At 44.6% G+C, this 60,948-nt stretch overlaps 1 long non-coding RNA gene across 1 annotated transcript; it reads right to left on the bottom strand.

Moving 5' to 3' along the window:
- Nucleotides 1-1,484: 1,484 nt before the first annotated feature.
- LOC149873357 (uncharacterized) lies at nucleotides 1,485-29,639 on the bottom strand. The gene is made up of 4 exons (XR_016439858.1): nucleotides 29,368-29,639; nucleotides 27,495-27,572; nucleotides 4,644-4,733; nucleotides 1,485-1,755 (listed from the first exon to the last, which is right to left on the bottom strand). It is a non-coding gene; the product is annotated as an uncharacterized LOC149873357 (long non-coding RNA).
- Nucleotides 29,640-60,948: the final 31,309 nt, after the last annotated feature.

Below are 60,948 nucleotides of genomic sequence, written 5' to 3'. Positions count from 1 at the left end.
TCAGCCATTTTTACAGTGTTCTATGTGCCCTGATCATCTGTTTGGTTACATCTGTAAAGTACTTCCTATGTGATTACCATGCAATAAGTGTAATGTCTGTACCTGGCCTGAGTTACAAGAAACCCAGCAGCAACCTCTGGAGCAATCTTTACTGCCCTTACCGCCATCCCTTTTTTTTTTTTTTTTAATTGTGAAAGTTTTTCAAGGCTTCAATGTTTTTGAGACTATTGTGAAATTCAGATCCTTTATCTAAGACCGTTTTTTCCCCCGTCATATATATCCTCTCCATCCAAAGATAACTGAGAGAAACCATGGATCACTCCTTATGGTAACCGGAAGAGTTTGCTACAGAGAACACGATGGCTGCCAGGACTACTTCAGGGACTTCAGGATAGCAACAAATTGGTTGTGTGAAGAGATATTTGAGAGTAAAGTGGCAGGATGGAGGAAAAATAAGGAAGTGGTCTGAATGTAGAGATATGACTTTCACGAGTAGTTTTTATTGCGGTGCTTAATGTCCAAAGAATCTGTGGTTGTTATAGCAAGAGAAAAACTAAAATAAAAGTACTAAAAGACAAATACAGGATGTCCAGAAAAAATAATGGAATTGAATGCCAAAATCCCCCATGCCATCCACCATAGAAATGCTATTCCTTTATATATTTCCAGTACTTTCCTAGAACAATCAGACCCAATTTTGGCAACCTGTCTTTTTCTGGTATTTCTGTTGCAACATTTCTCAAAGGGTATGTGTATGCTATAGTTGCTGTTTTGACAGCCGCTCATAAATACATGCCAGAGGTGGCTTTACACTAACTGACTTTGGCATTATTAATGGTGTAGCAGTACTGCAGAACTTAGAGGAGGTTGAAAAGTATGTCCCAGAAGCCAAAAGGTATGTCTAATACTCTGGTTCTTAGCTCTGTAGATAACAACCACTGAGCTACTGCAGTTACACAGCTATCAACGTTCAAGCAAGTTGAAAGCTAGATTGTGTTCGTCTACATGAGCTCCTATCATGAAATCATTGGGTTGGAAGGGACCTCACAGAGATCTAGTCCAAACCCTGCACAACTGTACTATTCCTAAATTAGTTGAGGAAAAAATGCTTATCTGGCTTCTATTTGAAAGCCTCTAATGGAAGAGATTCCAAAATGTTCCTCAGCAGTAAGTAGTGACTGACATGAAGATAGATAACTGTGAGATTAAAATCTCCAAATATGTAAATAAAAAAATGTTTCATTGGTTACTGAGAGAAGCAAAACTGGGATCAATCTTTGAGGAATAAAAAACTAAAAATGATTTCTGAGATACAGCAAGACTGAGTCAGAATGAAACTCAGAATTTATGGCTGAGAAGCACATAAGAAACAGTATAAACAATTTCTGAATATTCATGCAGTTACAAATACACACACACAAGTAAATGGAGAAATGAAAAATCATTGCAGAACATCATCAATGTGCATAAAACTTTTATAGCTAGACAGCAAACACAGTCCATTACTCCAGAAAAATAATGTGTTTGATTTTTCTAATGGACAAATGTAGTTTGTTGTATTCCTTGCACTCCTCCATTGCTGTGATGATATTCTCAGGGATGCTGAAAAGCCACGGTGCACACAGATGGTTCCTCTACTGATACTTTGGAATAGAAACTATTGAAGGAGTGTTGCCAATGCGTAGATGCCACAGCATTTTCTTTTTATGGATTGTCAGAGATGAGAGAGAGAGGCTCTGAGCCTCAATCCTATTTCTGGGAAGAATTTCAAAGACAAGTTAAAAAAGGTAAAAATGTAACAAAAGAGACTAAAATACATATAAATACAATGCCTATTGATTTTTCTGGGGATTGTCAGTGAAACTGCTGAGAAAACAAAATGATCCTTCATCTCAATCCTCTCCTTGTGTTGTCACCCTGCTCTCTTCCAACACATAAATTCCCACTAAATGGTGTTCAAAAGATGGCTTTTTACCTTGAACAAGAGAAAACTGTGAAACAGAAGGTTCCTTTGTCTGTGGCTCACAAGGACACAATCTGGTGCAGTAACAGTTTCCCTAAATACCCTATTACATTAGCTCTTTTGAGGCTGGGAAACTGCTTATTTACTTCAGGTCAAATCCTAATTTACGGAACAGTCATCTAAATGTGACTTTGGGAGATTTTAGATGTCTGATTCTCAAATCACCTGCTTACATTGCTCCTCTGCTGCCTACATTGGACAGATGGGGCAATCCCTGTATGTATGAAGGAATGAACACCTCAGAGATCCTTGCCTGCATGGCTTAGACCAACATGGCTACAACCGAAAACCTGAACACCAACCTGACATCAGTTCCAGAAAGACAAAAGCTTTTTAACCTCCCTGCACATTCCATTGCTGACTCACAGTAGCTGTTCTTAGCAAAACTTTAAAAACTAACTTGAATGGGAAATGCCAGAATGAGAAATCATCCACAGACTGGATTGTGTTAAGTGTGGTCTAAACAGGGACCGTAGATTCTAATTCCGTTATCCAGAAGACTTTTTGTGAGCCGTTTGTCTCTGTAGGTTTACTGAGTGTTTGGTTTTCCCAGCATTGTTCCCCCTCTCTTCTTTCTCTGTCTTTTGTATTCAAAACACTCTATTTGATACACTGCTTTGCACATATCCTTTCACAGCATCTGATGGAGTGAGCTCAGGCTTATGAAAGCTATCTTTAAGCTAGCTGGCTCAGGTGTTGATAACAGTGTAACTGTGACAATACAAAGCTCAGTTGCACAACACTTCCCAAGTAGCTGGAAAAATACCTATATATCATATTTAAGACGACCCTAAATATAAGTGACCCCCCAAAATTAAATTCTGTATGTAGAAAATGTATAAATTTGTTACAATTTTCCAGGTATAGACTCCAATTATTGGAGGTTTGCCTTGAATTTGTCCCCTTCCCACTGCAACAACAGGGAAAATCAATCTGGGGTGGTCAGCTAGCCCCCTTGTCTTCTGGCCCCATAATGTTCTCCCCCTGCAGCCCCTTTCTTCTCTGACTGAGTGCAGTGGGCACTATCATATATCTTATTCAGATGGCCTGCACTAACTTCTCTTTGTGGTAGGTTCCCGTAAGTATGTTTGTCTAATATGGGCCATGTGTTTTGCAGCCAACATGGAGCATGACTGTATTTATTCAGTTTTATGTTTGGCTTCCATTACTGAGCACATACTGCTTTTGGCAGCAGTTTAATGATAGACAAAGTATTTAATAAGGTTTTCTTGTATGTGAATGTAATATGAGAAGCTTTTTCTCCCATGCTGATTGGGAGGGTGGGGCGAGGGGGGAACCTCATTTTGTTTTTGAGTAAATATGGTAATTAGCTCATGCTCAGGTGTATGCAGCTGTAGCTACTTTGCTGTCAGTGGCTGAGATAGCTGGTTTAAAGTTCTATTGGGTATGTCCTATACAAGCTGCTGTCACATCTTTCAATCCAGCATAGACCAACAATTGGTTAAGTTTCTGTAATTCTTCAATTTCGTCCTTTTAGAGTACCTCCCTTGTGAGAAAGGGTAGTAACAAACTAGGGATAAAAGGATAAAAGCAAGAGAACAGAGAAAACTCATTGCAATGCGGTGGCTCAGCCTCATATTCCTTGTTTCTTGTTTACAAAGGAGTTTACAAAATCCCATCTTGCAGTCTCACTGTTATTGAGAGGAATGGAAACAAGAAGTTTCTCCCTAGACTTTGCATCACATAAAACACAGGAATTATAAATAAAATATCTGAATAGAATTACTGCTGCCAATTCTACCTTATTCACATCATACTATACTTACTATGTCCAGGGCTCCCATGGCAGGTCTCCATCCTACTGTCTTTGTATGTAAACCTCCCACTATAATTAATAGGTCTTTTCCATATGAATTGATTAGTCCCTTGAAGATAAATTCCTTCTTCTTCAAGTTCAATTTTTCAAATATATATGGAGTCATCAGTCTGGCACTCAAGTTACAATCAACTTTCTTTTTCTTAGTGGTAATAGTGCCTTTTGTATTATTCTAAGGCCATGGTCCTGACACTGTGGCCCACAGACTGAGTTTTCTGCAAGGCCATGAGACATTATCCCTGATTTCACTGCTCTCTGCTCTCTTTTTTAATTAAAGGCACAACAGTAGTTTGTGATGAAGGTTGACAGTGGTCTGGTTTGTTGGTCCAAAAACATTGGAAACCACTGCTTTGAAAAAAGTTGAGATTTAGGATCTCTCAAAGTCCTTGTTTCTGTAATAAGGCATTAAAAAGTGTTTTTCTTTCAAACTTCTTTTAATGTTTTGTCATACTGTTAATTATAATGTGTTGGCATAGGAAACTCAGAATTATTCTATTCTAGAGTCTGCAAAAATTTCTCCTGTGTGGGGCTCATTTGGAGAGTGTAGGATACTTAGTTTGATTCCTCAACATGTAAGGCACTGCTCCAAGAAGATGTACGGAAAGGAAAAAAAGAACGTTAGTGTATAGCCAAGGCAAATGTTACTCAGAGTTACTATTTCCTACCAGGCCAAGCAACCGGGCAGCGTCTCTTGAAGTCCTGACACACATATATTCTAGCAAAAACCTGGAGTAATATCTTATATGTTTTAATAAGAACCCTGCAAGTTTTCCATTTTCTTACCAATGTGATATCCAGATGTAGAAAAGACAGTCAGTAAATCCTCCTCAGCTGCTTTTTTCCCCACTCCAGATCCAAATACCAAATCACTTTCTAGAACATAGAAATGGAAGGGAACTTGATTCACTAAGTCCAATTTGCTAGCACAAAGCATCATATCATATAATCCATTTCATGAAATGACTGAGTTCTGATTTAAAAGTAGCTGCATATTTTGTTCCCTCGTCTCTGCTTGGGATGCTGTTTCCAGAACCCTGCTCTGCTGATAGTTAGGAACCTTTTAATTTCCAGTTTCTAATTTCCCTACACCTGTTCCAGTTTAAATTCATCTTTCTTGAAAGAGGATGGTCAAAACTGTATCAATATAGATCTCACAAAGTTCCACAGACTTATCCTGCTCCATGAGCTCACGTATCCGCATCGTTGGCTGATAGGCAGCATCACTTAGCATGAGCTACTTACATTAGCACAATTCTTGAAGTTTCACCAATTATGCCATTAGCTACAGAACCTGCCTGGCAAATAAAAACAACCAGGATACTTGTAATACATCATTTCATGTCTCTTCTGTTTGTGTCCTGTTTAAGTCTTTACTATTTTATAACAGAAAAAAAAAGAAGCATAAATTGGAAAGGAAACCCAAGGACACCAAGCATGGGTACTTAATATCAACATGATTTAAAGAACTGTGTGCAAAAAGCTGATGCATAACACAGCTTTTGTAAACCTCTTTTTATGTCACAAAGCAGAACCAATCTCACCGGTCTTTGTTCAACAAATATCAGATGCAAAGTGGAGTATTAAACACTGGGGCCAAGACCAGAACCCAGGACAGCATCTCAGGTATCTGTGCAGCCAAAATTCAGCCCTCTGAAAATACCAGAAAGGAAGCATAGGGCAAACACAGCTACACAGAAGTCAAACTGCATGTAGATGCCAAGAATAGCAGTTATGCAACTACATAAGAGGCACTTAGGCATAGAATAGTATGAAGGTCCCTGTGCTGTCTAGCTTTATACAAAGCTTTGTGGTAGTCCTCAGGCTTACAGAATCCAGGTCTTTATGAATTTCTCAGTGGCTTTCCCTTTTTTTAGAAAAGGTCTTTAGGTTTACCTGTAATCTGTTCTCAAGGAATCCATTTACCTGTAATTAGTCTTAGGAAAGGTAGGCCAGGAATTTGTCTCAGGAAGGATGAGTTTAATTGCTTAACCCTCAGCAGGAAAATAAGATGACTTAAGAACACGTTCCTTCTTTTAAGTGTAGCTAGCCAGCTAGCCCATTTTAACCTTCTTTGTAGCATGTGGAAGGAAGTCAATGAGTGCAGCATCTTTCTTGGTAGGCAATGCTTTCCTGTATGTTGTTTCACATAAAGGACAGGTTATGAAAGATAATCTACCACAGAATGGCAGTTAGTCATCTTCTTCATTAAAATGCCATCAAATCACATGGGCTGGAAGTGAATTGTGATGATTTCCCCACACAGTTATGCGTGTAATAAAAAGCTGTTAAGAATTTTATGGATCAGTTGATTAGGGCATAAGATTGGGCAGAGACTTCCAAATGTTTCCTTTAGTTTGGCTAGTTGACATACAGTGGGCCTTGGCAGGTGGATATATTAGTATATACCTAGTTTACAGGGATCTTTAACTTTTCTGGGGTTTGGATAATACCTGAGCTGCTGAGATTTAATGCCCAATCCTAATCTGGGCCTTGACTTTAATGGCAGCAGAATCAGGCCTTCAAAATTCAATTTCCCTCTGCCCCCAGCCCAATATGTAATTCTTCAATTGACCTACCTTCCAGTTTTTAATCTTCATGTTGCACATGGTTTCCATTCTCAATGTTTTATTTGCAAGCATAGAGGTTAAACATTTAACTTTTTTTTGTTTGTTTAAAAAAGATGACATTATCACAGTATCCTATGACTATAGGAACTGAGGATGTCTGAAGCCTACCAGCCTCAACAGTGTGTACCTGGTGGCTGGTATTGCTCTGCCTCACATGAGAAGAGCAGCAGTTAGCAGGACAGAACGATCAAGAAGATGTGAAACATCCCTTGTATGACTATCCTGCAGCACACAAATGTATGGAGTCACACAGGAGCCTTTTTACCAGCACCCAGCCTCTTGATGCCACATCTAGAGGAGACTGAATAGTCACCTTGCTGGGGTCATCTGACCCTAGCTGTCTTTCCTGCCTGGTGCAGGGGGCTGGACCCAATGATCTTCTAAGGTTCCTTCCAGCCTTACAATCTATGAATCTATGAATCCTAGGGGACATGACTCCAGATGTGCAATGACAGGCTGAAGAAAATACCTGACAGTGAAAAAATGGACATTCCAATTGCCAAGTCCTTACTACGAGGGGCTGACGAACCATGGCAAAGGTGGCATTGTCTCAACTGCCTATGTACCGCAGTTGGATGCTCCAAGGAACTAATGAAGAAGTGGGGCTATTGGTTCAACCACCTGTGACTGTGGCACAGAGCCTCAGACTATGCAACATCTGCTGCAATGCCCACTGCTTGAAGTCACATGTACAATGAAAGCTCTTATAAAATACAGTTAGCACATCCTCTGCCCTTCTCTGTGTGGCCAGATCAGACCCCATGTGCCAGATCTGGCCCATCAGTCAGATCTGGCCTGGGGATGGACCAGACAGTGACCATCTGGCCCAGGGGGGAAAAAGGTTGAGCACTGCTGTTTTAAGCAAGTTAAGTACTAAGTTCCTATTGGAAGTCAACGGAACTTGAATATCCAGTTCTCTCAGGTACTCTTGAAAATCAAATTGAAATTATTCTGCGAAAGAAATGGGATTCTTATACTGACACATTTTATCAACAAGACAAAAATGGCATACCAAGCCATTAAAAATATTAACAAATATAATGGGGAAGAGCTAGACTGGGAATTCTTCGGTCACCTCACAGAGGTAGTTAGGTCAAAGGACGTGGTCATCATGGGTGACCTGAACTTTTCAGACATCTTCTGGGAAGAGCAGTCAGGCAGGTCTGACCGCTCATGTAGGTTCCTAGCTGAGATACAGGATCTCCATCTAACTCAGGAGGTACACAGCCCCACCAGGGGAGACACCTTGTTGGATCTAGTCCTGACTACGGGCGATGACCTGGTGAGGGGTCTGCGGGTGTTCGACCACCTGGGTGACAGTGATCATTGCCTGCTGGAATTCACCATACAGCACAAGGTAGCAAAGGTCTGCAGCAAGGCAGCAGCCCTGGACTTCAGGAGGGCGGACTTCAATGAGGTAAAGAGAATAGTCAGGGAGGCACTGAGGTCCTGGAGGGGAGAGGAGTCAAGTGTCCAAGAAGAGTGGTCGTTCCTTAAGGAGATGATCCTCTAGGCCCGAAGGGAGGTAATCCCAACATGAATCAAAGGAAGCAGGAGGATGCAAAAGCCCCCACAGCTCACCAGAAGCATCCGAGAATGTCTCCTAGCTAAAAGGGAGGTGTACACCCAATGGAAAGGAGGGATCATCACCAGGGAGGATTATACTGCAGTTGCTTAGGGATGCAGGGGGGCAGTCAGGAAGGCCAAGGCAGAGATGGAACTGGGACTAGCTTCCCAGATCAAGGACAAAAAAAAGTCCTTTTTTAAATACATAGGGGGCAAAAAGAAAGTACCAGGTAATGTAGGGACTCTGCAAGACACTCTAGGAAATCTGGTCATCACACAAGATGACAAAGCTAACCTTTTTAACAATTTCTTTGCCTACATTTTGCTGAGCAGGGACTGGGTCACCCCCCCCCCACCAGGACACCCACAGGTCCCAGGGGAGGCACACCCAGGCCTACGGTCAGTGAGGACCTAGTCAGGGAACTTCTGGAGGGACTGGACATATTTAAATCAGCTGGTCCTGATGATCTCCACCCAGAGTGCTGAGGGAATTAGCAGAGGTAATTGGCATGGCTTTACGAGCACTCATGGTGCTCTGCCATGGTGCCAGAGGACTGGAAAAGGACCAACGTGGTTCCCATTTTCAAAAAAGGGAGGAAGGAGGACCCAGGAAACTATAGGCCAGTTAGTCTTACCTCAATCCTGGGTAAGCTTGTTGAGAGAATTTATCCTGGTGTATGTCTTTGAGGGGCCAGCAGGGGAGATTATGCTTAGGGGCAATCAACATGGGGTCATTAGAGGCAGGTCCTGTCAGATGAACCTGGTGGCCTTCTATGACCAGGTCACAAAATCCTTAGACGCAGATGTAGCAGTGGACATAGTCTTTCTGGACATTAGGAAGGCCTTCAACATGGTCTCTCACCCCATTTTCATTAAAAAACTAGGGGACTGTGGTGTTGACACCTACACAGTCAAATGGGTTGCCAACTAGCTGGAGGGCCGCACCCAGAGGGTGGTGGTGAACGAGTCTTATTCGACCTGGAGGGATGCGGGCAGTGGGGTTCCGCAGGGCTCAGTCCTTGGGCCCGCACTGTTCAACATCTTCATCAGGGACTTGGACAAGGGGGTAAAAGCACCCTGTTCAAATTTGCAGATGACACTAAGATGTGGAGGGGAAGTGAGCACACTAGAAGGGAGGGATAGGCTGCAATCGGGCCTAGACAGGTTACAGGGGTGGGCGGATGAGAACAGGATGGCTTTCAACACCAACAAGTGCAAGGTAATGCACCTGGGGGGAAGAACCAGCAGCATACCTACAGGCTGGGGAACTCCCTTCTCACCAGTGCAGAGGCAGAAAAGGATCTTGGAGTCATCATTGATGCCAAGATGAACATGGGTCAGAAGTGTGGGGATGCAGTCAGGAAGGCCAACCACACCTTGTCATGCATCCACAGATGCATCTCAAGCAGGTCCAAGGAGGTGATCCTCCCCCTCTATGCAACACTGGTCGGGCTGCAGCTGGAGTACTTTATCCAGTTCTGGGTGCTGCACTTCAAGAGGGATGTGGACAACACGGAGAGGGTCCAGAGGAGGGCCACTCGCACGATGAGAGGGCAGCAGGGCAGGCCCTATGAGAAGAGGCTACGGGACCTGAACCTGTTCAGCCTCCACAAGAGAAGGCTGAGGGGGGATCTAGTGGCTGTTTACAAACTAGTCAGGGGGGACCAGCAGGCACTGGGGGAGTCCCTGTTCCCCCGAACGCTACCAGGAGTGACTAGAAATAATGGTCACAAGCTGGCAGAGGGTAGATTCAGGCTAGACATCAGGAGGTGCTACTTCACTGTCAGGGTGGCTAGGATCTGGAACCAGCTTCCAAGAGAAGTGGTGCTGGCTCCTACCCTGGGGGTCTTTAAGAGGAGGCTAGATGAACACCTTGCTGGGGTCGTTTGACCCCAGTACTCTTTCCTGCCATGGCAGGGGGTTGGACTTGGCGATCTGCTCAGGTCCCTTCTTACCCTACCAACTATGAAACTATGAAATGTTTCCAAGCTGTGCTTTGTTATGTGTTTTTAAGGGGAACAAAAGCTGCACAGCTTATATACATTAAAGGTACTGTTGAGCAATATGTAGTCACAGGAATATGTATGCTTCTCTGAAAACACTCTAGGATGGGTGGGGGTAGGTTACTTTTTCGGGCTGCAAGATAAATTAACACATCCCAGGTCAGAGGCAGGCAAGAGGGCAGGTGCAAGGACCTGGCCACCATCACCATGGCTTGTCTCTGTGCTGGCATGGGGAGTATGTCTGCAGCTGAATCCTCCTGCTATTGAATACCACCAAGCCCCACATCTGTGGGATGGTCCCAATGTTTCCATGGGCTGTAGGTTGCCAAGTCCTGCTTGAGGATTCAATTAGTAAGCTTTACTGCATTTATAAAAATCAGTGGTCTTTTTAAGACTCTTCTGTCACTGCCTTGTCCTTTCTTTGTTTTTTCTTAGGAAAAGAGTTCTTATCCCAGTATTTTAATGACAAATATAAAAAAAAAATACAGTTCTTATAGGACACATACCCAGCAAATTTGTATTTACAAGCTGTTGGCCTCATTGCTTGAGTATTTCATTACAGTTTTGTTACATAAGTACTTTCCTTTGTCCGTCTTCATAGGCTTTATGTTGAGGATTCTTTTGCACATATGTGTATCCATCTGCCCAACCACATCCTAAGGGACCCAGCGAGAGTGAGAGTGAGCGAGAAAAAAAGACTGTTTTATGTCTGTGTAAGCAGTTGTTCCACATCTACTCTTCTCTGCACCACAGTGTAACTAAAAACCTATTAATTTACGTTTTAAACTATGTATTTCAAACCATATTCATTAGGAATGTATCTCCCCCCTCCTCTTTTGACCACATTTTTACAGGGCTATTGAAGCTTGAGCACTGAGTTCCATTTTTGGCAGGTCATCCTCCCTTCGAGGTCCGGCTAGTATACACATATGGGTTCTGTTTTGCTGATCCATGCAAATTCAGTAGGGATGTTCATGAAAGGACAGATGAGCCCTGATGTTGTAGAGTCCATACTCCATTTAGAAGCTTAAAGATGACAAAAATGTGTAAAGATGAAATTGGTCCAAAAATATTTTAAAGAGCAAGTCATAAATTGTTTTTCCCCCTCCATTCTCCTCCTACCCCTCCCCCCCAAAAAAGAAGTTTCCAGTAAAAGCTAAATTTATCTCTACAAACTGGCTCTGTCCTTTTCATATTATAGTCCTGTTGAATGCTTCACTGCTAAGAAGGGCCCTTACTGTTTGTGTCAGATTGAATCTATTTCTGGGTTGTGCATTTTGAATTAGCAATATAAAATCACTGTAGCAGGGCTTCTACCCTGTTACTAGAGGGGAAAGTGGTCTAGGGGCTCATCGTTATCCCTTCTTCTGCCAGTTCATCCCTTCTCTTTGTAATATTCCTTCCTCTAGTTTCTTTTTCCTTTGCCTCCTCCCCAACTTGTCTTCCTCTTCTTTTACTTATGCTTCCTGTGTGTTGCCAAACTCATAGGCAGAAAAACCTGAAACAAGATGGCCATTGGGTTTAGGTGCAGTTGGTGCCTGATGGCCCAGGGGGCAGAAATGGGGGGCTTGGTAACCCAGAACACATTTTCTAAGCCCAAACCTCAGACCAGAAAAGGGAGGCTGGCCAGAGGAGCTACAGGGGAAGTGAGTGGGACCCCTGATGGAAGGATTCAGAGGCTAAACCCAGACCATGAAGGGAGGACTGTAAGCAGCAGACAAGGTGAAGGAATCCCAAGAGTGTGCACTGAGAGCAAGCTAAGTACCTCAAGCCTTTTCTGTTTTTCTTTTTCTTGGAGCATGCCTGTGCAGAGTGAGGCAAACCCCAGGTGGAATATTTCTTTGAGCCAGGACTGGTGCCTGTGTTTTGTGGCTTTCATTTATCCAGTGACCTGGATTGTTCCTGTATGGGAGGTGGAGACCACTGATAGGGGTGCTTGGAGACACCCTGATTTTCAGAGAGGATGTAAGATAAAGACTAGGGGTACGTTCAGAGTCCAAGAGGGGCAAAGCCTGCCAGGGATTGAAAGGCAGGAGTGGAATGTGGGAAATAGGATCTGTGGCCCCAGCTGCCTGTGAAGGAGTCTCATGGGGCCAAGGACCTGGAGCCTGAGGTCATGAAGGTGTGACCACAGCTGAACCAAAAACTTGTGGTCCTGAACAGTGGGCTCCAAGCTAGGAGGCACAGCCCAAGTAAAAGTGGGACAAGGCCAGGAGAGCCATAGTCCATACAAGTGTCTTCTTTCCCAAAGCTCTCTTCACCGTTTGGGCAGCCTCCCCTATCTAGTTATTACATCAAGATGTGGCAGGTGAGAATATAAGAAAAGTGAACAAGGGTGCTAGTGGGAAGAGCTCCTAAAAGTGGATGCACTGTGTTGGCACCAGTGGGCAGCCACATTTGCCACTACTGATGTAGTGACTTGCAGTCTGCATATACTCCTTACCTGTAGGGGTAGCTATATTGGAGGTGGTATTTATTAGACATTTGAAAACAGGGAAGTATTCAATTTGGATTCAGATTCAGCTGATTTGGAGGACAGTGACTTGATTCGGAGATTTGGATCACTGTCCTGAATCAATTTGGCCGAATCAGCTTCGGAAGACTTGGTGCTGATTTGAAGAGATTCAGTGATTCAGATTGCCTGAGGAGAAGCAGGCACAGCTGGGAGTCTGCAGGCTCTCCCATAGTTCCTCCGGCAATGCCTGCCTCTCCTCTGGTGGGGGGAGCCACGGGAGAAGCCCCCATTGCTGCCTTGCTTGGCCCCATCCCCTGCCCAGCCCAAGCCTAGTCCCAGCACTTAAAAAAAAAAAGTCCCATACTCACTGGCTGCAGCAGCAGTGATTGGGGCCTCTGGGCACTTGTGGCAGAGCCCCCCCCATGCAGTGCAGGGTAATGGGGGGCAGCAGAGATTGCCCCCCCGCTTGGCACCCGTGTGGTAGCATCCCCAAAGCGCAGGTGCAGCATGGATTACATGCTGCCTGGGAGCTGGGACCACTGGGCCTGAGTGGTGCTGAGTTCCAGCTGACATGTGGAGCTTCCCCAGCTTCCAGACAGCATGCAGTGCTCTGCTGAGCCATGCTGCACCTGCACGAGGCAACAGCTGCTGCGCAGGTGCCAGGTGGTGGTGGGGTGATCCTTGCTGCGCCATGCTGCGTGGGGCGGCTCTGCTATGAGTGCTCAGAGGCGCCAATTGCTGCTCCTGCAGCTGGTGACTGTGAAGCTTTAAAAAAAAAAGAAGAAAAAAAGCCCCACACTCACCAGCTCTGGCAGCAGTGACCAGGGGCCTCTGAGGGCTTGTGGCAAAGCTCCCTCCATGCAGTACAGGGCAGCAGCGGGCAGTGGGGATCATCCCCACTTGATCTTTGTGGGAGCTGTCCTATGGTGCATGTGCAGTGCGGCTCAGCAGGGCACTGCACACTGCCTGGGAGCTGGGGCAGTTCCACGTGTCAGCCAAAGCATGGCAGTACTCCGCCCCAGTGGCCCCAGCTCCCAGGCAGCACTGCCACACCTGCATCCCACCGCCTCTCCCCCCTCCCCAAGTAATGCACCCCTTGTCCTGGATGGGCAGTTTGTCCCTACCCCAGCCCCAATCCCTCCCTCCCCCATGTCTCTTCCCTCTTCCCTCCCCCAACCCCAACAGACTTACCAGCTGGAGGCAGCTATCAGCTGCCTGTTCAGTTTATAGCTGAATCTCTGAATCAGCTGAAGCTTTTCTGAATTGATTCAGATTTTTCAAATCAATTCAAAGTTTTTACTTGATCTCCCGATTTGATTCAAATTTGGAGAGTCGTTCACTGAATTGGGTCAAATCTCCTCCAAATCAAATCAGCTACCGAAGCTTTGCACAGCTCTAGTATTTATTTGTGTGGAATTTAGCTTTAAAATCCAGCCATGAATCCATTAAGACAGTACCAATGAAAGTTGCCCAAGATTATATGACTATACAAAGTGTAAATATGATGCAATTCCACTTGAGGGCCAAATATTTCTAACTGTATTCTGACTAAGCATTTTGGTGATGTCACAGTGATATGTCACCAGTTCCAAAGAATGCATAATAAGGAGCCTATCCCTGGAACAGGCACATGAAAAAATCCTTAAGTATATTCAGTTCAATGGATGAGGGAGGTGAAATATTAATATAACAATGACCAGGTACCATGTGAAAGCAGAGGGGAAGGCAAGGTAGTTTTGCAAAATAAGGAATGACAGGCATTTGGAACAGTAAAATAATGACAATTTAATTTTCCCCTTCCCTTAAAATGCCAAGCAGTCCTGTTCAGCAATAGTATTTGGATCTGTTCAACAGTGTGGGTGTCTACATGTGCATTTATGCCATTTTAAATTTACTGTGTAGTAAGTTACTGTGCGGTAAGCAGGAATAGGCTGGCATCTACACATGGAGGTGTTAAGGCACATTAACACTGTGTGTGGACTGACTCGGGACTAAAGTTAGTCCACACATGCAGTGTTACTGTGCAGTAAAGCATCTACATGTGCATTACTGTGCAGTAATTAATTGGGTGTAAATTTACACTTAAGTCAGTATAGGTTGCCATATTTACTGCCCAATACAAGCATGCATGTGTAGATGTGTGCCCATACTGTGCAGTAGACACGCCCAGTCAGAACTATTATTTTCATAAAAGAAGGTAAGCTGTAAGTTCTATGGCATAAAATCGTGTTGAAAGGAAGCTTCCACAGAAGAAAAAAGGCTTGGAAAAATAACAGCTATACTTAAAACCTGTATGTATGGATACAACTTGTAATCCATTTAATATAACCTGTAGATGTATTATTATTGCCTTTTTGCTTCTGATCTCTCTAATCCTTTCACTAGGAAGTATTTTTAATAAAGGAATGATAGTTAACATCAACAAAAAGGGGTTTTTTAATGAAAAAATAAAAAATATATATTTGTGATAGTAACAAGCAATTCCAGCCCTTTGATGATGTGTCAGTTTACTACTTGAATGGGAAAGGGCCTGTCATTAGATATACCAATGGCATCTTGATCATGCAAACACTTACGTATAAGAATACAGATGAAGCCCTCCCTTATACTTCCCTAAGGGCACAGGACAGCATTAAGGAAACAGGCAGTAAGAGCTCCATGGCCAGGCTCCTTGAAGTTAAAGAAGAATTTTTTGACAGAACCTTTTTTTCATCAGGAAATGTCAGTTTGTCAAAATCAGTATGTTCATGGGAAAGGGCTGTTTTCAGCACATTTTTCAATGGAAAAAACCCCTTCAGATACAAAGTGTATTTGATGACGTGGAAATGAAAAAAATAGTTTTCCAGTCCAAAATAGCACTCTGTTTGGAAATGCAGGATAATTATAGTAACAATAGTTTTAAACAAGATTGAAATTAAAAGGAAATGAAGCCATTGACCCAAGCCATTTATTCCATACTTTTGTTTGTTGAAATTGCTCATATCCAACTCCCAGTTCTCATCTGAGATGGGAAAACTATATCCTACCCAGATTTTCAGTGCTCCCTTTACAGTTTAGAACCTTAAAATTGTCTCAGTCAAGTTAAAATATGTACTATTTCAAGACACATTTTCAGCATTTGAGGGCCTTCGTGTGTTAGTGAAACTCCATTGATATCAGCATGATCATACATTAACATTTTAACTATTGTAGTGTGTAGCTGGATCCGTTTTTTTCATTAAGTGATGTTCATATCCTAAAAAAATGGTGTGGTAGTTTGGTTTATCCCTCAGTTAACCTCCTATAGTTACGACTACTATAGAAACAGAAAAGTGCAGTTGGAAGATTAAATACATAGTTAGGTAGTAACACAGTTACTGGACTAAATTTAAAGTTCTACCAGAGTCCCATTTTTCATTCATCTTGAAAGAGCCATATTTTGGACTGCTGAAGAGGCCAGTCTTTATGTTCTAATCTAACATTGCCAAGTAGGGAAAATGCATCTTTTTTCTGCATTGTATATTTCACTAGCTGTATGGTAGTAGAAGACATCGTTTGATAGGTCTGGATTGAGGAAAATAAGGCTAGACTTTTCCTGGTGTAAACGGGCAGATGGAAAAGTAAAGATTTTGGGCAAAATTCTTATTGACTTTATGTGCCAAATGGCCTTTACCCAGCCACATAACTTCCATATTGGCACTTACACACACTTATCAATGCTGTTCTACATGAAACATTGACACAAAAGAGCCTATATGGCTACTGAGTATGCACAGGAGGCTGTGCTCTGGCCAGATGGGTCCACAGCTATGTATGCCCATAATTGAGCATAAGTCCTGAACTTTTGTCTAGGAGAGAAGGAGGGGATGATTTATCCCTTCACAACCTTTTAAAATGTTTTAGCCTAATAGTCTGGTAATTCGGGCACCTGCCCCACATGCAAGGGATTAGGGTTCTATCCTTTTCTTATACAGGGGTGTAGCGGAATGCCGGGCTAGCGATTCCGGCACCGCTTGGGGAGCCGCGGGCTTTACGGAGCGGGCGAGCGCGCGGCTTGTGGGGCAGGATTGGAGGTAGCTTTATGACCGCCTTCGAGGTTCGCCGAGTTGGCGCAAATAGACGACTTAGAGTAAGTTGTTAGTTTTCTCATAATAAGTTTGTAGGATGTCTGTTGGTTCACGGGGTTCTGGACTAAGCCCTTGCGTTCTAACCCGATGGGCTAGGTGCGGCTGCCAAATCCTTGAGTCCCAGAACTGGTTAACAGCTCATTGAGATAGGGTGTTAGTGGTAGAAGTTATTACGGAGTAAATATAAGGTAAAGTAAAAATTTGTTTTATTCACTCACCTGGCCTCACCCTCTTACGAATAAGAGGGGAGACTGGCTGGAATGAAGTTGCAGTAAATATAAGTATAGAAAGCATAGATATGCTGTCTAACTATGAAGAGAGGCAGTTAAAAGGTGGAGTCTCCGATGTTTCTTCAGTTACAGTATGCTGGATACAAAGGGGGTCTATTTGCCCACAGGGTTTACTAGCGAGCCCTTGCTTTCTACCCCTTGCAGGATAGGTGCGGCTACTCACTAGTTAGTCCTAGGGCTGGTCAACAGCTCATGAACAGGATGATAGATAACAAAACTGTAACGCGGTGAATCACTGTCGATTGTCAGATTTTTGAGGCCTTGGTTTTCGCTGGGATACGCCCAGGCAGGGAGGCTGAGGACTGGCTACTGGGTGATCAAGCCTGAAGGGTCGTTCAGTCGTCGTCTCTGCTACTTCTTGCCTCTATGCCTCTTTATAGATGTTGGTTGGACTGCCTCTGTGACACTAACTATGATATAAGCTAAGCTATACAGAGATAGGATAGTTTTCTTTTACATAATAGTTACTAGGTAGATTTTCTACATAAGTTTCATTTCTGCAGGAATGACACTTATAGATAAGAAATGAAACTTACAAAATACGCATGTGTAGCTTAATACAAGCATGGGAAAATATAAAGCTTTCATTTTGATTAGAAGTTAAAACTACAAGGTTACATAAATATGAGAGTGCCGCGCGGCAGTTATAAAGAAATAAAATAAGACATTTACAAGAGGGAGGTTCAAGCTGAATCTCTTCTATTGTTTCCAGAGTGGTGCTATAACCACCAGGCCACAAGTCAGGCAGGAAAGTTGGGCAAGTGCCATTTGGGTGAGTACACTCAAATAGGATTCTGCACTTGCATTGCTTATCTGATGCATTACTATTTTCTTGTTGTGAAAATTAGAAGGATTTGCATACATTTCTGGTTCATAATAGTAGCAGCAAGATATGCCTAACTATAAAGTACTTTTAAGAAAGGCCATGCTGAAGAAAGCATGAAAAAAATTAGGTGCTGATTGATCATTATATCCTGATTACTGCTAATCTGTAGAAGGTTGTAGGATATATAGATTCAAAGCTACATGAATAATGGAGCTTTCAGTGGCTGAACCAGAAGATTAAAAAATAAATAAAATAAAAAAAAGTTCAGGTTTAACTAAATCAAAATAAAACAAAAAAACCCACAAAACAATCTTTATTTTAGCAAATTAAAAAAGGAGAGATAATTTGACACATTTAATTTGACCTGAAATAAAATGTATTGTTTCAGTTTTTCAATACTTTTCCTTTAATATTAAGTAATTTAAAATAAATAATGCTATTTCAAAATAAAAGATAGGTTTTGTTCTGAAAACATCAAACTGAAATATTTTAGCATTCTGAAAACAAAACATTTAATTCCAACATTATAGAAATTTACCTTTCCCCAAAACTATTTGCCAAATTCAAGCCAAATACATAATTAGTTTCAGTCAAATTCAGATAAATTCTCCATCTGCCCAAAAATAAATACATAAATAAATAAAGACTAGGCCTGCATAGATGAACTGAAAACCCAATACCAGCCCGAAGGAAACAAATGGATTATGGAAATTTTAGCTACCTCAATAGAATTGGTCCTGGCCACTGGCAGATGCTGGATTCCAGATTTCTTTCATAAATTACCTGATCTAACATGGTAATAACCTCTTCTGAACTAATTTCTTTTGGAGTGTTAAATTTGAACTACCAGACTGTTCCATTTCAATACTGTGCAGCATTTACTTTTCCTTTTTATTTATTCAGAAATCAGCTCATCTAAGCATTTGATCTGTTTTCCAGGCAACTTAACTTAGAGGAAGGCCTGCTTATTGGCATTAGTGAAGCTACATGGCATTGGAAATGATGGAACTGGAACTGCAGCTTTGTTAGCGGTACCTGAATCTCACCACTGAATTTGAAGATATATTTAATGAGTGAAGAAAACAGTATTTTGTGAAGTGCCATCATATGCAGCAATACTTTCAGCTGGCAGAAATAGACACAGTGTGATGAAAACAAACCACTCCATCAAACTACCCCAAACCACAAAAAGGATCAGCTTCAGACAGAAAAGCCTGAAACTTAAAACCTGAAACAGCAATATAAATGGTCTGAAAAAGACAGGGCACATAAAACAAACATCTTTCATTTTCAAAGAAGTTCATGGTTTTGGACAGCTTAACATGCCTCAGCTCTTTTCTGGAAGTCAAGGGTTAGAGGAGCCAATGAAGAGGGTGAAGAAGAACAGAAGCTATTATAAATATAATGAAGGTTCTTTGATCAAAACATTGTATATCTTACAGAATTAAACTCGTGGTTTTTGTCCTTTGCCTACTGTTTGCATTTTTCCCCCAGTGCAATTACTAAATTCCTATTTTTAAGACACTAAAATGCTTTCTCTCTGTTTTTCCCATTCTATGATGCAAAATTGTTTTACTTTCCACAGGCACTTTGTGCATCCTATGCATCATTTTCCACTGTGACTTTTTAATAAGCAACTTTTTGAAGTCCTCTGACTTTTTGAAGCCCCTTTTAGATTTGATTTCTTAGGACACTAACATTTCCAGATGTCAGAGGTTTTAAATCATATAGTGATCTGATTGATGTTTTCATAGCAATTTAGAAATGATGATATAATATGTAGAGAAAAATACATGATGGCACATGGCTATATAAAGATTTTATTAGCATTAGATTGTGCTGGCTACAGTATGCACATGTGGTGAAGTCATGAGTGTGTTGTTATCACTATTTCTTATGTAGATAGTGCCAAGAATGTGCTCAGTAGCACCTTGTTATAAGTACAGTAAAACCCTTTTACAACACACACAATCATGTATTTACATTATATCCTGTTTTAGAGACATTTCAGAGCACATGGTAAAGTTTTAAATTTGTATTGGTTTTTCTTCTTAACATCCTTCCTCTATAGTTTTTTTTTTTACCAAGTTCAAAGTTCAATTTTAACCTTCAGTAGCCTGCCAGGGGTCTCCATGGTTCCTTCCCTCTCTCCTAGGCTGGGAATCCTAGACATCCAATGGGATGCAGCAAGCATTTCTAGCTCTTAAATCTATTGCTGGTCCAGAACTGAATGTACTGAACCTCAGAGCAGAATGTAATTTTAATTCCCCACTTGCAGGTAAAACAATGCAAGCAGGGGCTGAGATGTTTTGCTATGTCTCTGGAGACATGGGTGGAAGTTTTGCTCTTCATTCATACTAAAGGCTGTTTCCAGTTAACTTTGCTATTGATAGCAGTAAATGTGCATGCTAGTTATATCACACCTTTGTGGGATGTTAGCTTTATGATCCCTCTAGTCTCAGGAAGGCCATGACTGGCTTTCAGCTAATCTGGAAAGATGGGACACTGGTTCGTTCAGAACTACTTGTCCTTTGATATGCATAACAGAAAATAAATCTGTATTCCACTGCATAAGGTTCTGCATATTCTTTCCAGAACATCTGCTATTTATATGGCTAAATGGTTCTTAGAACCATGTTCAAGAACAGCCAGCATGGATTTGCCAAGAGCAGGTCATGACTGACCAACTTTATTTCCTTCTGTGATAAGGTGACAGACCCTATGAGTGGGAGGACAGAAATGGATGTGATATACCTTGACTTCAGCAAGGTTTTTGACACTGCCATCCACAACATTATCATTCAAAAGCTAAGGAACTACAAATTAGATGAAAGTATTGTAAAGTTGATACATTTTGCTCGATAAGTAATCATCAATAACTCAATTTCACCCCACAAAAAAACAAAACAAAACAAAGAACTGAACAGCATACCATATTGTATTAACAGTAGGGCGATGCAAAGCTTCAGGTGGTAATTCGATTCAGAGGCGATTCGGCCCAATTCAGTGGCCAAATCTCTGAATCTAAATTGAATCAGGGGATGAATTAAAAGGTCTGAATTGATTCAAAGCTCTCCAAATCTTCAGAAAAGATTCAGAGTGCGTTGATGATTCGGGCAGTCCCTGGTGGCTGCAGCAGGGAGCTGCAGCCAGATTTGGAGCTGGTAAATAGGGGTGCAGGGCTGGCGGGGCTGGAGGAGGGGACAGGGGACCATGTGGGGACCCCTGCCAACCCCCATCTCCTGCCTGCTTCCCCAGCCCCCCGCATGGCTGTCCTGCCTGCCCCAGGTCCCGGCATTTTTTTAAAAAGCCCCAGTGCTCACTGGGTGCTGCCGGGCGGGGGGGAGTGATACCTGCTGGCCCCCACTGCCCCACACTGCATAGGGGGCTCTGCATGAGCCACTTGACCTCCCCTTGCTCCCCTAGTTGTGCCATGGCTGCCCCACCCAGGCCAGCTCCAGATCTTTGAGAAAAAAATGTGGAGAAAACCCACAAAACTCTCCACTCCTGCAAGGGCCTCGGGGCTTTGCGGGGATCATGCACCCCCCCCCCCACATGGTGTAGGGCAGCAGGGGGCAGTGGGGCTCTCCCCCCACCTGGCAGGAGCGGTGAATGCAGGGTTTTTTTATTTATTTTTCTTAAAGGGCCAGAGCTGCGGTGGGCAGGGCAGCCATGGGGTGGGGGTTGGAATGGGGGGGTTGGGTGGGTCATGGCAGAGCCCCCCATGCAGTGTGGGGCAGTGGGGGGCAGCGGGGATTTCCCCCCTGCCCGGCAGCACCTGCTGAGTGTGGGCTTTTTTTCCCCAAGAGCCGGGAGCTGGGGTGGGCAAGGCAGCCATTGCTGGGCTGGTGGGGGGGATGGGCCTGGCTGATTCAGAGATTAAGTTATAAAACAGCTTGGCATGAAAGTCATTTGAAGAGATAAATTTAACTCCTTCTGACTAAAGGACATGGAGGGTATGTCTACACATGCAATTAATGTGGAACTTTAAACTTATTGGTTTCCAGGTACTTCTTCACATGTGCCTGGGATCACAGCATGTTGAGGCAGGTTGGAGCAGGCAGTGGGCCCTGGTTGTCACCCTGCCAGCCTGGGGCTGCTCCCCCAGCTCAGTGTGCTGCAGAGGGGCTGGCTGGGGTACAACAGTGCTTCAGTGTGGGCCTAGGTGGCAGGTAGCTCCTGCACTGAGGGACTCTTGTTCCCCAGCCAGGCAGGGCAGCATCTACACATGCACTGCTGCAAAGTAAAAAACTCTGAAGCAGGATAATACTGCAAAAGCTTTGTTATCTGGCACCCATGGGGAATGGGGGCTGCCGGATAACAGAATATGCCGGTTAATTGAGAGGCCCGAACAGGTGTCTTTGCCTGTTTGGACTGCTGCTTCTCCTACTGTGTCCAGGACATCACCGCCCTTCCTGCTGCATTGCCAACCCTCCTGCTGTATTGCCAACCCTCTCACAGGCCCTGAAGGCCCCAAGGGACAGGGAGGCGGGACCCGTGCAGCCTGCTATGCCCTGGGCTGTGGGGACTTGGTGAAACCAGAAGTGCCAGGTGGGCACTTCTGGTTTCGCTTTTACCTTACAAGACGGCACGCTGGTTAATAGAACATGCCGGCTTGTAAGGTGCCGGTTAAGGCAGCTCTTGCTGTACTTGCATTTATGTTAAATAGTCCTAGTATTTACAAATACTATTCTGTTGTGGAATAAATAAGTTTACTTCAGCCTAATATGGGCACGTTTAGATGCTGAGACATTTACTGCACAGCTAATTATTCTACTGTGTAGTAAACATCTCATGCAGATGCACCCAATGTATGCTAAATTAAACATAACCTAACCATGAGGTCATGAGCTATGCAGGGTCAACAGAACCTTCAATGCCTTCTGTTGAAGCTGGCCTACTTGGGACTCAAGAGGGAAAGTGTTATGTAAGTGGAAAGACAGCAAGCAAAAAAGACTGTATGGGACAACTCCATAAAGAAAACAGGAGGGAATTTCTGGCATTATCTGATTTCACTTTATGGGCCCAAATGGCAGTTGCTTAGTGATATAACTGCCATTTTTTGGTACTCACACACAGTTTGTGATCCTGTTGCACATGTAGCATGGACCTGCAAGCACCCACAATGCTGCAGAGGATGCATAGTAGGTTATGCTTTGGCTGGGCAGATATGTTCTTCTGTACAGGCCTGCCCTGAGAAAATATACGTCACAAAATTGTACATGGCAATAATCTGTGACTAGCAGGTGTTATATGAAGGAAGAGTACCCTTCCATGTTTAAACTCAATATTCTAGGGCATGGGTGTTAAACTCACATACCCCCCACAGGTTAGATCCAGACCCATCTCTAGTTACGGGGTGAGTGGTAGTGACAAGACTGCATGTACGTGAGACACTGACTGTGCAGTTGTTACTGTGCAGTCATTTAGTACTTGTATACACATGTACTAAATGACAGCACAGTAACCAGAGTTACTGTGCAGTAGCATCCCTGATCAGCTTTTTGGTGAAGCTGACTGCGTTGTAGCTCATTACTATCCCTCAGTAGCATCACATCCTTCTTCATTCCATGTGTTGACAAAACGGGCGGGGGTGTAGCTCTCTATGTGAAGGAAAGCTACATGTCCCTGCAAGCTGATGTTGGTGACCGGCATGGACAGCTAGAGACCCTCTGGGTAAAAATTCATGGGGAATACAGCACAGGGGACACAACGGTGGGAGTCTACTACAGACCTCCCACTCAAAATCCTGAGCTTGACCAGGAGTTTGCCTGGGAACTCACTGAAGCCACTTGCTCCAGGACCTTGGTTGTCATGGGTGACTTCAATTACCCGGACATCTCGTGGGAAGATCACTCAGCAAAATCCAAGCGGTCGCAAAGCTTTCTCTCATGCGTGGATGACCTCTACCTGACTCAAGAAGTCTATGAGCCAACGAGAGGCAAAGCGCTGCTCAACCTGGTACTGGCTATGGGGGTCAACCTAATCGGTGACCTAGTGATCAATGGGAAGCTGGGTGACAGCGACCATGAGCTGATCACCTTCACCATCCACCGTAAAGCTCGCAAGTCAGTCAGCAACACAGAAGTACTTGACTTCAGAAAAGCCGACTTTGACAAGCTCAAGAGGCTAGTCGGTCAGGCCCTCAGGGACCACGACCCCAGGGAGATGGGAGTTCGAGAAGAGTGGTTGCTTCTCAAGGAAGCGATCCTCAATGCACAAGCTAAATCTATTCCAACACGGAGGAAAGGCAGCAAGAAGGCACAGCAGCCCTCCTGGCTCTCCAGGGACCTAGCGGACCTCCTGCGGCTAAAAAGGAAAGCCTACAAAGGATGGAGGATGGGATTCACCTCCAAGGAGAATTATTCTGCACTGGTCCGGTCCTGCAGGGAGCAAACCAGGAAAGCCAAGGCTGCAACTGAACTCCAACTAGCTTCAAGCATCAAGGACAACAAAAAGTCCTTTTTCAGATATGTGGGGAGCCGGAAGAAAAGCAAGGGCAATGTTGGACCCCTGCTAAACCAGATGGGGCAACTGACGCCCAGGAAAAAGCCAACCTATTAAATAGGTACTTTGCATCAGTCTTTCATCAGTCCCATGGGACGCCCATGCCTGCTATGGGACAGGGAGATCCGGGTGATGGGGATCCCCTACCCTCCATAAATGCTGACCTCGTGAAGGAACACCTTGAGAAGCTAGATACCTTCAAGTCAGCTGGCCCTGACAATCTGCACCCCAGGGTACTCAAGGAGCTGGCGAGCGTCATAGCCCAGCCCCTGGCATAGATCTTTGAAAACTCCTGGTGCTCTGGTGTAGTGCCCGAAGACTGAAAGAAGGCCAATGTGGTGCCGATCTTCAAGAAAGGGAGGAGAGTGGATACGGCTAACTACAGGCCCATTAGCCTGACTTCTATCCTGGGGAAGATCTTAGAAAAGTTTATTAAGGAGGCCATCCTTGAGGGACTGGCCCAGGCTAACATCCTAAGGGATAGCCAGCACGGGTTTGTTGCGGGTAGGTCTTGTTTGACCAATCTCATTTCCTTCCATGACCAGGTGACCTATCACCTGGACAAGGGAGAAGAGATTGATGTCATATATCTTGACTTCAAAAAAGCTTTTGATCTGGTGTCCCATGATCACCTCTTGGCCAAACTGCCCAGTTGTGGCCTTGGCTCCACCACAATCCGCTGGCTGGGAAACTGGCTCCGTGGTCGGACCCAGAGGGTTGTGATTGATGGCAGTCACTCATCGTGGTGCCCTGTGACCAGTGGGGTCCCTCAAGGCTCTGTCCTGGGACCCATACTGTTCAACATCTTCATTAATGATGTGGACATTGGAGTCAGGAGTGGACTGGCCAAGTTTGCCGATGACACCAAACTTTGGGGCAAAGCATCCACGCCAGAAGATAGGCGGGCGATCCAGGCTGACCTGGACAAGCTCAGCAAATGGGCAGATGAGAACCTCATGGTGTTTAACACCGAAAAATGCAAGGTGCTCCACCTTGGGAGGAAAAACCTGCAGCTTCCTTATAGGCTCGGCAGTGCTACGTTGGATAGCACTATGGAAGAAAGAGACTTGGGGGTCATCATTGACCACAAGATGAACATGAGCCTGCAGTGCGATGCTGCAGCTAGTAAAGCGACCAAAACGCTGGCTTGCATCCACAGATGCTTCTCGAGCAAATCCCGGGACGTCATTCTCCCCTTGTACTTGGCCTTGGTGAGGCCGCAGCTGGAGTACTGCGTCCAGTTTTGGGCTCCACAATTCAAAAAGGATGTGGAGAAGCTTGAGAGAGTCCAGAAGAGAGCCACGCACATGATCAGAGGTCAGGAAAACAGATCTTACGATGATAGGCTGAGAGCCATGGGACTCTTTAGCCTGGAAAAATGTAGGCTCAGGGGTGATCTGATGGCCACCTATAAGTTTATCAGGGGTGACCACCAGGATCTGGGGGAATGTTTGTTCACCAGAGCGCCCCAAGGGATGAGGAGGTCGAATGGTCACAAACTCCTACAAGACCGTTTCAGGCTGGACATAAGGAAGAATTTCTTTATTGTCCAAGCCCCCAAGGTCTGGAACTGCCAGCGGAGGTGGTTCAAGCACCTATATTGAACACCTTCAAGAGTAAATTGGATGCTTATCTTGCTGGGATCCTATGACCCCAGCTGACTTTGGGCAGGGGGCTGGACTCGATGATCTCCCGAGGTCCCTTCCAGCCCTAATGTCTATGAAATCTATGATGCTACTATGCAGTAGTAACAAGCTACTACGCAGTAGTGATGAGTGACTGAGCAGTCAGTGTTTTGTGTAGATTTGGCTAGTGATGGGTTAACACTTGCTGGGGGCTAATTGCTTCCCCTCCTGCATCTGAAACCTGACCTGAGCTGGGCTCTGTACCCCAGAATTTAGCAGTGGTCCTGTAGTGATAGAAGCTAAAATTAAAAAATTCTCCTTAACAGGAGATGGAAGGGTTTAGAAATTGGAAGATGGTTTCTCCATTAGACAGCAGCTGAGTAGTTAGCTAGAGAGAGACCAAAGTTCTGCGGAGGTTGTCTGCTGCTCCACAATCAAGTTCACGGTTTAGTTCTTCTCATTCATGTATGCCTCTGTTCTCTAACCACTTGACCAGAGGTAAGGTATTATTCATTCCCTTCTCCAACACTCCTTCTAAAGCTGGCTCACTGGACAGCCAGGAGAAGGAGATATGTTGGGCTCAGCAGAAGAGACTAGAGGGTATGGGCATGTATAGATGAAACACGGACCCAAATTGAAGCAGTGGGTTTTAAAAAACACCGCTTCAGTTTAGGACTGATTAAACCCCCGTGTTGTGCACACACCCCACTGACTTACCTGCCTCTCTGGCGATGGGGAGGGGAGGAAGAGCTGCTGGTAGGTGGACTGGTCTGCAGGGGAGGAGGGGGATAGTTCTTCCCTCCTTGGCAGCTGCAGGCCCCTGCCCACAGGCATGTGGATTTGGTGGTCCTGGGGGGCACTGCGGCCACAGAGGGAAGCACTGGGCCCCTGTGCAGGTCAGACAGGTAGGCAGGCTCCAGGGGAAAAAGAAAAAAAAATCTCTCTGCTCCCTGCTTTTCTCGGGTAGAGCCTGCTTTTCCAGGCTGCTGCCAGGCTACCAGCAGGGCTTCCTGCAGAGCCCCTGAGCTGCACAGAGCCCAGTGCTTTGCTCCACGGATGTAGGGACAGCAAATTAAAACTCCTCAAAGGAGTTTTAGTTTGCTGGACCCCAAGTCATATAAAGCGCATTACACTGCCAAATTTCCTACAGTGGATGGAATTAATGCACAATACACCCCGAAGGCATGAAAACACTGACAGTATTAAAGCACTGCAAAAGCATTTAGCCCACTTTAAAGTGTTATGTACACACACCTCTCATTTTGTCTATACACGGCCTATGTGTTTCAAGAGAAGACTGTCCCCCTTGACATGAGTGGGTCCTGAGTTATAGATTGGACCTTTGCCATCAATGGAGCAGAACTTTCTTGTTGTTTTCTACCATATTTAATTGATGAATAGCCAATGCAAGGTATAGTAACTTAACTTGAAGAGGAAAGAAAAAGGAGCTGCACACTGAGAAAATAGAAGAGGTATGTGTCTTCCTGTGTGGTTCCAGATTGTAATTCTCAGGCTAAGATGTATAGCTTTTTCGTTGATTGTGGAGGTGATTTAGAAGTGGAATAGCATTTGGCCCTTTGTGTATTTGAACCCAATCTTAAAAACATAGCTACATTGCAAAAGGGGTACCTTTTTTTAGATCAAATCTCACTTTTGTAGTCATGAATACGTCACCGTCATTTGAAGGCTGCTTTTTGTCAAACTGGTCTGATAAAAAAGGATAGGGTGCCATAAATATATATGAAAATTACAAACTTGATTTTAAAATGTATTTAAGAAGATTCTATTTTGCATTGGCCAAAGTATTCTGATTTTAATGAACAACGACTAATATCTTTAGCAAACATGCATCAAAGATCAGTATATGCATTATCATGAGGCCACAAGGGATCACTGAGATTATCATGCATTCCCAAATTAATTATTGTTTTAACTACAGCATATTGTTCAGAAAGACACCCTATCTTTATTTGAAATTTGCTATCTTCACTGATAAAAATTCGTGTTTTATTTCTAGTATCATAGTATCATAGGGCTTAGGGTCAGAAGGGACATAAACAGATCAGGTCCGACCCCCCTACCCCAGGCAGGAACGGGTGCCGCAGTCATATCACCCCAGCCAAATATCTGTCCAGCCTCCTCTTGAAGACCCCCAAGGTAGGAGAGAGCACCACTCCCTTTGGGAGTCCATTCCCGAGCCTGGCAGCCCTAACTATAAAGTAATGTCTCCTGATGTCCAGTCTGAACCTTCTCTCTAACAATTTGTGGCCATTATTCCTAGTAAACCTGGGTGGTATCTGGGGGAACAGAGCCTCCCCCAGTTCCTGCTGGTCCCCCCTGGTGAGTTTGTAAATGGCCACCAGATCCCCTCTCAGCCTTCTCTTGTGGAGGCTGAATAGGTTCAGGCCCTCTTTGTAGGGCCTGACCCACTGCCCCCTGACCATGCGAGTGGCCCTCCTCTGGACCCTTTCAATGCTAGCCACATCCCTCTTGAAGTGTAGTGCCCAAAACTGGACACAGTACTCCAACAGTGGCCTGACCAATGCCGCATAGAGGGGAAGGATCACCTCCCTGGACCTACTTGTGATGCATCTGTAGATGCATGACAAGGTGCAGTTAGCCTTACTGACTGCTTGCTCGCAATAGTGGCTCATGTGTTACCAGATTTGCCCGCTACTTCGGGGTGTGCTCATTTATTAGGGCTAGGGTCTTGGTAATTTTATCAATATGCTGCTTGTGTTACTTGTGTTTCTATACGGAGCTGTATCTCTCCCTTCTGCAAACCCTTACCCCCAATGGAGCTATCTTGCAGGACTCAGTTCAGTGGGGCTGGGTTCCTCCAGTCCCCAAATTAGTCATACACACAAACACACACAGATTGACATGACATGCCTGACCTGGCCGGGTTGATCAGCATGGACAGGCTGACACCCTCATATGCCAAGAATCAGTTCATCAGAGCAACAATAAACTACAGTCAGACACAAGCACACAGTTAAACAGAATACCTCTGAATCTGGCTGGGTGTCCAGATGACACCCTCATGGGCCAGCATTCAGTTCATTAGGGCACGTCTGAGCCAAACTGGGTCAATCAGCCTGTACAAGCTGATCCCCTTATGTGTTTCAAACTCAGCACGTCCCAATCTTTTAGCCTCTTGATGAGCAGACCCCACAGTATTTCTGGGCTTCACAGGGATATTTAGCTTAGGTAAAAGGAGCATTACTGCAGAGCAAGTGGGGAAAGAGAAGTAAAGAAGGCAAAATATACCCAATTACCACCAGTTTGACTATAAAAGTTACTTATTGCTAAGTAGATGACATACATATTGACACTAGTAGTAACAGACATGCAAAGGAAAAACAAACACAAACAGTCACAGTATTCCCTGGTTTCACTAAGTATTTGGGGAAACTTAGCTCAAGCTTAACTAATACAGTTCAAGTTAAGAAATCTATGCTTAGAGAGAGAGAAGAGAAAAGAGAGAGAGCTGGGATCTCACCAGTCCAAGGCACTCGGGTTGCAAAGCTGACAGGTCAAAGTTCTCAGCATGATCCTTGAAGGGAGATGATCTGCCTCCTTCAGCCTCTCCAGAAGAAAATGGGTGGTGTCAACACACACACTGCTGCTTCTTTTACAGATTTTTATACCCCCAGTTCAGCTTCTTTCAAGCATTCTCAATAGTGTAAATCAAATTGTCTTTTCTATTGACAAGGGGTTATCTGATGGGAACATCTCAGGAACTTGATTGATACTCAGGAAACATCTACTCGGGAGCCAGCTTGACATTCCTATGGATAGCAAATATACTTGATGGGACATCGGCTGGTGTCTTCAGAAACAATAGAGTGCAGCATCAGGGTTTTGGATTTTTACTTGCTGTGAACAAGCCTCAGCTTAGCATGACTTTTCCAGATCTTACTATAGTTTTTTAACAGAATGAAGGCAATTATTGGAGTGTTCATAACCTGTTGTGGAGAGGACTTCCACCAGTCATCTTGGGAAAAGTATGACAACACTTGTGGTCAGGGCTCCAATGGGCTCATGCTGTGATGAACCCTGTACCATTGTTCAAATGTTGCCCATACCCCCTCGGACTCGGTCTGTTGCCTCAGCATTCCCTCACCCGGCAACCGAGTTTTAGCCAATTAAGTTTACATAGGCCTCCCATAGTGGGACTGGGGAATGTACGGCCCGAGATGCCTAGTAAACTTACTTTTGCTTAGAGGTGTGTGTGTGTGTGGCGGGGGGGGGGGGGGGGGGGGGGGGGGAAGTCCTTTGTAAATCCAGATTAGAGCTGGTCTGATAAATGCTGAGCTGGGTGTGGGGTTGATTAGCATTTGGAACACAGATTCCCCATCATGCAGTGCTCCCCTGCTTCGCTGATCCCAGAATTCACTGCCCTCTCTGCTTCAGGCTTTCTGTTCTCCATCTCTCATGTAAATGAATGGTCATCTGTTCCCATCTCAGATGCAAATGAGACCTAGGGCAGTTGTTTCACTTTTGTCACCCTTATCTGGAGGGTTTTAGGTGTGCCTCTCACTGCATCTTAATCAGTTTCTGTTTAGGTGTGGGGAGGGATTCTTTGTGAGTCAGACAGTCTGTGTCCTGTGTCAGGGTTCCCCAAGAACATGGAGCTGAGAGGTAACACATGTTCATCCTGGAGTCAGCAATGACTCCAAGATCCCTTTCTGCCATCGTGATGACAAGAAGGGCGTTCCCCAGCCTAGAGGTGTGTTGCAGGTTCCTTCTCCCTAGATGCAGCACCCTGCACTTGTCTGTGTTGAATTCCATTCCATTCTCATCCGCCCACCGCTGTAAGCTGTCTAGATCTAGTTGGATTCTGTCCCTCCCTACAGCATGCCCACCTTGCCCCACCACTTCTAGTTTGAATTTGTCCTGTTTCAGCTCCTATCAAGTCTTTTTATTCTATTGGATTACGTATTTTAAAAAGGCACAGCTTGACTTGCATGTGGAAAGTATACTTCTCTTGCTTGCTTCACATCTTCGCTGTAACTGGCACTTGTGTAGCTGATTTATATGCCTGTTTGCTTGAGGACTGCTTGCTTCTCAGATTTGCATAAGAATGTGCTTGTAAGTTACGTTTTTTGTTAGGAGGGAATATCCTGTATTGTATAACATAGTGCATTTGCTTTACCTTGTGTGTGTTTATTCTTGAACTACAGTGCACAGCTGATGTGCTGAAAGATGCTATTTTGCAACTTTTTCCAATAGGAGGCCACCTCACTGAGGTCCAGAGTCAGGACTCAAGGGAGGTCGCTGGCTCTGAATAAGTCTCAGGAAAAGAGAATAAAAATAAAGCTAAGCACACCACTTCAACTAGGAAATTTGCATGAGCTGATAAATAGTACTTAAATAAGTTCTGTTAACTATAATATAGTAAATGAGGAATGCTAATGATTGATGAAATCATCTGGTCTTCATTAAACAGGTGTCCAACTTGCAAAGTTCACGGTTTCAAGAATCAACTTCGGAATTTCACTGAATTGGAAGCAATACATACACCACATTTCTGGAGAGAAGTGTGTATGTTTTAATGTTGGGGTTCAGTTCAGACTTCTACCAATGCAAGTACTATTCTGTTCCAATCATACTTTTATTTCTTGAGATATAAGAGAGAAATTTTCCAAAGATGTTTAGAAAGTTCCAAAAACAACTTTGAATATCAGCTAAAATAACTGAAGAGGGGCCCAAATTGAAATGCTAGATCTGAACAACTCCCAACAAACTTTGAGGAAGCTTGGATATGGATCTATGTTGTTAGTTTACCATTGTGTGTTTATTAGGCCTGTTTCCAAAACAGGTGAAACTGGAATGCCCAACACCAGGACAAATACCCTTCCTTAACTTTGCCAAAAATCAGATTTTGATTCTATCAGGAAACAAACTGAAAATTGGGTCCATGACTAATGAATTACCCATGCCTTTAACTTTCTTATACATATAGATATAGTATGTGGGTATGAAAAATAGTATTATTTACTCTTACAATTCTTACTCTTATAAAAAATGTTATAGCATTTTAAAATAACCATTTAATGAGTTCTGTGTGTTTAATAGTTAGGGCACATACTTTTTGCCATCAGACCATTAATCAGAGATTTTCTGATTTGGACCTGAAGGAGATAAGTTCAGGGTTTTCTTTCGGAACCAACTCTAACATTAACATAATCATCGGAAATATTTTTATTTTATTTTGTTTATGTTTATTTTTTCTCTTATCTGGCTTTCCTGAACTTCATTATCAGAGCTTCTTTTGACTCATGCCTCTGGAATAAACAGCATCATTAACTTTTTTTAAATGTTTCAAGGTTGAGGGACTAATTGAGTTGAAAGTACCAAGGCAAAATTTTTTGGAAACACTAGATATTATAGTGATGACTGCAATGCGAGACTCTATAAACTGTTTTGCCAATACACTCAGCTCTACGGAAACGTGCTGGGAAATCACTTACTGTTCACATTCTGGTTGGAACATTCCCAGGAACTTAGCTAACTGCACACTTTAAATGATAAACAGTTTTTCTCTGTGTTTGTTTTATTTTGTTGCCTCAGAAAAATCACCAGTACAAAACTATAGTTCTTTTTTAGCAGACAGCAAGTGGTCTGTAAGTTTGCTTAGAGTTAATTCTTTTGGTACTTTGTGGCAAAGGTTGTCTTTGTCAGCAAAAAAAGGAACAGTTTTATTTCAGAAATCTGGGAGATAGTCTAAGCAAGTACCATCACTTCTAGTGCACAAGAGAATCCTGTGATTATGATGAAAGAGTGGGAACTGTTGAGAGAGAAAGAAACAGACTATAAAAAGAAGGGTGAAATGGTATGTACAATCATTTTTATTTGTGGAATGGAGTGGAGATTATTCTGGATTTAAATATATGATTCTGTATCCAACTTTTCTTCAGGTAAGTAAGTAGCATTTACGTGGGCCACTTGAGCCACAAAAGTAACATTTTGTGCCATTTACATGGTTTTTACATCCTTCATCCCTGTGCAGTTCACCTTGCACTTTTGATTATACTCAGAAGGAATCTGTTCTAGCCATCTGTGCTCTGTTGTAAACTTATTCAACCCAGGTAAGTGCATAACTTTGTGTTAGTTGAAACGTTAGTTCAAGAAAACATACAACTACCAACCATCCGATGAAGAAGGAGAAGCACCTTCCTATCTGTTAGACCACTAGTCTAGTGGCTTGGTCACTTGAACAGGAAGATATGGGTCCTAACTCTTGTTGCAGAAGAGAGAATTTGAACTTTCTACTTCTCAATCAAATCACCGAGTCTTAGGTTAAGAGTGCTATTCCCCTCTCCAGCTGAAGAGGGAGAAACAGGGGGCCAGAAAGCCTGAAGGAGCATGACTCTATGGTTCAGAGAGGAGGATACTATTCTGAAAGTGTGAGAGGCCCTGGCTCCTGGTTTTTCCCACTCCCATTGCTGTCTATTTATTTTATCTAGTGACTCCTAAATGTAAAATCCAGAAACATCACTGGGGGCAAGAGACAAAACCCACCTCTCCTTCCCTTCCAAGGCAGTGCCTGTTTTACTGAGCCAAGCACCTCCTGGCTTTCTCCTTTTCTGGTCCCTTTATATATTATTTATTTTTAGATGTATATACTGCCCTACCCAAAAGGTTCAGAGTGGCTTACATAAACAGACAAACAACCCACAGACAGGACTTCGCAAACAATAACCCCAAACTCAAAAAATCCAACTCTCCTCCTTCTCCCAACTACCAATTCCTTGCCAACCCCTCCGCACCACAAGCAAACCTCAGGCCAATCCCAACCATGCCTCTCAACCGTCATTGACATACAGGTATAAGAAACCTATTCCTATTTCCTGCACTCCTTGCTCCTTCAACCCCACTCCCCTCCCTCACCCTCAGAGGATATGCCTCTACCATCCTGCCGTGTCTCTTCTAAGCTCTCATCCCCTGTCCGACACAGAGGCTTCAGCTATCATCCCCATTTCTCCCCGCAAAAAAATAAACAAAAAACACTTGTAACTCCTTGTCCTCCCCTCAACCCACATAATATTAAATTAAAAAAGGACCTTAATGAAAAAGGCAAAGAAGGACCCATCATCCCTACCTCAGTCACCATCAAAGGGCAATGCCAAAGGGGCACCTTTTGGTAATGGAACCAGGAAGGCCTGTCAGTATTGAAGGGTCTGCATGCGGCCAGGTCTTTCTCCCTCTATTTGAGCAGCCCAGACGGCCAAGATTTCCCCCTCTTGACCTCCCAGTCTCAAGGGAGGGGTGCACATTGCCTACTAGTTAGGGCTTGTCACTGGGAACTGGGCGAGAGAGGTTCAAATCCCTCTGCCTTGCAGATGGAATGACACAGTGGTTCTTTCATTGTGCACAAGGGTCCTCACTAATAGGATAATAGATGAAAAGATGGGAGGGGCTGACCTCTTCCTCTCTGCTTAGGCATCTAAAGCTGGAGTTGGATTTACGCCTTGGAGTTTAAATATACACAGGCACATCTACACATGGATTTGATCTGAGGTCAGGTTACTCGGGTAGAAACTACACTGGGGGAAGCATTCCCAAGCAAGCATCTACACATGCTAGGGAACAGATTCCATGCTCTTAGCACTAAACTTTCTGCAGCCCTGCAATGAGTCCCTGCTGCCACATGGAGGAGCTCCAGGTTCTGGCTGCAGGTGCCAGCAGCTAGCAGACCTGTTCAAAAGGCAGTCCCATTTACTGCTCTCTGGCCAGCTACTTCTCTGCCTAGCAGCAGTGTGCTCAGTGCAGGGGCAGCATATTGCAGCTCTTTCCTTGCCCACTCTGCCACCCCATGCTATAGCTGCTCCAGCCCCTGCCCTTGACAGTGATGACCAGGGCCTTGAGCTCCTATTGGCCTCCGTGCTCTGGCCTGCTGCACCAACTACTGCCTGGCCTATAGCCATCTTGCCCATCTGGCTCCTCCTGATGCAGCAATCAAATACCCTGGCCACAGCACACTGACCCAGGGCTTGTGCCAACAGGGATGTTGACAAGAGGCTTCTGGACACCACCACCAGGGCTGATGTCACCTTCCTGGGCCTCTTGGCCTGCTGAGCCAGTTAAGACTGGTGGCAGCATGTTGTCCAGCACACCTGGGTCAATAAGCAGTGGCTGGAGGCCTTTCACATGACCTAGGCCAGCTTCCAGGACCTTGTGGAGCTCCAGCCACACCTGGAGTGGCAGGACATGGGCTCAGGTGGGGGGCTGCATAATGCTGAGTCCAGGGTGGGGACCAGGCCAGGGGCTCCTGGCTGCTGGAGGTGGCGCATAACCTCCTCCCAGGCCCAGGCAGGGGCTGGCTGTGGGACAGCAGGTAGCTATCAGGGGGCAAGCAGGGCTAGGGTTGGGGGCTGGGCAGCAGGTGGCACAAATGCAACTGCCAGGGCCAGAACTGTGTCCAGCACCCAGCAGTCATCATCTGTGACCTGAACAGCCTGGTTCTATATGGCGTTCTGCTCCCACTGCAGTTGGAACTACTTGTGCTCCAGGGCCAGGAGCTCTGCCCAGGACTCCTGGCAGCATCTGCTGTTGCAGCTCCAGAACCCCACCCCACTCCTGAAGACTAGCCACTCTGCTGTGAAACCATTCAGCCCACAGTGCCTGGGCTTGGGGGACATGGGGCTCCCTGTTGACTGGGATGAAGAGCTGCCTATGCCTCTGCCTTCCCCACTTCCCCATGGGGGAGGAGGGGGGAACTTAGGGCCAGGGGAGTGCAGGAGGGCCAGGTAGGGTGGGGGGGTGTAGTAGGTTGCTATCCCCAGAGGCATTCTAGCAGCTGTGAGTGGTACCCTTTAAGTCCTTTAATCTGGACTCCTGTATTTTGTCCTGTATCCTGCCTTTACTCCCTTGCCATGTCTTGATGAAAATATTGTTTAGTTGTTCTTACATGTAGGAGACTACCTATTGTATGCCCCGATGATTAGGGCTATCCTTGTATGCTCCGACCACCCCTATATGTGCCCCACACCTCTCAGATGTTGTTTGTACTTCTGTGTTGGGGTTCTCAGCCACCACAGGCTTCTCATCCCCATCTTTCTTTAGCTAGACCTACCAGCCTAAACCCACGAGGTAGGGTTTGACTCTGAGTCTCTAGCTGCTTAATACTCTCTGGGCCTGTGGACCTCCTTTTGTGCTTACTATGGCACCAGGCTGTCTGCTCCCCACTTCATGTTGTGCCCCTGGGTGCCAAGTTGTTGGGTCTTCTGCCTTTTCAGGGTTGGCCCCTTTCTTATAGCTTGGGCTACTAGCCTAGATCCACCCACTAGGACCCAGCTTCAAAGTCCCATTTTTCTGCAGCCAGCTCTGGGCCCCTGGCCCTGTACAGCTGTACTCACTAGCACACTGGGCCCTTTGGCCTTTTATGAGTGTGTCCCAAGGTGCTAATGAGGCTTCCTCCTCCCCTACAGCTTCAACCACAAACCACCGGATTACCAATCAAACACAAACAGTAACCAAAATAAAGTTAAGGAAGGTAGTCTGCCATCTCACATTGCCCATGGCTCTGTGCTTCTGCTTATCATGGAAAATTGGCTTATGGGATGCACCCAGAGAGTGGTGGTGGATAGGTTGGTTTATACCTGGAGAAATGTGGGCAGCGGAGTCCCCCAAGCCTCTGTCCTGGGACAGGTACTGGTCAATATCTTCATTAGTGACTTGGATGATGGAGTAGAAAGCACTCTGTCCAAGTTTGCAGATGATACCAATCTATGGGGGGAGGTAAACAAATTAGAGGGCAAGAAGCAAATCTGGGCAGATTTGGACAGGCTGGGAAAATGGGCGTAATAGAATAGGTTGTAGTTTAACAAAGAAAAGTGCCATGTGTTGCACCTAGGGAGGAAGAATCTTCTACACACCTGTAGCCTGGGAGCTACCATTCTCAGTATCACAACTGTGAAAGGGATCTCGGAGTCATAGTCGACTCCAGAATGAACATGAGTTGCCAATGTGATGAAGTAATAAGTAAAGCTAACCACACTCTTTCTTGCCTAAGTAGGTGCATCACAAACAGGTCTAGGGAGGTGATACTTCCCCTCTATGTGGATTGGTCAGGTTGGAGCTGGAGTACTGCATTCAGTTTTGGGTGCCACACTTCAGAAGGAATGTAGATAACCCGGAAAGGGTTCAGAGGAGGGCCACCCATCTGGTTAAAGACCTACAGGAAAAACCCTATGAGGACCAATTGAGGGACCTGTATCTCCTCAGCCTCTGCAAGAGAAGACTAAGAAGTGATCTTGCGGCCATCTACAAACTCATCAGCAGGGGACAGCAGGAAATAGGGGATACGATATTTACCAGGGCACCCATTGGGGTAAATAGAAACAATGGCCACAAACTGAAGTAGAGCAAATTTAGACTGGGCATCAGGAAAAAAATATTTATATTGAGGGATGCCAAAATATGGGTGATGCTGTCCCCTTCCATAGATTTTCATAGATTTCATAGATTATAGAGTCAGAAGGGACCCAATGGATCACCGTGTCCGACCCCCTGCCCCTGGCAGGAAAGAGGACCGAGGTCAGATGACCCCAGCCAGGTGCCTATCTAGCCTCCTCTTGAAGACCTCCAAGTTAGGTGTTAGTACTACCTCTTGGCAGCCCGTTCCAGATTCTGACCACCCTTACTGTGCAAAATTTCTTCCTAACGTCTAATCTGAATCTACTCTCCACAGTTTGTACCCGTTATTCCTAGCTACTCCCTGGGGTGCTCTGGTAAACAGTGCATCCCCAATTCCCTGCTGTCCTCCCCTGATAAATTTATAGGTGGTTACAAGGTCACCCCTCAGCTATCTTTTGTATAGGCTGAAGAGATCCAGATCTCTCAACCTCTCCTCGTAGGGACTTTCATGGAGACCACTAATCAAGTGAGTGGCCCTCCTCTGAAGCCTCTCCAGATCCTCTGTGTCCCTCTTGAAGTGTGGTGCCCAAAACTGGACACAGTACTCCAACTGCGGCCTGACTTATGCCACATAGAGGGGGAGCATCACCTCCCTTGAACTGTTGGTCATGCATCTGTTAATACACAACAAGGTGCGATTGGCATTGTTGATGGTCTTATTACACTGCTGGCTCATGTTCATCTTGGAGTCAATTATGACTCCAAGATCTTTCTCATCCTCTGAGATGCTGAGGAGGACATCCCCTGAACTGTAGGTGTGCTGGGAATTCCTCCTTCCTAGGTGGAGTACCTTACATTTATCTTTGTTGAATTGCATCCTATTATGTTCCGCCCATTGATCTAACATGTTCAGGTCAGCCTGTATCTGCTCCCTGCCCCCTGCTGTATTAACTTTGCCCCATAATTTGGTATCATCCATGAACTTGGAGAGGGTGCTCACCACACCCTCATCCAAATCGAACCACTGCCCTCCTCCTTCCAGTCTGAGAATGACCCATCAACCACCACTCTCTGGGTGCAGTTCCTAAGCCCATTAGCCAGCCACCTGCCTGTGTAGGCATCCACTCCACAGCCTGTTAGCTTCTCTATGAGAATAGGATGCGAAACTGTGTCAAAGGACTTCCTAAAATCCAGGTAGATGACATTGGCCTCAGCTCCTGTGTCAAGGCAGTGTGTGACCTGGTCATAAAAGGCTATAAGGTTTGTCAGGCAGGATTTACCTGTGACGAACCTCTACTGGTATCCCTTCAGCATCATTTCCCCTGTTGGGCCCTCACAAATACACTCTTGGATGATTTTTTCTAGTATTTTCCCAGGGAGAGAGGTAAGACTGCCTGGATGAAAGTTAACTGGCTCCTCCCTTCTCCCCTTCTTAAAAATCGGGAGGCACCATGTTGGCCTTTTTCCAGTCCTCAGGGACCTGGCCAGAGCACCATGAGAGCTCAAACAGCCATGCCAGCAGCTCAGCAATGACATTGGCCAATTCCTTCAGCACCCACGGATGGAGGTCATTCGGGCCGGCTGACTTGTACCCATCCAGCCCTTCCAAGTGCTTTTTAACTAAGTCAGCACTAACCTTTGGCAGGCTGGTGCCTTTTGGACATCTGTCTGTGCTCAAGGTTGAGGGATCGCCTTGGTCAGTATTAAGGAATACTGAAGCGAAGAACTCATTGAAGACCTCTGCCTTTTTCCCTGCATCAACCACCAACTGACCTGAAGTCTAAAACTTTAGCATCACTGGATATTTTTCTCACCCTTTGCTAGATACTGAACTCTACCAAATGGTGATCACTATCACCCAGGTTATTGTGTACCCGTAGGTCCCCCACGAGATCATTCCCTGTTGCTAAGACCAGGTCTATCAAGGCACTACCCCTGGTGGGACTGGACACCATCTGGGTTAAATGACGGTCCTGCACACAGTGTAAGAACCTCCTTGAGTGGCTTTTTTGGCCACCTGTTCCTCCCAGCTGATGGAGGTCTTTAAGAGGAGATTGGACAACACTCTTTCCTGCCCAGGGCAGGGGGTCAGACTCGATGATCTAATAGGTCCCTTCTGACCCTAAAATCTATGAAAATCTATTACATAAATAGAAATTGTCTGCTGTGCTCTTTTCTGTGGGGCTGCCACAACTTCTCTGGGAGTCATAAGAAGTCCACCCCCTCTGCAGTCAAACCTACCCCTTTAGCCGGCTTAGGCCAGGGTTTCTATAGTTCTGGCCTGCCCCCTTCCAGTCACATGACTAGACAGTAAGACTCAGCTTTTAACCCCTATCCTGCCAGCAGGCTGTGCCCAGAAAGTTCTAGTCTTAAAGGGGCTGGCCTGCTTTCTGGTAATAGGGTTAGGGTTCCCTGTTACAGGGGGGGCAAGAGCAGGAGCAGGGGCCAGGACAGGACCAGGGGTGGGGAAGGGCATCCCCTAAGTGCAGGCCTTACCACATGGCCAGGGCCAGTAGCTCTGCTTGGTTTTGGCTGGTGGCAACGGTGTACAGCTCTGGCCCATGTCTTCCAATGGCGGGATGCAGAGTACAGGGGCTGCCCCTCCCCCCCAACCCCTCAACAGGGAGAAGCTGGTGCTGCTGGTGGCTGGCTATGTCATGGCTGGCCATGCCTCATGGCTGGAGTTGTGGAGCTGGTGAGGCAGGTTCTGGCCAGGGGGCCCTGAGTTGCTGGTGGAGGCTGCAGCCAGTGAGCTCAGTGGGACAGGGGGCTGGATGCCCAAGGGGCCCTCCTCTGATGATGTGTCACCAGAAGTGCCAGACTGGGGCAGGGGCTCAGCCAGGCACCACCCGTGCTACTATAAACAGTACATCTGTAGCCTGGGTCCCAGGACGCAAGGTTGGCTGTCAGTTGCGTCATGTCATGCTTTCTGCCACATGTGCTAGTGTGCAGTAGTCACAGGCTAGTGAGCTGTCAGCGTCTCATGTAGATGTGGTCCGCATATAGACAGCAAAGAGTATCTTTCAGATACACCTTTTTGGCAGTTATGGACAGATTTCAATTCTGTATGATTACTGTTGTAAATGCATTTCATCAGCTGCATCCTGAAGGCCTTATTCAGTTTTCACAGTCTTTAGTCACTGAGCTTCCTTTATGTGAGTTTAAAAGCAAAGACAAATTAAAAATTGAATTAAGAACTGGGACCTCTTAACTTACAAAACAGGTGTGTGTGTGTGCACTGTAAACATATCTTACTGTGTTTTAATGGAGAGAGTCACCTTTGCTGTCTCTATGTATTAATAGCTAATCAGTATTTCCAGAAATCCCTGCTATTTTGGCAATACCTCTGTGTTAGATTGTAAGTACTCTAATTCATTTGGCTTTTACAAAAGCAATCTCTTTTTCTGGGATGACTTAATTTCTTGTATTGTTCAGAGGAATGAACATGGATGAATAAAAGTTATGCCTATCTTTTCATACATTGATATTTACTATTGCTTGTTAAAATGTTTAAGGAGGTTAAAATACATAATCCAATATCTTTGTTGTGGAATCCAATTTATTCCCTACACCATTACTTTTTGTGCATTTTTTTTTACTTTAACATATCCAGTGTAAGATTTTCACTGAAATTGTTTCTGAGTTCTGCTTTCAGGGCATTACAGTTCTGAAAGACTGTGAATTGTCCTGCAAATAGGTAAAGGTGAACAGGTACATAGTTATAGTCACTTTCTGGAATTCTCACACCAATTCTGCCTGTTCTTTTGCATTAGCTTACTAAATGGATTTCCTCTGACCTGTCTTGGATTGCTATTTTATCATCTCAGATAAGGGCTTTGCCACAAAGTTGTTTTTACTGGGTCATATTTATGACATCTATTTTTCTCCTTTTCTTTGCATTCCATATGACAGGGCTGTCCAACTTCTGAGTGGCCTGCAGGCTGAAGCCCTTCCACACACTGGGTGCATCTACATGATACGCTTCAAGCACATTAGACTAATTCATTAGTGCAGCAGGCAAAACCTGTGCTAATGCACATTTATGCTAATGTGCAGTAGAATTAATGTAGAATTAACGTACTGTGCAGTAGCATCCCACAAATATGGTTCAGCTGCGCAGTAGCATTGATTATGGAACATTTAATACCTGTCATTACAGGTACTAAACTTAATGTGCCATAATTACAATGCATTAATGAACATGTAGATATGTCCACCATGTAGGCTGCATGTTCCCTAAGCTTCTTTCTGTGTCACATGGGCCCCCACCAATGCATAACAGGCAATCACCCCCAGCCACCCTGTTGGACCAGCCCTGTGCCCCAAGTCCCACAAGCCCACTGTATTGCAGGCTGCCTCAGCCCTGTGGGCCATGCTGTGCTACCCCCAGAGGGAAGGGAAGCCTGGGAAATCCAGTGGCAGGAGAATAATGTGGGGAGCATTGCCTAGACTGGGAGCCTGGGGGACACAGGTCAACTCCTTTGGGACTGCCAGTTGGACGACTCTGCCATAGGATCCATTGTGCTTTCTGAATATGTTTTGAAAATCCCAACTTAGTGTTTTAGATTTGGCCTGCTGAGAGTACAGTTTTGTTTCCAGTAAAGGCTAGATTTTAAAAACAGCTCAATTATCATTTAGTTATCAAAATTAGTGACTATGTATTCCATATAAATGTGTTGAACTCCTTTGAAAATTTATCCTCATTTAATACAGAGCTGATGCATAATGAACTTTTTTGAATTTCTGACTCTAAGCCCATGAAAATTTAATCCTAGCTCTTTTGAAAACCCAGTCCAAAGGAATATAAAGATTCACATTATTTTCAGTATCTGGAGACCATGTCTTTGGCAATTACATTGTCTCTCTGCAGTTCAAAATTATGCCCAATATAAATTGTCTCGCTTAATTACCTTCTCTAGAGCTTGGTGCATAAATGATTACACCAAGTATGTACAGTAACAGCAAATCTAGGCCATCGAATTTGTATGCGAATTGTATTTGGCAAAGCACGGAATAAAAATGAATTTATCATTTTGTGACTTAGTCCTTACTGACTTTGCCTGGCAATGAACACCATGCATAGTACATTTTTTTTGGCCAGAACATGTCATCCAAAATAACAAAGACTTTTACAAGGAAATCTTCCTCTTTGCCAGGCATTTTGTAGGGAAATGAATCAAAAATACCTTTAACCTTCTCACCCATGTAGTATAGTAGAAATAAAACTTGTTGATTGGAACTAGCAATTTCAAATGCATCCTACAGATTCCTGAATCTGCTTGTCTGTTTCTTCAATCACTGAGCAATTGCTGTCAACTCATAGATATTAAATGCTGAGAATTTAGACAATGTAAATGCCATGCTGCTGTTTTTTGTTAACCTCTATTGTTTCCCTGGCACATCTTTGTATTGTTTCTTTTCAAACTCTTAAGTGCCAATTTCTTCCCAGGAAGTTGTATATAGTACCTTTGTTACGGCAGATTTTATGAGCTGTTTCCTTTTAAATGCTTCCAATAGTTTATAAGGCCAAAATCTATTCACAATTAAGTGTCTAGGCAGTCTTACAGTACATGTCCATTGATGCTTTAGGCCAGAGTGATAGATCTGCACACTTTTTTTGTTGGCTTTTTGAAACACTCAGAGAGAGGTCACTTATAGTTTTGAATGCAGCACTAAGTACTTTTCCTTAGCTCTGTTCAAGTAAGGCAAGGACTTTCTCTCTCTTCTCTGTGTTATAACATTAAGTACTTGGCATTTTGCAATAGGTTTATTTTCTTTTTAACTTTGTATTACGTTTTTGTTTATTTCTCAAGCATAGGTTTCAGGTCTTCATCTGTTCTGCTTCCTTTTAAGAGGTAAGTTCAGGAACATGCATACACAAGCTTACTAATGTTTAATTAGGAACGGGAAAGGGGAATTGCTACTTTATAGTGGATTCCTTTTGAAGTTATAACCCATCTCTGTCCAAAGATGGGTTATAACCTGTCCAAACCATGCACATGAGAAGAAGAATGGTTATCTATGCACAATAACTGTCATTCTTGGAGATGTGCTGTTCACATTGATTCCAGACTATAGAATTACCAAATGGTTACTTCTTTGCTTAGAAGAAGAGTCCTGCTTACCACTGGCTGTATGATGGTCCTTCAGAAGTGAGCATCTGATCTGGGAGATGTCTGGAAGATTCTACAATGTCCTGTAGAAACACAGATTAAGTTCTTCGTTGCTGCCCAACAGATTAAGTTCTTCGTTGCTGTGGATGAAGTGCCTGGCTGGGGGAAAGAGGTGATTAATTTATGTACAGAAAATGGTTTGTGTTCAACTCCATGTAAATGAAAGCAGTGACTTAAGGAATGGAGGATGGCTGTGAAGTTGGAGCCAAGAGAGGTAATCAGAAGTAGTTGTAAAACAATACAGTTGAAACTAATAACCTAATTAATGTAGAAGAACAAGACTACTCAACAGATTATTAGTACCTGTGGAATGCAGAGGGGTTAGCAGAAAGACTGCAGTGAGTCTTAAAGTCATTTTCTGTGTTTAGCCCATTGTTTTTACATTCAGGAAGGTTATGCATTTTTGTTCCCAGGCCCATGTTTTGAAGGTGTTTTGTAGATTTCCCTTGAGTATGAGGCTTGTGAAGTCAGAATGGAAATGGGTGTTCTGCGATTCTGTGGTGATGGTGTGTCTCTGTCCTTTATCTGTTTCCTGTGAACATTCATTCTGGAGAATAGAATTTGCCTGGATTCATCCAGATAGTTTCTATGAAGGCATTCAGTACATTGGATGGGCTCTGCTGCGTTTGGTGGCAGACACATGTAGGACCCATTAATTTGTCTGAAAAACTGAATATTCATAAGAGCAGGGAATGGAACTTGGGTGTCTCACTTTCCAGGCTACAGAGTCAGTCTCACTTGTCTGTTTCTCTGGCCACTGAACTGAGAAATCATTTACTCATGTAATCCACCAAATTTTAAAATTTACTCTCTTAAAACAGGCTAAAAAGTTTCCCTTAGCTCTAGAAGATTAAGTGATAATGTGGCTGGGTGGATCTCACTTGTGTAGCTTGTAACATGCCCTTGTACATCTGGAAAGACACAAAAAGTTTAAATGCACTGGAGCTTGAAATATAGCTTCCCTTGGGGTTGGGTGAGGTTTGTTTGGTAAAGGAAACTGAAAGATAAATACATAACCTGATATGGAGCTCTGATAAAACTTTAAGCCAGAACTGGGAAGGAAGCCTGACAATAACCCAGCCCTTATGAATTCTGCATTACAAGACCTGCCATGAGAGCCTAAAACTCCTCCACCCGTTGCACTTCTGTCATGACTAATAAAAAGGCACTGTTAGTGATACTGGGAATGAGCTGCCAAGGGCTCAAAGAGGGGACCCATCAATAATGTTAATACTATATTGATGGTCCTATTGGGAACGGGCTTCCAGACAAAAGAAAAGCATGAATTGGGTCCTTAAGAAAGCCAGCCACTCTAGAATGGAAAAATACAGCATGGTCTTGAATACAATGGAGATACTCAGCTATTGCTAATAGATGGATCCTTATGGAACTAAGAAGAAATCCAGATAATACCAAGAATAACAAATAGTCTAGTATTGCCGAAATGTATCTTTTTCCCTTCAAGGAAGACACCTGGGGTGACACTTTAGTTTTCCTGGTCTTCTTTGCCACTCTTTGTACCCCTTATGTAAACAGTCACTTAAAGAAAAAGAAGTATGGCTTTGTCCTGAGCACATTTATATGCATCTACGAGCAGTATGTAAGTAATAGTGATGTCAGAGAGAAGAGCAAGGTTGTTGGGGGAACTGTAGCTTCTATATCTCCCTCCTCAGATTTAACCCAAACCAGTTTCAGGCAAACTGTCTTTCAATCAATTTAATCAAATAAAGATTTGGGGCTTTGAACAACCAAAGAAATAGATTAGAAAAGTATATTCCATATCTTTGTCCACTCATTTTTCTACCATAAAGGAATTTACTCAGTTAAAGTGTCCTTCATGTAAATCACAGCTCATCTCACTAAAAGTCTACTGGATTATATAAATCTACATTAGATTAGAATAAAGTTCAAGAAATTTTAATATTTTTTGATAGCCTTGAAACTGGAAGAGATTGTTACTCCATATTTAATATACTTTAGGACTGCGGCGTTATTTTGGTTTTAGCAATGCTTTCTTTAAACAAATTGAATTGGTGACATTTAGGATGGTGTTGTAGGTTACCTCTAAGCCTCCAAAAAGGCATTTAAAATAGCCACATTCACTTATAAAGGGTGTTAGCCCATGCTAAATATCCTCTAAACATTTTAAAGTTATGCCACTTCAGGTGAGGGTTATCTTTGATCCATTTCACCCAGAACATCCCAAAGTATTGTTAGTCTGCTCCACAGAAATACAATGCTATATTTGCATTCCTCCAGCACCATTCCCAGCCCTTCCCACTCCTTTGCTCCATGGGTAATCTTTCAACCCTCCTAAACTCTACTGCCCAGGGGTGCTCCCAGCACACCCTTGACCATCCTGAGCACCCAGGTGCTACTTACTAGTTTGCTGCTTGCTCTGGCACCCCTGTGCAAATAGCAACAGCAATCCTACTCCCTACCTCTGTGAACAGAATAAACCAGAGAATAAAAACCATTCTCAGCTGTGTCTGAGCTCTGCCCAGTTTGCCATACATGCAGTGAGTCTCAGCTCTGCTCCAGTATGCATGCAGTGAGCCTTTGGGTCTGAATTCTGCTCTGGTGTGAGTACTAATCCAATCCCTACCATCCCCAGACCCAATCACAATTCAGTGAAATACATGCAAGATTTTGATCGTTTACTCTTTTTAAATTTTTTTTTCCAACTCTTTTTGTTTACTTCTTCCCCCTGCACATTCACTTCAACCAGGGTTTCCTCCCCCCAAGACCTTTCCCTTCCCATGTGCAGCTCTGTTTGACTCCTTCTGGCTGTGGAATGAGGGAAGCCACAGCTCCCACAGTGGTTTTTCCACCTCTGGGATACATGCCAAGATCTCTCCTCGTCTTCCACTCCAGAGGAGAGATAGAGGCCTGGCCCCTGTCCTCACCTTTGCTCACAAGTCTAGTAGTAAGTCACAAGTGTGCAGGTCTGAGACAGCATTAAGCCTTAACCTGTGACTGCTCTGAATTCTTTAAAGATAATCTGTGCCAGTACCATGGAGCCCTTGGTGCTTGTGAGGGTGCACAGGGCCAGAAGGGCCCCAGAACACGATGCAGGCAATGCTGCATGGAGGATTCAGGATGGGGCTGAGCCCCAGTGCCTGCATGAGGCAGGCTGGGCCTCCAACCACAAGCAGAAAGGGAAGCCCTCAGTGCACACGGCAGTGCACAGGGCCACCAGTAGCTGAAAGGAGAATCCAGGAGTCCTGTGGGCTCCCACATGTGGGGAGCATCTCAACCTGAGGTGGACCATTCATCTGGGCCCACCCTGGAGTCATGAGTGCCAGGGGAAATGGGTCTCATGGGTGGGGGGAGGGGCAGTTTCCCCTACCTAGCCAGGGAAACCTGCTGAGATTACATGTTCTCCTATGGGGTGGTGAGAGATCCCAAGGTGTCTTCAGTGTTTCCCCATTAGTTCCTTTAGTGCTGTAAGAGCTCCAGGGGCTAGCCTGGGCCTTGGAAGCCTTTAATAAGTTCAGTGTATTGCTATTAATGTGAGCCTCAAATGTTGTGACGGTGCCTCATATTTTATTGTTACTGTGAGATTGGTAATTGTTGGTTCATGTACATATGACTCCCTGAAATCCCCACGGAGACCTCTTTCCTGCCACCCTCTTGTTACTTACCTGTTCCCCTTCAAATCATGCTTACCTGTGTTGATTGATTACTTACCTGTATGTTATTTGTGCCTGTCTGTGTTAATTCATAACTTACCTGTTCCTGAGTGGAACCCCAAGTTGTAGTATACATACATACATATATATATACACATATACTTATATATACATATACATATACATATATGTATTCCTCTCATTCAGCTCTCAGTATAGATAAATTGTATATTTGTAAATATGTTCACTAGTTTCTCTCTTCTGACCTGTATTTATTTTCATGCTCTGGCCTGACTCTATGGGGGAAAGAGGGAATTGATTGACAGCTGTAGATCTTTCGCACAGCACTCCTGCCTAGCCACCTATCCTTTTATTTGGAAGAGGGGAGCACATACTTAGGTGCACCCAGGTTACACTGGCATTAATAATCATTAGATGATATGGATAGAGAGCATAAGCCATTAGGCACAAGAAAGCTAGCTGGAACCCAGGCTACCCACCAACACAGGGCAGCATCCAGCTCACTGAGCCAAACATACTCTCACTTCTATCCTTTCTGGCCCGACATATTTCCCACACATGGCTATCTACTGGAGCCAGCTTCAAGCTACAAAAGACTGTACACAGTGCCTAGCCAGGGTAGTTTGAGCCTTTTCCTGAGAAGTAGATGGTATAGCTTCAAAACCTTTCTGGGTGAGGAGTTTTCAAGCTAAATAGATTCCTGCTCTAGATAATTGGTAGATTAAATAGGATTTAGCCTTAAGTGAGCTGAATACTGAGATAGTTTCATAGTTTCATAGTTTCTAGGGTTGGAAGGGACCTGAGTAGATCATCTAGTCCGACCCCCTGCCATGGCAGGAAAGAGTACTGGGGTCAAACGACCCCAGCAAGGTGTTCATCTAGCCTCCTCTTAAAGACCCCCAGGGTAGGAGCCGGCATCACTTCTCTTGGAAGTTGGTTCCAGATCCTAGCCACCCTGACCGTGAAGTAGCGCCTCCTGATATCTAGCCTAAATCTACCCTCTGCCAGCTTGTGACCATTATTCCTGGTCACTCCTGGCAGTGCTCGGGGGAACAGGGACTCCCCCAGTGCCTGCTGATCCCCACAGACTAGTTTGTAACAGGCCACTAGATCCCCCCTCAGCCTTCTCTTGTGGAGGCTGAACAGGTTCAGGTCCCGTAGCCTCTCCTCGTACGGCCTGCCCTGCTGCCCCCTGACCATGCGAGTGGCCCTCCTCTGGGCCCTCTCCATGTTGTCCACATCCCTCTTGACGTGCGGCGCCCAGAACTGGACGCAGTACTCCAGCTGCGGCCTGACCAGTGCCGCATAGAGGGGGAGGATCACCTCCTTGGACCTGCTTGAGATGCATCTGTGGATGCATGACAAGGTACAGTTGGCCTTCCTGACTGCATCCCCACACTGTCGGCCCATGTCCATCTTGGCATCAATGATGACCCCAAGATTTTTTTCCGCCTCTGCAGTGACAAGAAGGGAGTTCCCCAGCCTGTAGGTATGGTGCCGGTTGTTCCTCCCCAGGTGCATCACTTTGCACTTGTCGGTGTTGAATCCCATCCTATTCTCATCCACCCACCCCTGTAGCCTGTCTAGGTCTGAGATGATGGAGATACCTCCTGTGTTGTCATAAAAAACCCACTGCAAGTCAGAGAAGAATGCAGAGTTCAGGCACATGCCTGTGACTACCACTTCCTATTGCTTGCTGTAGGCTCCTACTTGTTCATCAGCTAGATGCTCTGAATCTCTCCTCAGAGGTGCCTAAATCTCTCCATTGACTGTACAAACATCCAGAGTGCCTGCCCTTGTCCATTCAATTTGTCATCCTATGGCAAAGCACCCACATATGGGACCTGCAGTTTCTAAGTGGAGGTGGCACTGAAAATTACTTGGATATGATCCACAGTCTTTGGAGGAAGGAGAAGCAAGAGATGTTTTGGGAAACAATAGCTAACAATTCCTAGGTTGCAGTCAAATGTTTGCTTTTTTCCTATTTTCATTCTCCTGATAATTAGGTACAGATAATGGTTTATTTTTCTCTCATGTTTCTTCTCTCTCAGTGGATTAACTCACTTTTGTCCATCACGCTCTTTTCAGTCTTTTCCCCCAGATCTTCAAATGCTGCTATGCCAATTTTTTATTGTGTTGAAAATATTTAGCAAAAGCCATGTCAATTGTTTTTCCATTCTGTTTTTTCCCAAATTGTGGTTAGTCACTAAAAACTTATTTATAAGCACTTCTGCAAGTCCTACTTGGAAGTAAAATGTATTATTTGAATTACAAGTATATTTTATTTGCCTGCCTGGGGGATTCAAATTAGATGGCAGAATCCAATTTGCTGTGTTCACAGATGGGCACAATCCTTGGTCCAAACAGTTTATAATATAAGAGCAAATGCTGAGGAGTGTTCTTATTAGCTTGCACTGAAGTCAGTAGATCTTTAGAAGGATCAACCCATATATATGTATACATGCTTGTCTTCCCAGGGAAGAACAGATTTTTAACTTTATAGAGAGAGATTGTTGTCATTTTTAATCTCTGGGCCATCAGGGAGGTTTAAATGTAAAAGAAAGTGGGCTGCCCTTCCTCTGACCCAGTCATAGCAGTACAGCATGATTTAAATGATCCTAATACAAGTGGAAGCATTTATAATCTTTCAGTTGACATGGGAAAGTGTTTGGTTCTGATGCTGTGAGTAAATGTAGTCTCATACTGTCTTGCAGCAGTGAGAAAAGCATAATATCAAGTTATTGCAAGCTGTATATTTTTAAATGATAGAGACTTGATGTTTATTTATTCAAGAAATGACTGCAGCATGGCTGAGCCAGACCACACTGAACATGTTCTGATTTTGAGGCTTCATGAAAGATGCCAGATTAACTGCTCTGGAAAGTAAAATTATTTAGATGCAAGTGGAGGTCTATTTATATAGATCAAAGTCATGTAAAGTGGTCATTGTGTGAATGTGAATCAAGGCTACAAGTTCTAGCTTCTACGGTGATGGGGAAAAAGACCATTCAAAATGTAACTCAAAAATAAATCACTGCAGTACTCTCTACCTGTGATTGCACAGAGTTAGAATCAATACCACTGGAATGTGAGCATCCACGTGTATGTGTATTTGTTCAGTTACCAATACAGGTATTTAAAACATAATTATAATAATATAAGAGAAAGTACATTCTGAAATATGCAGGTGTCTTGCTTTGGAGTGCTGGGGTTAGATGGGCACAGAAAATGTATAAAATAGGCCTTGATTATTACATGGTAGAGCTGGTTGGAGGGAGCATGAGTGATTTTGTTTACTTGAAAGGTTGCTTATGTATTAAAAATTTCAGAAATACTATTTTAGGCAACACTGCTAGTCATCTTCACCTTCAACTTAGTGGCTGCATCTACATGAGATGCTGACTGGTCAGTAGCTTGAGACTATTGCAGAGTAGCATCGTGTGGCAGGAACCATGATAAATAACTGAGGAGTAACAACTGCGCAGTCAGCGTCTTGTGTAAATACAGCCAGTGAGTAACAAATCACAGGCTTGGAGAGGAAGGTTTAACTGTTAGTTCCCTTTTGTATGCTATTAGCTGACCATAGTAGAAGTAGCTAACTGCATTTTGTATACGTGGCATGTGGGCTACTTCTTAAAACCTCTCTGTTCCATCCAGTGCCACTACCTTAACCAATGAAGGGATAAGTAGTTTTATTTTTGCACATCTATTATTCTGTCTGGCAGATGGCAATGTCACATTTTCAAATGAATGTGTCCTTTGGATGCATAAAGTTATGGGATCTTTTGTCTTTTCTGTACCATAATGTACTCTGGTTTGGATACAGTGACATGAATAATCAAGAGGAATTGAATCTACCTGTGGGCTGCAGAAGAGGTTGGTACCATCAGCTTTGTTTGCTGGAGTACACTATTGTTCTTTGTATCTTGCAAAGTGGTTGTGTATGCTTGCTTATTTTTGAATGATGGATGTGATAGGCTTTGTGCAATCTTAACTCACTATTACAGGAATCTGAACTTTATTTTACCTCATACTTATCTTAAATTTCTGTGCCCCTTAGGGTAAGCTGCAGGAAATAATCTCTAACAATGTTAGCATGAAGGCCAACTAGCATATTAGTTCAAAGCATCATTGTACATTTGTTTCAAAGTCTATCATTTAAAGTGCACAGTAAAATAAACATATAGAAGACAGTAGAATCATTTCCTAACAGAAGTGGTGGAAGACCCATTACTTAGGTAAAATAACTCTGTCTAAAGAATTCAGTAGTATATTATAGGGGAGAGTCATGCATTGGCCAGGGAATGGATAAGATGACCTAAGAGATCTTTCATCTCTAATTATGTATTTATGTTCCCAATGGTTTCTCACAGTTTAGTAACAAGAAAAAAATGTTATTGGATTTGATGTCCATTATGACCTTTAAGCCAATAAAATTATGTAGATTTGAGTACCACAAACGTACAGTATGTTATACGGTGACTAATGCTTGTGTTATCCAGAAATGCAGTCATCTAAGGCATAGACATATTTTTGGAGTTAACCAGTTTGGCAAGTGCATACAAGATAATTATCTGAAATTAGAGTATGCATGCATATACTGCACACAGTAGTGTTCTTTTAGAGCCTTACTCTGTGAGGTACCAAACAAGCCAATGTTTACATTTTTTTACCCAGATGTTTCTCCAATACAACCCAAATGAAGCAAAGGGTTTTAGATTTAGAATATTGCTAATTACAAGCATAAAACAAAAGACTATAGGACAGGACAGGGTCCCCTAGGTCATCCATTTTAGTCCCATGATGTACAAACCAACCACACCATATAATCCCATTAATAATAAGATCAGACTCCAATTTAAATATCTGAATTTGTGTTTCATGAAAAAAGATGACAAAAACTGTAAGCAGTTATCCTAATGAGGCTTTATCAGTGCCTTTACAGTGGAACTTATTCTTTTGCAACTCTATTGGAATAGCTTGCCTGGTACCTCCTAGGATCACATTTGCCATTTTCACAGCTGTACCAGAACGGGAATGCATAGTCATCCTCTGATCAAATACAACACCCACGTTCTTCTCTTCCACAGCCATTTTCAGTTGGAAGGCTCCTAGGTTATAGCAGATTAGGTTCCTGTTCCTGTTCTTTGTACTACAGAACTTCATCCCATTTTTATTCTTCCTGTCCTCAAGGTCATCCAGTTCTTCCTTCCTCATCTTTTGTATCAACAGGGCCTCCTAACTTTGCATCATCTGTGAATTTCCTTAGCATGCTTCTGCTTTTTGTGCCAAAGTCATTAATGTAAAAATTAAACAAGATTGGTCCCAGCAGGAAGCCTTGTGGGATTCCACTAGTGTCTTCTAGGGCTGTGTGAAGCTTTGATTTCATAGATTTCATAGACATTAGGACTGGAACGGATCTCAGAAGACAATCGAGTCCAGCCCCCTGCCCAAAGGGCAGGAAGTCAGCTGAGGCCATAGGATCCCAGCAAGATAAGCATCCAATTTGCTCTTGAAGGTGTTCAATGTAGGTGCTTGAACCACCTACGATGGCAAGTTGTTCCAGACTTTGGGGGCTCAGACAGTAAAGAAATTCTTCCTTATGTCCAGCCTGAAACTGTCTTGTAGTAGTTTATGACCGTTCGACCTTGTCATCCCTTGGGGTGCTCTGGTGAACAAATGTTCCCCCAGATCCTGGTGGTCACCCCGATAAACTTATAGGTGGCCATCAGATCACCCCGAGCCTGCACTTTTTAGGCTAAAGAGCCCCATGGCACTCAGCCTGTCATCATAAGGTCTGTTTTCCTGACCTTGACAGGTTGATCATGTGCGTGGCTCTTCTCTGGACTCTCTCAAGCTTCTCCACATCCTTTTTGAATTGTGGAGCCCAAAACTGGATGCACTACTCCAGCTGTGGCCTCACCAAGGCTGAGTACAAGGGGAGAATGACATCCCGAGATTTGCTTGAGAAGCATCTATGGATGCAAGCCAGTGTTTTGGTCACTTTACCAGCCACAGTATCGCCTTGCAGGCTCATGTTCATCTTGTGGTCAATGATGACCCCCAAGTCTTTTTCTTCCATAGTGCTAGCCAGCGTAGCACTGCCAAGCCTATAAGGATGCTGCAGGTTTTTTCTTCCCAAGGTGGAGAACCTTGCATTTTTCGGTGTTAAACACCATCAGGTTCTTGTCTGACCATTTGCTGAGCCTGTCCAGGTCAGCCTGGATCACCCACCTGTCTTCTGGTGTGGATGCTTTGCCCCAAAGTTTGGTGTCATCAGTGAACTTGGCCAGTCTGCTTCTGACTCCAATGTCCACATCCTTAATGAAGATGTGGAACAATATGGGTCCAAGGACAGAGTCTTGAGGGACCCCACTGGTCACAGGACACCATGCTGCGTGACTTCCATCAATTACTACCCTCTGGGTCTGACCACGGAGCCAATTTCCCAGCCAGTGGATCATGGTGGACCCAAGGCCACAATTGTCCAGTTTCACCAAGAGGTGATCATGGGATACCAGATCAAAGGCCTTTTTAAAGTCAAGATATATGACATAAGTCTCTTCGCCATTGTCTAGGTGATAGGTCACCTAGTCATAGAAGGAAATGAGATTGGTAAAGCAAGACCTACCCGCAACAAACCCATGCTGGCTATCCCTTAGGATGTTTGTGTTGGCCAGTCCAATAAGGATGGCCTCTTTAATAAACTTTTCTAAGATCTTTCCCGGGATAGAAGTCAGGCTGATGGGCCTATAGTTAGCCGGATCCACTTTCCTCCCTTTCTTGAAGATAGGCACCACATTGGCTTCCTTACAGTCTTCAGGCACTATACCAGAGTGCCAGGAGTTTTCAAAGATCCGTGCCAGAGGCTGGGCTGTGATGCTCACCATTTCCTTGAGTACCCTGGGGTGTAGATTGTCAGGGCTGGCTGACTTGAAGGTATCCAGTTTCTCAAGGTGTTCTTTCATGAGGCCAGCATTAATGGAGGGCAGGGGATCTCCCTCACCCAGACCTCCCTGTCCCGTAGCGGGCATGGGTATCCCATGGGACTGATGAAAGACCGCCGCAAAGTACCCATTTAATAGGCTGGCTTTTTCCTGGGCATCAGTTGTCAGTTGCCCCATCTGGTTCAGCAGGGGTCCAATGTTGCCCTTGCTTTTCCTCAGGCTCCCCACATAACTGAAAAAGGACTTTTTATTGTCCTTGATGCTCGAAGCTAGTTGGAGTTCAATTGCAGCCTTGGCTTTCCTGGTTTGCTCCCTGCAGGACCGGACCAGTGCAAAATAATCCTCTTCGGAGGTGAATCCCATCCTCCATCCTTTGTAGGGCTTTCTTTTTAGGCCCAGGAGGTCTGCTAGGTCCCTGGAGAGCCAGGGGGGCTGCTGTGTCCTCTTGTTGCCTTTCCTCCGAGATGGAATAAACTTAGCTTGTGCATTGATGATCGTTCCTTTGAGGAGCAACCACTCTTCTTGAACTCCCCTTCCCCTAGGGTTGTGGTCCCTTAGGGCCTCACTGACCAGCCCCCTGTGCTTGTTAAAGTCGGCTTTCCTAAAGTCAGGGACTTCTGTGTTGCTGACTGACTTGCCAGCTTTACAGCGGATGGTGAAGGTGATCAGCTCATGGTTGCTGTCACCCAGGTTTCCATCAATCACTAGGTCACCGATTAGGTCATCCCCAGTAGCCAGTACCAGGTTGACCAGAGTTTTGCCTCTTGGTGGCCCATAGACTTCTTGAGTCAGGTAGAGGTCATTCACGCAGGAGAGGAAGCTTTGCAACCGCTCAGATTTTGCTGAGTGATCCTCCCACGAGATGTCCAGGTAATTGAAGTCACCCATGACAACCATGGTCCTGGAGCATGCGGCTTCAGCCAGCTCCCAGGTGAACTCCTGGTCAAGCTCAGGACTTTGGGTGGGAGGTCTGTAGTAGACTCCCACCGTTGTACCCCCTGTGCCATGTTCCCCACGGATTTTAACCCAGAGGGTTTCCAGTCATCCACCCTGGTCACCAATATCTCCTTAACATGGAGAGCTACACCCCCACCTCTTTTATCTATACAATGCAGCTTTGGGTGCTGATTCAATTCAGAGGAGATTTGGCCCGATTCGGAAACTGAATCTCTGAATCCAAATCGAATCAGGAGACCAATTAAAAGGTCTGAATTAATTCGAAGCTCCCTGAATCAATTTGGAAAAGATTCAGAGAGCTTCGGAGATTCGGGCAGTCCCTGCTCACAAGGAGCTGGACCCAGACTCCATGCTGCTAAGTAGGGGGTCAGGGAGCGGGGACTGGATAAGGGGTGAGGGGACTTTGGGGGAAACCTGCTAGGCACCATGCCTGCTCCCCCAACCCCTCAGAGCACCCCCTGAGCACTGCCTGCTCTCCCAGTCTCCCCCCCATGGCTGCCTCACCTGGCCCTAGCTCTGGCTCTTTAAAAAAAAAAAGTCCCATCTTACTGGCTGCTGCAGCAGCCTTGGGGCTTCTGGCAGCTCATGGCAGAGCCCCCCATGCTCATGGCAGGGCAGTGGGGGGCAGCATGGATTGCCCCCCTGCTTGGCAGCAGCTGGTGAATTTTTCAAAGAGCTGGGAACTGGGGCAGGGCAGGACAGCCATTGACAGGGCTGGGAAAGCGGGATAAATCCGGGTTCTATTTTAGCTCTTTTTCCATTTACCTCCATACAGTGGGGTGCTTTATTTAAAGCTTGTTAAATGCACCACTTTGAAGTGTGGGGATGTGGCTATACAAGACATGGAGGCTGGCTTTAGTGTGCTAATTAACATATTCCAGCAGATTCAATTAATTGAGTCTGCTCCAACACTCTTTAATTGCAGTGCATTGGAGCAGCCTCTGGGCACATCTATAGTCACCCAACAATTCCATATGTGCTGCTTCTGTTCACTTTTGGGCTCCTTTGGCAACATCCTCGTTTGATCTCACTGATACCCTTACTTCTGAATTTTTGCATAGCAAAGAACAAGATTTAACTTATTAAATTCAAGAAGTCTCTCAACAAAGTCTCACCAAAGGAACCTTCTACAAGAATAGTCAAATCATGAAGTGTACTATTCATATCCTGCACACGTGTGAAGAGGAGAGAGAAGCAGGAAGCAACTCTCAGCATTTTTACAACAGTGCAAAGGAGTCGTGTAAATATGAAGGCTTTAATGCAACTCTACCTTTAGGTGGGTTACACAAACTGACTTCAACTGCATAAGTGTTATTTTGAGCCTTTCACATGGATTTTAGAGCCCACTATTCCCTGGAAAAGTGGATTAATACTGTGCAGGGTGCAAAAAAGGGAAAAGGAACCTTGTACCATTTAGTTCAATAACCTAGTGCCCCATGAGTGGAAGGCCCAAGTTATAGGCTTTAGTTCTAGGACCTTCAGCTTGAGAGGGTTCGAAACTTTATCTCCCTCTTCCCAGATACATGCTGTAATCATAAACCATGGATTACTAAAGCACACTGGTGTTGAAACTGGCCAGTTTGGGAGTAAAAAATAAGATATTTGGGGCCAGACAAAGAATAAGTGAAAAGGATATGTTGAGCAGTAGGCCTGTGTGAAGCTTTGGTCCCTGATTTAATTTGGTGGAGATTTGGCTCAATTTGGTACTGAATGTCTGAATCCAAATCAAATCAGGAGACCCTTTAATCTCTCCAAATCAAATCGGAATCCTCCAAATTGATTTGGAGAGATTCATAAAGATTTGGTGATTCAGATATAGACACAGCTTTACATGTTTTTTTCTACATACCTCTAGGTACCAGGGGGCTCGTGAATGCTACAGTGCTGGGGCTCATGGGGTGTCCCTCAGGACTGCAGGGGGGCTCCCCAGCACACTTTGCAGCAGACCTGGAAGTGGGCCAGAAGCACTTTTGGTCCATTTCCAGGTTCCCCAGAGAGTGTGTGGGGAGGCCGGCTCAGCAACTGTGGCTGATCACTGAGTTGTGGTCACTGAGCTGGAGGGGGTATGCGGCGGGGTGGAGGGTGGTGCAGGATGCTCCCCAGCAGACCTGGAAGTGGACCAGAAGTACTTCGCTGCTCAGCACATTTCCCCCCTTCCCTCTTCCCACACTCCTGTGGAATGCTCCATCCATCCCAGCATCACAGTGTTCATGAGTCACCCCTGGTACCTGGAGGCATGTAGAAAAAACATTTAAAGCTGTCTCTATGGCCAAATCACTGATTCTCCAAATCAGCATCGAATCTTCAGATTCGGATTCGGCTGAATTGAATTGGGGACAGTGATCCGAATCAACTAATCCAATCACTCTCCTTGATTCAGGCTGAATCCGAATCTGAATCAAATAGGGCCTGCTTTGCACACCCCTATTGAGCAGTGATACAGGCACTGCCCCTGACCCCAGTGGGACAGAAAATATCCTATTGTTATATATACAATAGCAATTTAATGCAAAAAAAAAAAAAATACCACTGGGAGGAGGAGCAGGGGCCAGAATTTAAGGTCTCTGTTTCTTTTAGAGCAATGGCCAGCTCTGTAAGCCATTCAGCCAGACTCCCTCTGGCCTGTTCTCCTTCTGGTCCCAGATGCTCTCACTCCTGGATGCAAAGAAACCAGTTTAAAAAGGAGAGGAGGTGGGTGCTCTTGGCCCTGAATACCTATAGCCTGGTGAATAGGAAATCCTGAAGAGAAGCAGAAGTTGTTGGCTTTAGCAAGTACTAAATGACTGCACAGTAACAACTGCACAGTCAGGCACACATGTGGACGTGTACACTGGGATTTGGGGCTAAAGAGATAGGATAGTATGCCACCTACTTTAAAAAGTCACTGCTTTTCTAGCAGCTAACATTTCTAGACTTATATCAAATGTGTATGCCTCCCAATTTTGAAAAGGATCACAGCACAGAGTAAGATTCTGGAGTGGGTCCCTTCAGATCATGCTCAGCAGGGCAAAGTAGGGTACAGGAGGGTAGTATGATCTGTAAATCTGCATTAATAACACAAAATGACACCTGCATGGCTAAGGTAAGTGCTAAACAGAAACTGAATTTAGGCCAACATTGGTCATCTAAGCACTATTTTATTTTCATGTAAAAATTACACTCACCACAGCATCTGTTCTATAGTTATTCCACCTTGCCTTTTTACACTCCAGACAGATTTTCCAGATCATATGGTTTGTTCATACTGCGTTAAATTTTGGTTCTATTAAGGTAAATGGGACATCTGCCATCAACTATGCAAAACCCTGATTTCATACGTAATACAAAACAATTTCAGTAATAAACAGTACATTTTTAGTAAATAGCTAGCAATTTCCCTAGTATGGGCTGTTTTTATATATGCTGTTGCCATTTGGGAATGGGAACTGACTATGTGTTTCATTATTTACATTGCCACAGAATGGAATACTGGACATTTTAGGAGCAGTAGCACCATTTTAGTATAGATTCATAGATTCATAGAGTCAGAAGGGACTTCAGTGGGCCATCTAGTCTGACCCCCTGCCCCTGGCAGGCAAGAAAAGAAACACCAACCCTGGGGTCATGTGATCCCAGCCAGGTGCTTGTCCAGTCTCCTCTTGAAGACCCACAAGGATGGAGCGAGCACCACCTGCCTTGGGAGCCCAGTCCAGATTCTGGCAACCCTGACTGTGAAGAACTTTTTCCTAATGTCCAGCCTAAACCTTCTCTCTAGTAACTTATGGCCATTGTTCCTTGTCATTCCAGAGGATGCCCTGGTGAACGGATCGTTGCCTACTTCATGTTATGAATTTGTACACCAGCACAAGATCACCTCTCAGCCTTCTCTTGGAGAGGCTAAAGAGGTTAAGGTCCCTTAGCCTTTCCTCGTAGGGCCTTCCTTGCAGGCGTCTAATCAGGTGAGTGGCTCTTCTTTGGACCCTTTCCAGGTTGTCCTCATCCCGCTTGAACTGCAGCATCCAGAACTGGACACAGTACTCCAGCTGTGGTCTGACCAGTGCTGCATAGAGGGGGAGTATCACCTCCTTGGACCTACTTGAGATGCACTTTCTGGCAAGTTTGGTGAGGGGAGCCTTGAGGACAAAACTGTGGAGAACCACTGGGTTCAGTTATGACTTGTTGATTACAGCAGTGTGCTGGCAAGTCAGAGTACCAGGTTTAAACCCTTTCTGTGTGTGCGGAGAGAGTGGGCGGGAAGGGAGGGCACATTAAACCTGACTCCTGCTTCTTGGCCTTGTACCCTAACTGCTTAGCTCTTAGGGTTAAAACATGGTACGACCTTCCTTCTCTTCCAATCAGTAGTCCTGGGTTTCTTACTGGCTAGGAAGTTGTGATTTATGCATATCCCAGTGAATATGCATACATAACTGCCAAGGTGCTCAGCCAGTGCATAACCTACTGCACATCCTGTTATTTTGTATATGCTACTGAGAATTATTAAATGCATATACATGCTAAAAAAGCCACTTACCTGGTTGAAAAACTGCCACTTGGGCAGGTGAAAGGTGTCGGGGTAAACCGAACAGAATGAATCGGGCCCCAAGGTCATGGTGATCGGGGTGGCAATCAGATATGGACAGGTGGGATTATTGGCATGGAGTCAGGAGATATGGAGCCATAGTGGATTTGAACAAAGATGAATTTATTTAACTTACGCTTTAGGCGTAGGCAGCAATGTCTTCAGTTACAGTATTAACAACAGAGAACAACGAAGGGGTCTGTTGGCCCACGAGGTTTCCCAACAGGGCAAGCCTGTCGGATAAGTCCCAGGGCTGGTCAACAGCTCATAAACGGGGTAAACAGACAAACAGAACTGTAACACGTAGGTCAATAACCGGGGTCGTGACGCCAGTCCAATGGACAAACGGATGGTCGATGATGAAAGCCGAAGTCGAAAGCCAGGTAAGTAGAGTCACGTCAAGGTACCGAGGGTGATCTGGAGGCGAAGTCAAGGCCAAAGCGAAAACAGTCCAGTAACCGGAGAATCGTCAGTATAAGAAGAATCCAAATCGTAGCCAAGGATGGCGAGAAGTCAATCGAAAGCCGAATAATCAAAGCCGCAATCACTATCAGTGAAGGACACAGAGTGCCAAATCGAGGGAGGAGATCAATAGGCCTAAAGGCCTGACTGAGAGACAGTCCCTGGAGCGCCAGCCTCTGTCTCCAGCTAATGCGATCTCCCCCCGAGGGAGGGGCTCCCTGAACTTTTATCTGAATTTAGTGGCCAATCAGAACGCTCTCCGCAGAGAAATTTCTAGTCCGATTACCTCATGTCAGGTTCTGACTGAGCATGCTCTCAGTCAGAAGCTGACACAATCTGAGCATGTCTGTGGGGAAAGTAGGTCAACAATGATTGACAGGCCCGCAGGTCACCCAGGGGGCAAGGGCTGGGTGAGCCTTGGAACTTTCCACTCACAGAGTCCCATATGCATGTCAGGCACGATCTTCTGTGTTGGCAGCATCTAATCAAAATTTTGCTCTGGCAAAAGGTAACAGAATGTGACCCTGAATGTCAGTTCCTTTAGGCATTCACTGAACACATCCGGCCTTCAGTTAGGTGCATGGTATGTTTGGTTGTCTTTGCTGTTTTTCTCCCCCAGTTTCCTCAGAGGAATAGGAAATTGGGTACTGCTTGAGGAAGCATGCTGGTGTGCATGGATTGACAATTGGCTCTATGGCAAATTTTAAATTGATAAATGGAGTATAAAATTTCACTAGAAAAAAATCAAGTTTTTTTTTTTAATTTAAAGAAATAATATAACACACCAAAACTACACACCCCATATGTGAGCAAAACATGGGTTCATATTTGAACTGTTACCATTGCAATGTTGCATTAGGGAATATGGATTGCTAACACAGCCCCAGGATCACAGGAAGAATAAGTTGGAGGCTTGGGGCCTATAATTCTATATATGACTTTTAGGATAGTCAGTGGAGGCCAGGATCA

This window comes from Crocodylus siamensis, chromosome 1 (assembly GCF_052110815.1).
Source record: "Crocodylus siamensis isolate JL-2025a chromosome 1, ASM5211081v1, whole genome shotgun sequence".
NCBI classification, from domain to species: domain Eukaryota; kingdom Metazoa; phylum Chordata; order Crocodylia; family Crocodylidae; genus Crocodylus; species Crocodylus siamensis.
Note: the sequence above shows the minus strand (reverse complement) of the source record. Positions and strands in the feature narration are given on the sequence as shown.